This window comes from Triticum aestivum, chromosome 7B (genome assembly GCF_018294505.1).
Source record: "Triticum aestivum cultivar Chinese Spring chromosome 7B, IWGSC CS RefSeq v2.1, whole genome shotgun sequence".
In the NCBI taxonomy this organism is placed as follows: domain Eukaryota; kingdom Viridiplantae; phylum Streptophyta; class Magnoliopsida; order Poales; family Poaceae; genus Triticum; species Triticum aestivum.
The window spans coordinates 417463818-417535906 of record NC_057813.1 but is presented as its reverse complement, the minus strand read 5'-3'; the positions used below and the strand labels follow the sequence as shown (position 1 = coordinate 417535906).

Genomic DNA, 72089 nt, shown 5'->3' with positions numbered 1-72089 from the left:
TGATGTCAATGATGAAAACGATGATCTTGAGGAGGTGTTATATGACAATGATGTATTATGATGATAAGTTGTTAATGATATGATGATGATGATTATATTATTATATCATTGGGTGAAAGAACCGCGGATTAGTTTCAAGTGGATGGACATCCACTTGAAACTAGTCCACGGTTCTTTCACCCCATGATGTAATAACTCATTATGATGTAAAAACAATCTCTAAATTCTTGTTGTATGAAAACTTGTGTAAAGGTGTATGAATACAACATGAAATAAAAAAAATACTCCCTCCGTTCCTAAATATTTGTCTTTCTAGACATTTCAAATGGACTACCACATACGGATGTATTTAGACATATTTTAGAGTGTAGATTCACTCATTTTGCTCCGTATGTAGTCACTTGTTAAAATCTCTAGAAAGACAAATATTTAGGAACGGAGGGAGTAAAATACTAAATAATAGTAGTAGCGCGGGAAAGGAGAAGCGCTACTACTAATTACCAGTAGCGCTGTTCTGAAGAAGCGCTACTACTAAGTCAATTTAGCAGTAGCGTGGGCCTAGGCGTGCTATTGCTAAGCATTAGCTGTAGCGCCTTATCAGTAGCGCTCCTGCCCGCGCTACTGATAGGCCTAAAACCCGCGCTGCTACTAGGCTTTTCCCTAGTAGTGCAAGTTTAAGCAATGATGGTGTAATTGACACCCATATGGCAACTATCCATTGTCAAATCCATCAAGAACCCCGACATCGGTACCGATGGATAAGCGGGTGATCCAACCAACCCAACAAAAGAGCCACCTAAGAAGGTTCAAAGAGAGTTCCGGGGAAAGAAGTGAGAGGACGAGAAGGAGAAGCGAGAAGGGGCGGCGGCCAAGATGACTGAGAGGTTAGAGGACATCCCGACGAAGAAGGACGAGTCATGTGTCAAGAATTCCGGTTTGAAGGAAGAAAAGAAGGCCTATAGGTTTAACATCTTGATGGCGGCGACCGAGAAGAAGCTCAACCTCGAAGAGAATAAGACAAAGCTCGAAGAGATGTGGGTTGACATCACAACCACTTTATAGGATACGAAGATGTTGACCATGAAGATGGACGACTTGGATGACGATGCAACGATGATCATGCATGTCGTCCGTGTGAAGATGTTGAAGTACTTGGTGTCCAAGCTGGAGGTGATCGAGAAGGAGCCGGATGGTGAGGAGGAAGCGGTAGCAGAGTGAGCGCAGAGGCTCAGATAGCTGGTCTGGGAGGTAAAATTTTCCCTTTTTGCATAAACTGGCGGGCTGATACTTTTGTGATTGGGCGCATGTCAATACTATAAACAGTCACCTCTTTTTGTTTTATTGACCACTATGAAAACCGCACTTCAAATTGCTATCATATTGCTATGCACTTGAAATGAAACTGACTAAACCTGGGTGGATGTTTAGGGGATTAAATGGTCGGCTCACACATCCATGTCCACGGACTTGTCTGGACCAGTTCTGTAGACAAATATTGTTTCCATTTTAAGCATCGGCATTAGAGATGCCCTTAGAATCCAAATGGAAGCCATCGCATCGAGGAGATAACTAATGGGAATGGTAGGGATTGAGTGGCAAAGCTGATGTGTTGAATCTGGCTCGGAGTTGCCACACACTACCTCACTTGAGTTTTGAGGTTGTATTTCTCCGTCAGTGTCTTTGCAAATGTTATTATGCGCGGGCCAGAGAGAATAGCAAAAACTATCACATTTTGAGTTCAATTTCTGGTTTGCTATCATATTCCTTGGGCGCCACAAAATCTATCTTTTTTTAAAATTAATTTTCTTAATAAACACTTATGAGATGGACTGAATTAATTCGATCTCTGGCATGTTGAGTCCACCAGTAAGCGCTGATCTAGCACAAGATGGTCAACACAGTTTGCTAATTGGTAGATTGGACGGAGGGCCCACCCATCAACACCCTTATCTCTCCCCAAACCTTCTTCTTATCTTGTGAGGCAGTCCATCAAACAGTTGTGCATGGGGTGACAGTCGTCGGTGAGGGCTTGGTCGTGGCGCTCGTGGGCGAGCGGGTCATAGGGAGGCAGCGGCTCGGCTCGTGGAGAAGCTCGTTGGAGCCAACAGAGGGCGGCAATGAGGCTAGGTCGGGTGGCGTGGGTGGAGCCCATAGGAGGAACTGCGAGCTAGCACGACGCGTGCGAGCACATTATTGCTCGCCCAAAGACTATGATCCATATACTTGTGTGCCCAAGAGAGCACACTATTCACAGTAAAGAATATTGTTCTGTACATAGAGAGCATGGATGTTGTGTAGACTGAGCAAATCATGACAAATGATTAAACTAAGGGACATGTCGATGGCGATTTCAAGAATGGCAGACAATATTTACCAGGAAGCGTTGTTTGCCAAGATCACGCCCAACTTATTATTAGGAATTGTCTGTGTTATTATCGGTCTTCTCACACAATTAGCAGGTGCACACATTTCTGATTATAGACATGTTTGCCGCGTATCACACACATCTTATTAAGTTGAACCGTTTCTGTTCTCTTGGCTCAACGCAAACAGTTCATAAGAGTGAACGGTATGCCCTTTATCGCACACACACCTTGATCGGGCTTACCGTTTCTGTTGTGTTGCCTAATCACAAACAGTTCATCTGACTGAACTGTATGCCGCATATCGCACACAACTTTATCTGGCTGACCGTTTCTGTTCTGTTGCCTCATCGCAACTATAATCTGAACCATGTTTGATTTCTCCGCCAGCGCAAATGTTTTGTATCATTTTTTACGGTTTTATTACATCACCATTTCCGATTAATGCATCGCACACAATTTTGTCGAAGGTTCTCTGATTGTAATGTTGCGTTAGCAGCATCCTGTAGTGGTGGATCCACAAAAGACCAGCACCGGTCGAATCCCGTGAGATCCGCCTGAAGGAAATATGCCCTGGAGGCAATAATAAAGTTATTATTTATTTCCTCATATCATGATAAATGTTTATTATTCATGCTAGAATTGTATTAACCGGAAACATGATACATGTGTGAATACATAGACAAACTTAATGTCACTAGTGTGCCTCTACTTGACTAGCTCATTAATCAAAGATGGTTGTGTTTCCTAAACATAGACATGTGTTGTTACTTGATTAACGGGATCACATCATTAGGAAAATGATGTGATTGACCTGACCCATTCCGTTAGCTTAGCATTTGATCGTTTAGTATGTTGCTATTGCTTTCTTCATGACTTATACAAAGTTCCTACAACTATGAGATTATGCAACTTCCGTTTACCGGAGGAACACTTTGTGTGCTACCAAACGTCACAACGTAACTGGGTGATTATAAAGGAGCTCTACAGGTGTCTCCAATGGTACATGTTGAGTTGGCGTATTCCGAGATTAGGTTTTGTCACTCCGATTGTCGGAGATGTATCTCTGGGCCCTCTCGGTAATGCACATCACTATAAGCCTTGCAAGCAATGTGGCCAATGAGTTGGTTACGGAATGATGCATTACGTAACGAGTAAAGAGACTTGCCAGTAACGAGATTGAACTAGGTATTGAGATACCGACGATCGAATCTCGGGCAAGTAACATACCGATGACAAAGGGAACAACATATGTTGTTATGCGGTTTGACCGATAAAGATCTTCGTAGAATATGTAGGAGCCAATATGAGCATCCAGGTTCTGCTATTGGTTATTGACCGGAAACAAGTTCTAGGTCAAGTCTACATAGTTCTCGAACCCGTAGGGTTCGCACGCTTAACGTACGACGACAGTTATATTATGAGTTTATATGTTTTGATGTACCGAAGGTTGTTCGGAGTCCCGGATGTGATCACGGACATGACGAGGAGTCTCGAAATGGTCGAGACATAAAGATTGATATATTGGAAGCCTATATTTGGATATCGGAATCGTTCCGGGTGAAATCGGGATTTTACCGGAGTACCGGGGGGTTACCGGAACCCCCCCCCCCCCCCCGGGCTTAATGGGCCTACATGGGCCCTAGTGGAGAGGAAGAGAGGAGGAAAGGGGCTGGCTGCGCCCCCTCCCCCCTAGTCCGAATAGGACAAGGAGAGGGGGGCGGCGCCCCCCCTTTCCTTCCCCTCTTCCTCCTCATTTCCTCCCACGGCGTCGTCGCCGCCGCCTCCCGCGGCGTCGTCGTCCAGGACGGCCGCCCCAAGTCGGGGTCGTCAGGATCTTCCGCCTCGCGGTCGGTGGTGAACTGGCGTTCCGGCCCCGCGGTCCCGGCCGAACGATGAAGGAGGGGATTCTGGTTCAGAATAGACCGACTGGTCAAGAGTCGGCCCGGAAAGGGATTCGGTAACAAACGAAGAAAGAAAGCTTACCATAGGTGGTGGATTGGCGCGAGAGAATGGCGCCATGCCATACTGCCAGTCTGGCTTGAGCTTGCAGTTGGCGATGTAGTTCACCTTGTAAGACACCTCGTCGTGAGGCATCTCCCTGGTGCTGAGCCGGCTTGGGTCGAAGCGGCCGCTCATCTGACAGATCAGATGAGGGCGGCCTTGAAGCGGAAGGACCCAGCGCTCGACGAAGGTGGTGATCAAGTCGGGCCCGGTCAGGCGGTCCGACTAGATAAGCACCCGAAGTCGGGCGACGGCTCTGGCTCCAGCCGGCGTCAGCGACCTGGCCCGGTAGGACCATGAAGCCGGCCTCCCAGCCAGCGGGCCGGCTACGTAAGCCGACAAGTTGACATAATCGCCATTCGGGGCAACGTTCTTTACATAAAAGTAAGACCGTTGCCAGAGCTTCACCGACTAGATCAGCGCGATAGAAGGGAAGGGGTTGTCGGTGCTAGACCTCCTCATGGCGATGAAGGCACCGCACGGAGCCGGCATGGCGGCGACGACCGTGCCGAGCTTGGATTGAAAAAACTCCCCCCAGAGCTCGATGGTGGGGAGGACGCCGAGGAAGCCTTCGCACAAAGAGACGAAGGCCGACAGCAGCACCACCGTGTTGGGGGTGAGGTGGTGCGGCTGGAGTTGGTAGAAGTCAAGAAACGCGTGGAAGAAGCCGCTCGCGGGGAGGCCAACGCCGCGCAGGCAGTGCGAGTAGAAGATCAGTCGCTCGCCTTCCTCCGACGCCGGCGAAACCTCCCTCGCTAGGGCGAGGCGGACTTGCACAAGATCCTCACTCGGCAGCTGCCGCGTCTTGTGGAGAAATTCGATGTGGTCATCGCGGACGGTGGAGCCGTCCCAAGAGCTCGACGTCGGAGCCATGGCGGCGAGAGCGACGGCGAGAAGCACCCGGCGCGGAGGCAGCAAGCCTGCGGCACGCTGGGAGGAAGAATGGATGGCGAGGCGGGAGCACGGCGCGGAGCTACCGCAGCGAAGAAGAAGAAGGAGGCAGGGTGAGGGCGAGCATGCGAACGATTGCTGCTCCCCTCCCCGCCCCTACTTATAGCCTCGCGCGGCGAAGCCGAGGAGGCGAGGCATGGGGGGGTGTGGGATTAACTGCGCCCACTCCCCCACGACCCGCGATTATCGCACCTTGATGGCGAGTGGGAACCACCACCGGAAGATGTGCGGTCGATTTGGGCCACAGAAGATCCGCGCACGGACCGAGGCGCGGAAGTGGCGGGCCCCGACCTGCGACGGCGTCCCGTCACGCGCGTGGGCTGGCAGGCCCTGCCAGCTGAAGGGCGCCACATGGCACGCAGAAAGCGGGCGGTCAGCCCGCCACTCGGCTTGCGCGCCAGCAGTTTCCCGCCTTCGGATTTCGAGGAGGCTTCACCGAGAAGGCACGCGCAAGAGTGGCCGGCTCCTAGATGCCGGCTCCTCGGGATAGGAAGCTGGGCCGAGCTTCTCGATTTCCCCTTCAACCACGAACCCCAACCAGCTTCGGGGACTATTGTCGGAGTAAATGACCACGGGTAGCCTAACCGGCTCCCTTTGGCCCTCGGAAAAAACAACGGGCCGAACGGACCTCGAAACACCTAAGACACGGGGCCGCCTTCCTCCGGCCGGCTATCCCCTAGGCCGGCTGGCGGAAGCCGTCCCGGCCATAAACAACCCTTGGAGGACGCCACGATTGGGCCGACTCCAAGAAGCCGGCCCGTGAAGGATCGGCTCCCAGAAGGCGGCCCCCGAAGGACCGGCTCCCAGAAGGCGGCCCCCGAAGGACCGGCTCCCAGAAGGCGGCCTACGAAGGGCCGACTCCAGGAAGCAAGCGGCCGAAGGCCGCATCCTAAAGTCCGCCCCACCCCCCACCCCATAACGATGACGGGACGGGGTGTGGCTACAGCGAACCCTGCCACCCCCGAATCCTGGAGAACGCATGGCTACAGTACGCCGTACGGGGCGGCCATCCCCCGTCCGGCGTGGCACTGTTGCCATGCGGACCATGACACCATCCACGACGGGACGCCTGTACGGCCCATAGGCGGCGGGCCCCATCGGTCAGAGAGACATCCGAAGGCGGCCCAACCTCCCCCAGCCGGCCTGACGCCGGGCCGGCTTCCTATAGCCGGCTAGCTCCCCCCTCGGGGCGCGCGCACCATTAAGCAGACAAGACGAAGTAAGGCTACAGTGGGTGCCCGCAAGGCGGCGGCACTGTAGCCATGTTTACCTCGACAAAGCTCTCGTCATCAGAGGCGAGGCAACAGTAACCAGCCCCCGACAAGACCCCCTACCGGTAGGGCCGGCCTGTCGTCCAAAGGGCCGGCAGCCGGCGGGACCCACCAGTCGGCGGGCCCCAGAAGCCGGCGGAGAAGACGGCGGTCGCAGACGCTGACGGCCCGAGCCCACGCCAGGCCAGATTACCATTGTACCCCCGGGGGGTAGGCCTATATAAACCCCCCGGGACACCCATGCAAAGGGTTGATCTCACAGGGTTTTAGACACCACCATAGGGAGAGAAGAGAGCTAGCCTTGCCCTTCTTCCTCCTCCCACCGAACAGCTCAAGGAGCCTCTTGTAGCTACTTGATGATCTAGTGATCATGCGGAGACCCCGCAAAGCAGGACTAGGGGTGTTATCTCCACGGAGAGCCCCGAACCTGGGTAAGATTCGCCGGCGTGCATGTCTTTGCCTTATCCCGTTTCCAGGCACCGGCAATGTCTTACTGGCTCCCACAATGATAAGCCACTCGTTGGCATATGTCGCACCTACCACCCGACACCTATTGCAGGAGCAGATGCAGACGTTATGAATGTTTGGCTAGCTCAATATGATGACTACTTGATAGTTTAGTGCACCATGCTTAACGGCTTAGAATCGGGACTTCAAAGACGTTTTAAACGCCATGGATCATATGAGATGTTCCAGGAATTGAAGTTAATATTTCAAGCAAATACCCGAGTTGAGAGATATGAAGTCTCCAACAAGTTCTATAGCTAAAAGATGGAGGAGAATCGCTCAACTAGTGAGCATGTGCTCAGATTGTCTGGATACTACAATCGCTTGAATCAAGTGGGAGTTAATCTTCCAGATAAGATAGTGATTGACAGAGTTCTCTAGTCACCGTCACCAAGTTACTAGAACTTCATGATGAACTATAGTATGCAAGGGATGACGAAAACGATTCCCGAGCTCTTCGTGATGTTTAAATCGACGAAGGTAGAAATCAAGAAAGAGCATCAAGTGTTGATGATTGACAAGACCACTAGTTTCAAGAGAAGGGCAAAGGGAAAGAAAGGGAACTTCAAGTTGAATGACAAGCAAGTTGTCACTCCTGCAAAGAAGCCCAAAACTGGACCAAAGCATGAAACTGAGTGCTTACACTGCAAACGAAATGGTCACTGGAAGCGGAAATGCCCTGAATATTTGGTGGATAAGAAGGATGGCAAAATGAACAAGGGTATATTTGATATACAGGTTATTGATGTGTGCCTTACTAGTGTTTATAGTAGCCCCTGAGTATTTGATACTTGTTCGGTTGCTAAGATTAGTAACTCGAAACAGGAATTACAGAATAAACAGAGACTAGTTGAAGGGGAAGTGACGATGAGTGTTGGAAGTAGTTCCAAGATTGATATGATCATCATCACACACTCCCTATATTTTCAAGATTAGTGTTAAACCTAAATAAATGTTATTTGGTGTTTGCGTTGAGCATAAATATGATAAGATCATGTTTATTGCGATACGATTATTCATCTAAGATAGAGAATAAAATTTTTATTCTGTTTACATGAATAAAACCTTCTATGGTCATACACCCAATGGTGATGGTTTATTGAATCTTGATCATAGTGATACACATATTCATAATGTTGATGCCAAAAGATGCAAAGTTAATAATGATAGTGCAACTTATTTGTGGCACTGCTGTTTGGGTCATATCGGTGTAAAGCGCATGAAGAAACTCCATAAAGATGGATTTTCGGAATCACTTGGTTATGAATCATTTGATGCTTGCGAACCGTGCCTTTTGGGCAAGATGACTAAAACTCCGTTCTCCGGAACAGTGGAACGAGATACTAACTTGTTGGAAATAATACATACCGATGTACGCGGTCCAATGAGTGTTGATGCTCGTGGCAGGGTATCATTATTTTCTGACCTTCACAGATGATTTGAGCAGATATACGTATATCTACTTGAAGAAACATAAGTCTGAAACATTTGAAAAGTTCAAAGAATTTCAGAGTGGAGTGGAAAATCATCGTAACAAGAAAATAAAGTTTATACGATCTAATCATAGAGACAAATATTTGAGTTACGAGTTTGGTCTTCATTTGAAACAATGTGAAATAGTTTCACTACTCACGCCATCTAGAACACCATAATGTAATGGTGTGTCCGAATGTCATGACCGCACTTTATTGGATATGGTGTGATCTATGATGTATCTTACCAATTTACCACTATCGTTTTGGGGTTATGCATTAGAGATAGCTGCATTCACTTTAAATAGGGCACCATCTAAATCCGTTGAGATGACACCGTATGAACTATGGTTTAGCAGTAAACCTAAGCTATCGTTTCTTAAAAGTTTGGAGTTGCGATGCTTATGTGAAAAAGGTTTCGACCTGATAAGCTCAAACCCAAATCGGAGAAGTGTGTCTTCATAGAATACCCAAAGGAAACTGTTGGGTACACCTTCTATCACAGATCCGGAGGCAAAACATTCATTGCTAAGAATGGATCCTTTCTAGAGAAGGAGTTTCTCTCGAAAGAAGTGAGTGGGAGAAAAGTAGAACTTGATGAGGTAATAGTACCTTCTCCTGAATTGGAAAATAGTTCATCACTGAAATCAGTTTCAACGATTCCTACACCAATTAGTGAGGAAGTTAATGATGATGATCATGAAACTTCAGATCAAGTTACTACTGAACCTCGTAGGTCTACCAGAGTAAGATCCGCACCAGAGTGGTACGGTAATCCTATTCTGGAAGTCATGTTACTTGACCATGGCGAACCTACGAACTATGAGGAAGCGATGCTGAGCCCAGATTCCGCAAAATGGCTTGAAGCCATGAAATCTGAGATGGGATCCATGTATGAGAACAAAGTATGGACTTTGGTTGACTTGCCCGATGATCGGCAAGCCATCGAGAATAAATGGATCTTCAAGAAGAAGACTGACGTTGATGGTAATGTAACTGTCTACAACACTCGACTTGTTGCGAAAGGTTTTCGACAAGTTCAAGGGGTTGACTACGATAAGACTTTCTCACCCGTAGCGATGCTTAAGTCTGTCCAAATCATGTTAGCAATTGCCGCATTTTATGATTATGAAATTTGGCAAATGGATGTTAAAACTGCATTCCTGAATGGATTTTTGGAAGAAGAGTTGTATATGATGCAACCAGAAGGTTTTGTCGATCCCAAAGGTGCTAACAAAGTGTGCAAACTCCAGCGATCCATTTATGGACTGGTGCAAGCATCTTGGAGTTGGAATAAACGCTTTGATAGTGTGATCAAAGCATATGGTTTATACAGACTTTTGGAGAAGCATGTATTTACAAGAAAGTGAGTGGGAGCTCTGTAGCATTTCTGATATTATATGTAGATGACATATTATTAATTGGAAATGATATAGAATTTCTGGATAGCATAAAGGGATACTTGAATAAAAGTTTTTCGATGAAAGACCTCGGTGAAGCTGCTTACATTGTAACGCCCTCGATGCGGCTATATCTCCCACGTGTCAAAGCACGACTTAGAGGCATAACCGCATTGAAAGCAATGTCGCAAGTGAGGTAATCTTCACACAACCCATGTAATACATAAGGGAAAAGATACATAGTTTGCTTACAGTCGCCACTTCACACAATACATAAATAAACATCCATCATTCAGTTTACACTCAAGGTCCGACTACGGAACCAAAATAAAAGAAGACTACCCCAAATGCAACACAGATCCCCGATCGTCCCAACTGGGCTCCACTACTGATCGTCTGGAAATGAAACATAGTAACGACCAAGGGCCTCATCAAACTCCCACTTCAGCTCAGTTGCGCCATCTGCGCTGGTATCATCGGTACCTGCATCTGTTTTGGTAGAATCTGTGAGCCACGGGGACTCAGCAATCTCACACCCGCGAGATCAAGACTATTTAAGCTTAAAGGAAGGGTGGTGTAATGAGGTGGAGCTGCAGCAAGCGACTAGCATATATGGTGGCTACGATCGCAAAAGAGAGCGAGAAGAGAAGCAAGGCACGGTCGTGAAGCTAGTAGCGATCAAGAAGTGATCCTGAAACTACTTACGTCAAACATAACTCCAACACCGTGTTCACTTCCCGGACTCCGCCGAGAAGAGACCATCACGGCTACACACGCGGTTGATGTATTTTAATTAAGGTCAACTTCGGGTTTTCTACAACCGGACATTAACAAATTCCCATCTGCCTCATAACCGCAGGCACGGCTTTCGAAAGATAATACCCTGCAGGGGTGTCCCAACTTAGCCCATCATAAGCTCTCACGGTCAACGAAGGATAAACCTTCTCCCGGGAAGACCTGATCAGTCTCGGAATCCCGGTTCGCATGACATTTCGACAATGGTAAAACTAGACCAGCAAAGCCTCCCGAATGTGCCGACAAATCCCGATAGGAGCTGCACATATCTCGTTCTCAGGGCACACCGGATGAGCAGTCCGTACAACTAAAACCAGACCCCAAGTTTCCTTGAGGGGGCGCTGCAAAGCGCTCTAGTTTGGACCAACACTCAGAGGAGCATTGGCCCGGGGGGGGGGGGGGGGGTTAAATAAAGATGACCCTCAGGCTCGCGAAAACCCAAGGGAAAAAGGCTTAGGTGGCAAATGGTAAAACCAAGGTTGGGCCTTGCTGGAGGAGTTTTATTCAAAGCGAATTGTCAAGGGGGTCCCATAAATCACCCAACCGCGTAAGGAACGCAAAATCAAGGAACATAACACCGGTATGACGGAAACTAGGGCGGCAAGAGTGGAACAAGACACCAGGCATAAGGCCGAGCCTTCCACCCTTTACCAAGTATATAAGGTGCATTAATTAAACAGGAGATATTGTGATATCCCAAAATATCCATGATCCGACCAGGAACAAACTTCATCTTCACCTGCAACTAGCAACGCTATAAGAGGGGCTGAGCAAAAGCGGTGACATAGCCAAACAACGGTTTGCTAGGAAAGGATGGTTAGAGGTTTGTCATGGCAATAGGGAGGCATGGTATAGCAAGTGGTAGGTAACATAGCATAGGCATAGCAAAAGAGAGAGCATCTAGCAGCAAAGATAGAAGTGATTTCGAGGGTATGGTCATCTTGCCTGCAAGGTTCTCAGAGTTGTCAAAGGCTTGATCCTCGTAGGCGTTCTCAACAGGTTCCTCATTCATGTACTCATCTCCCGGCTCTACCCAAAGAAAGAACACAAGCAATGGAACAACAATCAAACAAGGAGCAATGCACAAGCAATATGATGCAATACATGACATGCTATGCGAGATGTGATATGCAATGCATATGTGTGCTCTGGAAGGAAAATGATGAACAAGGCATCAACTTGGCAAACCAAGTATGCCGCTGGAAAGATGAGATGATTTCGGTTGAAATCGATATGAAGATCACCGGAAACGGATGCACGGTTTGCAAATGACAAGCAAAACAAGAATGACGCGAATCTGCGTTTAACAGCACGATGCTACTTAGCATGCAACAAGAAACTATGCTACAGCACCCCAACATAAAAACAAAGCATATGGCAGTGATCTACAGGAGATGCTTAACAAAAGAGGAACACTGAGCTACGGCTAAATCACATCATAACAGGCTCAATCAAGCATGGTGAAAGTGCAAAAAATATCAGGTTCACAGACTTAGTGAAAATACTAGTATGCCAGAAATTAACATCAGGAAGGCATGTTTAGAGCAAGCAAACAACAAGCTACAGGAACTTATAATAGCAAAACAAGACATGGCAGAAATCTACTCAAAGCGTAGATCAAAAGTCCCTTACTGACCATAAGCCAAAAAGGACTAGAGGATATGATGGCACCCATGTAAACATAGCAAGTTTCATTACAGATCTCAGACTTAGCAGAAAAACTGGACATGGCAAAAACAGATAACAAGTAGGCATGTTCGTGAGCTCGATGCACTCACTACAGAGCATCTCATGATAAACTAAGCATACACCCATCAAGAAGACATGGCATAGAAGCTATACATGGCAAGAACAACATCATAGCATACAAGGATCAACTACAACAACCTTGTGAAAATTGAATATCATGTAAACAATCTGCCAGGAAACATTTTGAAGCAAAAGTAGAGCACGAAAATGACATGCTAGACTACTCCATAAATGCCAACAAAGGCATGGATGGATAGAGCACATCCATATGTTCAAAACACCCTTACTGATCATGCTCAAAATGGGCATAGATCTCTCTGAAACAACATGAACACATGGCATAAAAATAACAGCAGGGCATGACTTAGTGCAATTACTAAGTTCCTGAAATCAGCAACATTATCATCCCTAGTTTGCATGCGTGTGCTAGTCACCACAGAGATCACAAAAATACATGGCATACACCCCTGTAAAGCTGGCATGGCATAGATCAAAACATATGTAGGGCTCAAGTTCATAAGATGCACACATTAATCATGGTAAAAATGACAAAAGTGCATGTTCTGTTAAGAAACAGAAACTAACATCACATAGCCCTCTTCCAACAGCATTTCGGGCACCAAGATGAGCTCAAATGAAAATGATGCAATGAGATGAAATGAAGTACTCGTCGAGACGAACAATTTGACATATTATACGCACGAAACAGAGCTATGGATGCAGAGATATGATGCAATGAACATGCAACAATTTTATGACAGAGAAAAGACAGACGAAATTTGGGGTCGGGGAAAGTCAACCGAGGGGTTCGCCGGCACGCGAACTGAGGCGTGGCCGTATCTCGCCGGAGCTCGTCGGAGAGGGGCAGGGAGGAGCTGCCCGGCCGGATCCGGCCGGATCCGGCGCGGTGGCGACGGAGGGCAGCGCGGGGCCGGCTTGGGCGGCGAGGAGGCGAGGCGGCGGCGCACCGGCGCGGCCGGGCGGCGGCGGCGGGCAGCGGCCGGCGCGCGGAGGCGGGCGGCGGCCGGGCGGCGGGGTCGCGAGGGCGCTGGGCGGAGCGGGCGGCGGGCGCTCACGGGCCGCGGTGGCCGGCGACGGGCCTCGGCGGGCCCGCGGGTCGGCGGTGGCTCGGCGGCGGGGAGGCCCACGTGGCAGCCCCGGAGTGGCTGCGCGCGGCGGCGGATGCGTCCGGCTCGCCCGGACGTGTCCGGCGGCAGAGGAGGAGCGGGCTAGGGTTTGGGGATCCGGAAATGAAGGAGGGGTGCACGTATTTATAGGTAGAGGGAGCTAGGAGGCTCCAAATGGAGTGCGGTTTTTGCCCACACGATCGTGATCGAACGACCGAGAGCATGGAGGGGAGTTTGTTGGGTTTTGGGCTACTTTGGAGGGGTGTTGGGCTGCAAAGAGAAAGGGGCCTTCGCGGTTACCCGATTAACCGTTGGAGTATCAAACGACCTCCAAATGGCACGAAACTTGACAGGTGGTCTACCGGTGTTATACCAAGGCCACTTGGCAAGCCTCGGTCCATTCCAAGAAAGTTTAATACCCGCTCATGGAAAAATGTAAAAGGGGACGCCGGGGAACATAGGAGTGCCGGATTGCAAAACGTACAACGGGGAAAATGCTCGGAATCATGAGACGAACGCGTATGCAAATGCGATGCACATGATGACATGATATGAAATGCATGACATGGACAAAATGCAAAAAGAAGAAAAAACCCAACCACGGAGGGAATATCATATCACAATGCCGAAAATGGCAAGAGTTGGAGTTACAAATATGGAAAGTTACATCCGGGGTGTTACATACATATTGGGCATCAAGATCTATAGAGATAGATCAAGACGCTTAATTGGACTTTCGCAAAGCACATACCTTGATAAAGTTTTGAAAAGTTCAAAATGGATCAGGCAAAGAAAGGGTTCTTGCCTGTATTACAAGGTGTGAAGTTGAGTCAGACTCAATGCCCGACCACAGCAGAAGATAGAGAGAAAATGAAAGATGTTCCCTATGCTTCAGCCATAGGCTCTATCATGTATGCAATGCTGTGTACCAGACCTGACGTATGCTTAGCAATAAGCTTGGCAGGTAGGTACCAAAGTAATCCAGGAGTAGATCACTAGACAGTGGTCAAGAACATCCTGAAATACCTGAAAAGGACTAAGGATATGTTTCTCATTTATGGAGGTGACAAAGAGCTAGTCGTAAATGGTTACGTCGATGCAAGCTTTGACACTGATCCGGATGATTCTAAATCGCAAACCGGATACTTGTTTTTATTAAACGGTGGAGCTGTAAGTTGGTGCAGTTCTAAACAAAGCATCGTGGCGGGATCTACATGCGAAGCGGAGTACATAGCTGCTTCGGAAGCAGCAAATGAAGGAGTCTGGATGAAGGAGTTCATTTCCGATCTAGGTGTCATACCTAGTGCATCGGGACCAATGAAAATCTTCTATGACAATACTGGTGCAATTGCCTTGGCAAAGGAATCCAGATTTCACAAGAGGACCAAGCACATCAAGAGACGCTTCAATTCCATCCGGGACCAAGTCCAGGTGGGAGACATAGAGATTTGCAAGATACATACGGATCTGAATGTTGCAGACCCGTTGACTAAGCCTCTTCCACGAGCAAAACATGATCAGCACCAAGACTCCATGGGTGTTAGAATCATTACTGTATAATCTAGATTATTGACTCTAGTGCAAGTGGGAGACTGAAGGAAATATGCCCTAGAGGCAATAATAAAGTTATTATTTATTTCCTCATATCATGATAAATGTTTATTATTCATGCTAGAATTGTATTAACCGGAAACATGATACATGTGTGAATACATAGACAAACTTAATGTCCCTAGTGTGCCTCTACTTGACTAGCTCATTAATCAAAGATGGTTATGTTTCCTAAACATAGACATATGTTGTTATTTGATTAACGGGATCACATCATTAGGAGAATGATGTGATTGACCTAACCCATTCCATTGTTGGGGAACGTAGCAGAAATTCAAAATTTTCCTACGTGTCACCAAGATCTATCTATGGAGAGACCAGCAACGAGTAGAAAGAGAGTGCATCTACATACCCTTGTAGATTGCTAAGCGGAAGCGTTCAAGTGAACGGGGTTGATGGAGTCGTACTCGTCGTGATTCAAATCACCGATGATCCTAGTGCCGAACGGACGGCACCTCCGCGTTCAACACACGTACAGCCCGGTGACGTCTCCCACGCCTTGATCCAGCAAGGAGAGAGGGAGAGGTTGAGGAAGACTCCGTCCAGCAGCAGCACAATGGCGTGGTGGTGGTGGAGGAGCGTGGCAATCCTGCAGGGCTTCGCCAAGCACCGCGAGAGAGGAGGAGCACTTGGGAGAGGGAGGGCTGCGCCAGGGGCAAGGGTGAAGCTCCCATGTGCCTCCCCACTATATATAGGGGTGGAGGGGCTGGTTTCTTGCCCTCCAAGTCCATTGGGGCGTTGGCCAAGGTGGGAGGAAAGAAATCTCATTATTTCCTTCCCCACCGATTGTTATCCCCCCTTTTTTAGGGATCTTGATCTTATCCCTTCGGGATATGATCTTATTCCTTCTAAGGGGGGATCTTGGTGCGCCTTGACCAGGGGTGTGGGGCCTTGCCCCCACTACCCACTTCCATGTGGGTCCCCCCATGCAGGTGGGCCCCACTCCGGAACCTTCTAGAACCTTCCCGGTACAGTACCGAAAAATCCCGAACATTTTCCGGTGGCCAAAATAGGACTTCCCATATATAAATGTTTACCTCCGGACCATTCCGGAACTCCTCGTGACGTCCGGGATCTCATCCGGGACTCCGAACAACATTCGGTAACCACATTCAAACTTCCTTTATAACCCTAGCGTCATCGAACCTTAAGTGTGTAGACCCTACGGGTTCGGGAGACATGTAGACATGACCGAGACGTTCTCCGGTCAATAACCAACAGCGGGATCTGGATACCCATGATGGCTCCCACATGTTCCACGATGATCTCATCGGATGAACCACGATGTCAAGGACTTAATCAATCCTGTATTCAATTCCCTTTGTCTATCAGTATGTTACTTGCCCGAGATTCGATCGTCGGTATCCAATACCTTGTTCAATCTCGTTACCGGCAAGTCACTTTACTCGTTCCGTAACACATCATCCCGTGATCAACTCCTTGGTCACATTGCGCATATGATGATGTCCTACCGAGTGGGCCCAGAGATACCTCTCCGTTTACACGGAGTGACAAATCCCAGTCTCGATCCGCATAAAACAATAGATACTTTCGGAGATACCTGTAGTGCACCTTTATAGTCACCCAGTTACGTTGTGACGTTTGATACACCCAAAGCACTCCTACGGTATCCAGGAGTTACACGCTCTCATGGTCGAAGGAAGAGATACTTGACATTGGCAAAGCTCTAGCAAATGAACTACACGATCTTTTGTGCTAGTCTTAGGATTGGGTCTTGTCCATCACATCATTCTCCTAATGATGTGATCCCGTTATCAACGACATCCAATGTCCATAGCCAGGAAACCATGACTATCTGTTGATCACAACGAGCTAGTCAACTAGAGGCTCACTAGGGACATATTGTGGTCTATGTATTCACACGTGTATTACGATTTCCGGATAATACAGTTATAGCATGAATAAAAGACAATTATCATGAACAAGGAAATATAATAATAATACTTTTATTATTGCCTCTAGGGCATATTTCCAACAGTCTCCCACTTGCACTAGAGTCAATAATCTAGTTCACATCGCCATGTGATTAACACTCACAGGTCACATCGCCATGTGACTAATACCCAAGAGTTTACTAGAGTCAGTAGTCTAGTTCACATCACTATGTGATTAACACTCAATGAGTTTTATGTTTGATCATGTTGCTTGTGAGAGAGGTTTTAGTCAACGGGTCCGAACCTTTCAGATCCGTGTGTGCTTTACAAATCTCTATGTCATCTCCTAGATGCAGCTACCACGCTCTATTTGGAGCTATTCCAAACAACTGTTCTACTTGGAGCTATTCTAAATTATTGCTCCATTATATGTATCCGGTCTCTCTAATCAGAGCTATCCGGATAGGTGTCAAGCTTGCATCGTCGTAACCTTTACGACGAACTCTTTTACCACCTCCATAATCGAGAAAATTCCTTAGTCCACTAGTTACTAAGGATAACTTTGACCGCTGTCCTGTGAGCCATTCTTGGATCACTCTTGTACCCCTTGACTGACTCATGGCAAGGCACACTTCAGGTGCGGTACACAGCATAGCATACTGAAGAGCCTAAGTCTTAAGCATAGGGGACGACCTTCGTCCTTTCTCTCTATTCTGCCATGGTCGAGCTTTAAGTCTTAACTTCGTACCTTACAACTCAGGCAAGAACTCCTTCTTTGACTGGTCCATCTTGAACACCTTCAAGATCATGTCAAGGTATGTGCTCATTTGAAAGTATTATTAAGCATTTTGATCTATCCTTATAGATCTTGATGCTCAATGTTCAAGTAGCTTAATCCAGGCTTTCCATTGAAAAACAGTTTCAAAATAACCCTATATGCTTTCCAGAAATTCTACGTCATTTCTGATCAACAATATGTCAACAACATATACTCATCAGAAATTCTATAGTGCTCCCACTCACTTCTTTGGAAATACAAGTTTCTCATAAAATTTGTACAAACCCAAAATTTTTGATCATCATCAAAGCATACATTCCAACTCCGAGATGCTCACTCCAGTCCTTATAAGGATTGCTGGAGCTTTGCATACTTATTAGCATCTTTCGGGATTGACAAAACCTTCCGGTTGTATCACATACAACCTTTCCTCATTAAAATCGTCGAGGAAACAATGTTTTGACATCCTATCTGCAAGATTTCATAAATAATGCAGTAATCGCTAATATAATTCCAACAGACTCTTAGCATCGCTACGAGTGAGAAAATCTCATCGTAGTCAACTCCTTGAACTTGTCGGAAAACATCTTAACGACAAGTCGAGCTTTCTTAATGGTGACATTTACCATCATTGTCCGTCTTCCTTTTGAAATCCATCTGTACTCATTAGCCTTACGACCATCGAGCCGTTCTGCCAAAGTCTACACTTTGTTTTCATACATGGATCCTCTCTCGGATTTTATGGCCTCAAGCCATTTATCGGAATCTGGGCCCACCATCGCTTCTCCATAGCTCGTAGGTTCATTGTTGTCTAGCAATATGACCTTCAAGACAGGATTACATACCACTCTGAAGTAGTACGCATCCTTGTCATCCTACGAGGTTTGGGAGTGACTTGATCCGAAGTTTCATGATCAATATCATAAGCTTCCACTTCAATTGGTGTAGGTGCCACAGGAACAACTCCCTGTGCCCTGTCACACACTAGTTGAAGAGACGGTTCAATAACCTCATCAAGTCTCCACCATCCTCCCACTCAATTCTTTCGAGAGAAACTTTTCCTCGAGAAAGGACCCGATTCTAGAAACAATCCATATTGCTTTCGGATCTGAATTAGGAGGTATACCCAACTGTTTTGGGTTTCCTATGAAGATGCATTTTATCCGCTTTGGGTTCGAGCTTATCAACCTGAAACTTTTTCATATAAGCGTCGCAGCCCCAAACTTTTAAGAAACGACAACTTAGGTTTCTCTAAACCATAATTCATACGGTGTCATCTCATCGGAATTACGTGGTGCCCTATTTAAAGTGAATGTGGTTGTCTCTAATGCCTAACCCATGAACGATAGTGGTAATTCGATAAGAGACATCATGGTACGCACCATATCCAATAGGGTGCAACTATGATGTTCGGACACACCATCACATTATGGTGTTCCAGGCGGTATTAATTGTGAAACAATTTCCACAATGTCTTAATTGTGTGCCAAAACTCGTAACTCAGATATTCATCTCTATGATCATATCATAGACATTTTATCCTCTTGTCACAATGATCTGCTACTTCACTCTGAAATTACTTGAACCATTCAATAATTCAGACTTGTGTTTCATCAAGTAAATATACTCAACATTTACTCGAATCATCTGTGAAGTAAGAACATAATGATATTCACTGCATGCCTCAGCACTCATTCGACTGCACACATCAAAATGTGTTACTTCCAACAAGTTGCTATCTTGTTCCATCTTACTGAAAATGAGGCTTTTCAGTCATCTTGCCCATGTGGTATGATTTGCATATCTCAAGTGATTCAAAATCAAGTGAGTCCGAACGATCCATTTGCATGGAGTTTCTTCATGCATATACACCAATAGACATGGTTCGCATGTCTCAAACTTTCAGAAACGAGTGAGTCCAAAGATCCATCAACATGGAGCTTCTTCATGCGTTTTATACCATTATGACTTACATGGCAGTGCCACAAGTAAGTGGTACTATCATTACTGTCTTATATCTTTTGGCATGAAAATGTGTATCACTACGACCGAGATTCAATAAACCATTCCTTTAGGTGCAAGACCATTGAAGGTATTATTCAAAAATAGAGTAACCATTATTCTCCTTAAATGAATAACCGTATTGCGATAGACATAATCCAATCATGTCTATGCTCAACGCAAACACCAATCTCGGTGGTAGAGGGAGCGTGCGATGCTTGATCATATCAACCTTGGAAACACTTCCAACATATATCGTCAGCTCACCTTTAGCTAGTCTCCGTTTATTCCGTAGCTTTTATTTCGAGTTACTAACACTTAGCAACCGAACCGGTATCCAATACCCTGGTGCTACTAGGAGTACTAGTAAAGTACACATTAACATAATGTATATCCAATATACTTCTATCGACCTTGCTAGCCTTCTCATCTACCAAGTATCTAGGGTAATGCTGCTCCAGTGGTTGTTCCCCTTATTACAGAAGCACTTAGTCTCGGGTTTGGGTTCAACCTTGGGTTTCTTCACTAGAGCAGCAGCTGAATTGCCGTTTCATGAAGTATCCCTTTGTTCCCTTGCCCTTCTTGAAACTAGTGGTTTCACCAACCATCAACAATTGATGCTCCTTCTTGATTTCTACTTTCGCGGTGTCAAACATCATGAATATTTCAAGGATCATCATATCTATCCCTGATATGTTATAGTTAATCACGAAGCTCTAGCAGCTTGGTGGCAATGACTTTGGGGAAACATCACTATCTCATCTGGAGGATCAACTCCCACTCGATTCAAGTGATTGTTGTTCTCAGACAATCTGAGCACAAGCTCAACGATTGAGCTTTTCTCCCTTAGTTTGCAGGCTAAGAAAATCGTCGGAGGTCTTATACCTCTTGACGTGGGCACGAGCCTGAAATCCCAATTTCAGCCCTCGAAACATCTCATATGTTCCGCGACGTTTCGAAAATGTCTTTGGTGCCTCTACTTAAACCATTTAATTGAACTATCACGTAGTTATCAAAACGTGTATGTCCGATGTTCGCAACATCGACAAACGACGTTGGGGTTCAGCACACTGAGCGGTGCATTAAGGACATAAGCTTTCTACTGATCGCATAATCGCTACTATCAACTTTCAACTATATTTTCTCTAGGAACATATCTAAACAGTGGAACTAAAGCGCGAGCTTACGACATAATTTGCAAAAGGTCTTTTGACTATGTTCAGGATAATTAAGTTCATCTTATGAACTCCCACTTAGATAGACATCCCTCTGGTCATCTAAGTGATCACATGATCCGAGTCAACTAGGCCGTGTCCGATCATCACGTGAGACGGACTAGTCATCATCGGTGAACATCTTCATGTTGATCGTATCTACCATACGACTCATGCTCGACCTTTCGGTCTCCGTGTTCCGAGGCCATGTCTGCACATGCTAGGCTCGTCAAGTTAACCCTAAGTGTTTTCGCTGTGTAAAACTGTCTTACACCCGTTGTATGTGAACGTAAGAATCCATCACACCCGATCATCACGTGGTGCTTAGAAGCGACGAACTGTAGCAACGGTGCACAGTTAGGGGAGAACACTTCTTGAAATTTTGTAAGGGATCATCTTATTTACTACCGTCGTCCTAAGCAAACAAGATGCATAAACATGATAAACATCACATGCAATCAAATAGTGACATGATATGGCCAATATCATTTTGCTCCTTTTGATCTTCATCTTCGGGGCTCCATGATCATCATCGTCACCGGCACGACACCATGATCTCCATCATCATGATCTCCATCATCGTGTCTTCATGAAGTTGTCATGCCAACGACTACTTCTACTTCTATGACTAACGCGTTTAGCAATAAAGTAAAGTAGTTTACATGGCGTTCTTCAATGACACGCAGGTCATACAATAAATAAAGACAACTCCTATGGCTCCTGCCGGTTGTCATACTCATCGACATGCAAGTCGTGAATCCTATTACAAGAACATGATCAATCTCATACATCACATATCATTCATCACATTCTTCTTGGTCATATCACATCACATAGCATACCCTGCAAAAACAAGTTAGACGTCCTCTAATTGTTGTTGCATGTTTTACGTGGCTGCTATGGGTTTCTAGCAAGAACGTTTCTTACCTACGCAAGACCACAACGTGATATGCCAATTGCTATTTACCCTTCATAAGGACCCTTTTCATCGAATCCGTTCCGACTAAAGTGGGAGAGACTGGCACCCGCTAGACACCTTATGCACCAAGTGCATGTCAATCGGTGGAACCTGTCTCACGTAAGAGTACGTGTAAGGTCGGTCCGGGCCGCTTCATCCCACAATACCGTCGAAACAAGATTGGACTAGTAATGGTAAGCATATTGAACAACATCAACGCCCACAACTACTTTGTGTTCTACTCGTGCAAAGAATCTACGCAATAGACCTAGCTCATGATGCCACTGTTGGGGAACGTAGCAGAAATTCAAAATTTTCCTACGTGTCACCAAGATCTATCTATGGAGAGACCAGCAACGAGTAGAAAGAGAGTGCATCTACATACCCTTGTAGATTGCTAAGCGGAAGCGTTCAAGTGAACGGGGTTGATGGAGTCGTACTCGTCGTGATTCAAATCACCGATGATCCTAGTGCCGAACGGACGGCACCTCCGCATTCAACACACGTACAGCCCGGTGACGTCTCCCACGCCTTGATCCAGCAAGGAGAGAGGGAGAGGTTGAGGAAGACTCCGTCCAGCAGCAGCACAACGGCGTGGTGGTGGTGGAGGAGCGTGGCAATCCTGCAGGGCTTCGCCAAGCACCGCGAGAGAGGAGGAGCACTTGGGAGAGGGAGGGCTGCGCCAGGGGCAAGGGTGAAGCTCCCATGCGCCTCCCCACTATATATAGGGGTGGAGGGGCTGGTTTCTTGCCCTCCAAGTCCATTGGGGCGTTGGCCAAGATGGGAGGAAAGAAATCTCATTATTTCCTTCCCCACCGATTGTTATCCCCCCCTTTTTAGGGATCTTGATCTTATCCCTTCGGGATATGATCTTATTCCTTCTAAGGGGGGATCTTGGTGCGCCTTGACCAGGGGTGTGGGGCCTTGCCCCCACTACCCACATCCATGTGGGTCCCCCCATGCAGGTGGGCCCCACTCCGGAACCTTCTAGAACCTTCCCATAACAATACCGAAAAATCCCGAACATTTTCCGGTGGCCAAAATAGGACTTCCCATATATAAATCTTTACCTCCGGACCATTCCGGAACTCCTCGTGACGTCCGGAATCTCATCCGGGACTCCGAACAACATTCGGTAACCACATACAAACTTCCTTTATAACCCTAGCGTCATCGAACCTTAAGTGTGTAGACCCTACGGGTTCGGGAGACATGTAGACATGACCGAGACGTTCTCCGGTCAATAACCAACAGCGGGATCTGGATACCCATGATGGCTCCCACATGTTCCACGATGATCTCATCGGATGAACCACGATGTCAAGGACTTAATCAATCCCGTATTCAATTCCCTTTGTCTATCGGTATGTTACTTGCCCGAGATTCGATCGTCGGTATCCAATACCTTGTTCAATCTCGTTACCGGCAAGTCACTTTACTCGTTCCGAAACACATCATCCCGTGATCAACTCCTTGGTCACATTGCGCATATGATGATGTCCTACCGAGTGGGCCCAGAGATACCTCTCCGTTTACACGGAGTGACAAATCCCAGTCTCGATCCGCATAAAACAATAAATACTTTCGGAGATACCTGTAGTGCACCTTTATAGTCACCCAGTTACGTTGTGACGTTTGATACACCCAAAGCACTCCTACGGTATCCAGGAGTTACACGCTCTCATGGTCGAAGGAAGAGATACTTGACATTGGCAAAGCTCTAGCAAATGAACTACACGATCTTTTGTGCTAGTCTTAGGATTGGGTCTTGTCCATCACATCATTCTCCTAATGATGTGATCCCGTTATCAACGACATCCAATGTCCATAGCCAGGAAACCATGACTATCTGTTGATCACAACGAGCTAGTCAACTAGAGGCTCACTAGGGACATATTGTGGTCTATGTATTCACACGTGTATTACGATTTCCGGATAATACAGTTATAGCATGAATAAAAGACAATTATCATGAACAAGGAAATATAATAATAATACTTTTATTATTGCCTCTAGGGCATATTTCCAACATCCGTTAGCTTAGCATTTGATCGTTTAGTATGTTGATATTGCTTTCTTCATGAGTTATACAAAGCTCCTACAACTATGAGATTATGCAACTCCTGTTTACCGAAGGAACACTTTGTGTGCTACTAAACATCACAACATAACTGGGTGATTATGAAGGAGCTCTACAGGTGTCTCCAATGGTACATGTTGAGTTGGCGTATTTCGAGATTAGGTTTTCTCACTCCGATTGTCGGAGAGGTATCTCTGGGCCCTCTCGGTAATGCACATCACTATAAGCCTTGCAAGCAATATGGCCAATGAGTTGGTTACAGAATGATGCATTACGTAACGAGTAAAGAGACTTGCCGGTAACGAGATTGAACTAGGTATTGAGATACCGACGATCGAATATCGGGCAAGTAACATACCGATGACAAAGGGAACAACGTATGTTGTTATGCGGTTTGACCGATAAAGATCTTCGTAGAATATGTAGGAGCCAATATGAGCATCCAGGTTCCGCTATTGGTTATTGACCGGAAACAAGTTCTAGGTCATGTCTACATAGTTCTCGAACCCGTAGGGTCCGCATGCTTAACATTACGATGACAGTTATATTATGAGTTTATATGTTTTGATGTACCGAAGGTTGTTCGGAGTCCCAGATGTGATCACGGACATGACGAGGAGTCTCGAAATGGTCGAGACATAAAGATTGATATATTGGAAGCCTATATTTGGATATCGGAATCGTTCCGGGTGAAATCGGGATTTTACCGGAGTACCGGGGGGTTACCAGAACCCCCCGGGGCTTAATGGGCCTACATGGGCCCTAGTGGAGAGGAAGAGAGGAGGCAAGGGGCTGGCCGCGCCCCCTCCCCCCCTAGTCCGAATAGGACAAGGAGAGGGGGGCGGCGCCCCCCTTTCCTTTCCCTCTTCCTCCTCCTTCCCCCCTTCTCCTTCTCCAACTAGGAAAGAAGCGAGTCCTACTCCCGGTGGGAGTAGGACTCCCCCTTGGCGCGCGCTCCTTGGCCGGCCGACCCCTCCGCCTTGGCTCCCTTATATACGGGGGCAGGGGGCACCTCTAGACACAAGTTGATCTTCGTGATCGTTCCTTAGCCGTGTGCGGTGCCCCCTCCACCATATTCCACCTCGGTCATATCGTTGCGGTGCTTAGGCGAAGCCCTGCGTCGGTAGAACATCATCATCGTCACCACGCCGTCGTGCTGACGGAACTCATCCCCGACACCCTGCTGGATCGGAGTCCAGGGATCGTCATCGAGCTGAACGTGTGCTGAACTCGGAGGTGCCGTACGTTCTATACTTGAATCGGTCGGATCGTGAAGACGTACGACTACATCAACCGTGTTGTTATAACGCTTCCGCTTTCGGTCTACGAGGGTACGTGGACAACACTCTCCCCTCTCGTTGCTATGCATCACCATGATCCTTGCGTGTGCGTAGGACATTTTTTGAAATTACTACGTTCCCCAACACTGCCGACAACACACCTCCACACTCCCTCTGACGATGCTAGATACGTCACCGAAATGGGGCTTGGCGGGGAGAACCTTGTTCCATCTTCAGGGAGCCGCCAACCCCTCATGTTCTCAAGTAGGACACAAACCCTAAACGAAATGACAAAAACGACTAAAAGCATAGCAAGATCCCTCCCACCGGCAAGAGCCACGTTCCGCCGTGCCTTCATGGTCCTAAGGCCACCGGAGATGAGGCGAGCCTGCGATGGTAGGAGGCAAAGAAACCCTAATCTTTTTCTTCTTCCAAAGAGGTGGTGGGTATGTGCGCAATTAAACAGTGTGCTCTCAATCAAAAGCTCGAAGTGCCACTTCCGTTGAACCATACTTAGGACTATTTATTATTGAGAGCGGTTTTTCATAGCAAGAGCTCCATGGTACCTCCATGAACAGTAAAATTATAAAAAAAATAAAATCCAAAAATTCGGAAACTTTTTAGGATGGATTATAATCAAATGTTGTAGGCGCTTGCAATTTTTTGTGTCCAAATAACATTCCAAGAGTTCATAGAGAAAATTACAAAATTGGTGCTCAAACTTGTGTGCGCTGTTGAGCAGTTTATTTTTGAGCTCGTTGGTTGTCATGTGAACACTAAAATTTACAAGCACGCAAGACATTTGGTCATGGGGTACCATGAAACTTGAGCTACACAACAACTTTCTGTGATTATTTTTGAAATTTGCATTTCTGCCATTCTTTTTACGTATTTTTCTTACATAGGCTTGCTTTTTTCTTTTTTCCATAGGATTGCTTTAAGAGTCGTGCTAATCAAAAGATACCACAAATGATATTTCAGACGGAGTGCTTTATCAAGACGCTTCTCTAAGAGATTGTCTAGACCTTAGGACTGAATGTTTGAGGGCTAAAATTGGAAGTTCCACCCGTGAGAATCAGGATTCCGGGAGCAGCATCTGCCGGAGTACCTGGTAGATGGCTCTGAGATACCCCTTGTGCTGCACTTCCTCCGGCAGCCTCAGCATGATCGCCACCTTCTCGAACTTCTCCCGCGCCAGGTCCACCTCCGCCGGCGACGCTACGGCGGACACCGAACCCGGAACCACCCGGAGGTCCCTATGGAGCTCCGGCGGCGATAGCGCCCACTGCATCGCCCAGATGGAGAGGGGCCGCATGTAGTGTAGCGACCGGTACCCGCCGCCGACATCGGACGTCCACGCCTCCGGCGTCTGGAACGCGTACCCGAACCCGTCCCTGCCCCACCCGGCGTCGTGCGCGCCCTTCGCCGTCCGGAACGCCGCCTCCGGCATGCCCTCGTGGAGCATGGCGGCGGCCACGCCGTAGGTGACCCCGACCCACACCTCCTTGGACTGCAACGACGACGCGTCCACGGCGCCGTCCGGCCGCATCCCGTTCACGGCCCCCACCGCGCCGCCCTGCACGCGCATCACGTTGTAGTCCAGCACCGTCCCCAGCGCGCTGCGAGCCTTCTCCTCCTCGACGACCGGCTCCAGCCCGCACGCGCGCGCGTACCACTGCCCGGCGAGCTGGTCGGCCATGATGGACTTGCTGGTCGCGCCGCCGCTGTTGTCGTAGTCGAAGTAGGAGCCGTTCCAGAGCTCGCCGTCGTACACGCGCTGCGCCCTTTTGTACCGCTCGAGGAAGTACCCCTCCGCGCCGCGGTCGCCGACGATGCGCGCCATGGCGGCCGCCGCCTGAAGGGCCGCGACCCAGAGACCGCCGGTGTACGCGCTGACCCCGGAGACGGACCACAGGTCGTACGTCTGGTCGGGCCGGCCCTCGTTCTCCACCATACCGTCCCCGTCACGGTCGAACTGGTCCATGTACGCCATGGCCAGGTACACCGCCGGCCACGCCGCCGTCGCGAACGCAAGGTTCCCGGTGGCGGCGACGTCGCGGTACACCTGGAGGACGAACTTGGGGTTGAGGTCCTTCCACCGGGACGGGTCATGGATCATGTACGCGTTCAGCTCGAACCACGGGTCGGCCAGGCCGATGTCGTGCGGCACGGCGCCGAGCACCTTGCGTGGGACGTCGACGCCGTCGAGCGTGCGCATGGGGCGCGGGTCGTGGAGGAGTACGGCGCGGGCGAAGTCGCGCTGGAGGCTGAGCTCGATCTCCGGGAAGAGGGAGAGCAGCGAGAAGGAGGAGTAGAAGTGGACGTCGTAGGTGTTCCACATGTGGTACTCCATCCCCTCCAGGTACAAGAATTGCCCCACGTTCTCCTCGCCGTCGCCGAGCAGGGCCGTGCCGAACGCCGACGATGATTCCAGCCGCTCCTCCGCCGTCGACATCGCGCTCAGGATACCGTCCACAGCGAGATCACCTGCGCGGAACCCGTCGAGAGTGAAGGACTCCGTCGTCGACCCGTACTTTGACGAGGCGAAGCTGGTCTTCTTCGGAGGCAGCCCATCTGTGACAAGTGAAAAGTTCAGATTTCGGACCGTTGCCGAAGATAAATTTGTGACTTCAGAGTTCAGTTGGATCAGTGTAAATTACCTGTCCAAATGGTGCCTCCAGCGTTGAGATAGTAAAGCTCGTTGAACAGTACAACCGGATACCTGAAAAACAATCATGTCATCACCTGTTCTGTTCTGGAATCAAACTATGACCAATTCAATAATTTGGCAGTTTAATGGGGGAAATCATGTCAGTGATTGACACTGAGCTTAATCTGAATTTCTTACCATTCAGGCAGCCTCTTGTCCTGCAGGATAGGCCTCTGCCACTCGTCGATTTTCGACTCCCAAGCCATGTGTTCTACACGCAGACACAACAAATATTTGAGAAATCTCAATCTTCATAGAGATTCAGAAATCTTTCATCAACCAAGAACCCTTGGAGATCTCACCGAGAAGGGCGTCGTGAGCCAACTTTTCAGCAGCGGCGTCTCGATCCAGGCCGAGGAACTTGGTGTACCTCCGGTGGTAGGTCCTCCCGGAGGGGAACTTCACCTCGGGGCACGACCACGAGAGCGCGAACGACACCACGCGCGTGCCCCCCGCCGGCACCGTCGTCGTCGACGCGACCGCCGCCCCAATAGACGATCCAGGCCTCGACGACGCTGGCGGCGCCCCGCCTGTGGCCTCGCCAAAGGAACCGTGTTTCTTGACCTCGTCCCACATGTCCTTGGCCGTGAACTGATCGCGGCCGCCGGGGGTGGACGGGCCCATCGCGAAGGACGGGCAGCAGGTGACGCGGACGTCGCCGGTCTCCTGAGACGCGATCGCGAACGTCACCAGAGGGTTCCCGTCCGCCGTCCTGTGGCGTAGAAGGACGCCATGAACGCCGTCCCGCGCTCTGGACGCGACATGGAAGAAGACATTGTCATTGTCAGAGATTTCTGCCTGTTACAACCGCATCAAATGAATTTGTCGTGCTCGTTACTTGATTCTGGAGTTGGTGTGATTCCCAGTCAGTTCTGATTTTCCACCCACTGAATTCTACACGGATGACGAACAAGCAAAATTAAGGTCAAATCCATGCTACAAAGATGTTGTGTCTGTTCTGAAGAGCAGAGTGTTGGCTTTGCACTTACAGCCCATGTGAAGAGCAAGGTGACATCTGCAGGTGTGCTCCCAGAATTTTGCACCTGGTACAAGCATCAGGGATCAAAATTAGGTGCTGAACCACTCATGTGGCATCATTTGTTTGATTTGCTGAAGAAGAAAATATACCGTAAAAGTGAAAACCGCGACGGGAAAGCTGCTCTCCTTGTAGTTGTGAGGGATGAAGGGCGATATCTGACGGCAGGTGATCTTGATGTCAGGGTCAGGCTCACCTACATTGCAATTGTGGAACATAGAAGGTTAGTACTTAGTAGGTCCTGCCAGACAAACTTAATCGGCATTGTTACTGGCGACAACTATCTCTGTCAGGTAAGGAATGTACCATCATATACAGTCCAAGATCTTGGGAACAAGCCATGGTAGTTGCAATTCTTCTCTTTCAGTTTCCAGTCCCAAGACCCGATACCGGCTTTGTCTATTCCCCTGCAAATGTGCACAATTATTTGTATGGTATCTCTGACTGGCATAATCAGATGAACGATATACAGGTGAGCTTGTGAGGCTTTCACTGCTTACTTGAGAAGATCAGCAGTTGGTGCGGACAACACTGTGGAGTAGCTCTTCCCGCCGGGCCGCGAAACGAATGCCTAGACAGGTGAAAATAGTGGGCAATATAAGACGTTTTTCCACCATAAATTGAGCACTGAAACTCATGAAAGCAAGTGTAAATTTATTATTACTGAGAACTGGTTGGCCAGGACAGGCTTCTCTTCATATATCCTGGGGAATATTTGAAACTGCTGAAAGTACCCTCTGTAGCTTCTCCCTATGCTTCCTGAACTGAAAAGAAGAAGAGAATGTACTTTGAGTAAAACTGTCATCTGAAGTTCAGTCAGCTGCAGGGCCATGCATGAATGTCACAACACAACCGAGGCAAGTCTCAGAGCAAAATCAGGACCCGAAACATCGAAAGAACTTACCCTAGTCCGCCGAGGGGTACCCCGCGGTAGCAGTTGTCCATCCATTTCCTGAGCGGATCATAGACGGCAACCTTTGGGAAACAAGATGATACTTGTTCAACAATTTCACTGGCTACTGAGTACTGACTGGGCAGAATAATTTGCACCGGCATTTCAACTACATGCGCATGCTGGTAGACAGATTAGCTGAATGTTCAGTGACAGAAGAGGGACTCACTTGGTTTTTGGCGATTCCCTCGACGTGTAGTCGAAGCATTTTAAAAATCAAGGGTATCTGCAGCACAACCATGACCATGGTCAGTGTTTATATGCAGCAAAGGTAGTAAGCATTCTTGGTTCTAAATGCAAAATTTAAAAAGGTACAGTCCATGTTGACATGCTTGCTTACAATTGTGAAGATATCAGTGGTCATGCTAAGCATAGCAACCTTCTTTCCTTCATCGTCGAATTTCCTCTGCCAAGTTATTGCTGGTGGCTGTGCACAGTCGACGTGCAAGTGCGCCTGAAGCAAGAACAACCATGTCATACCAGTTCGCTTATAATGGACTGAAACCTTCATTAGGGAATCATCCAAGAAAACAACTGATCAGAATCGAAAATCGTAGAGGAGAAGAACCTCGAGCTCCTCCACCAGAGGAGTAGGGTCAATTAAGTAATTGCACCAGAATATTAAGTAGTAGGAGCCAAAGAAATGGGAGAGCTGTTTCAGGTCAGGAGATACCTTGGTTTGCTCAAACTCTGAACTTCCCATCTTCAGAAACCGATGAAGGGGCTAACTCGACTGGAACAGATACAGCATGGTCAACAACTCGAAGAACGGGATTGCTCATCAGATTGAAAACAAACCAAGAATGTATCCGTACACTGAGAACCGCCTACATAGGAGGAGGAGAGTGAGAAAGTACCTGGACCTGAACACGGCACCCTGAGACGCTCAGCTCTTTTGAGGAGCTACCCGAGGTAGCTGTCTATATAACTCGTTGGACAAGAAGGGGACGAAGACGACGCGACGAAGGAGAAGCGAGGAGCATAACCAGAAGGACTGGCTGGTGGTATCAGATATTCAGATATGCTCAGGTGCGTGGAAAAGTAGGCGTGCACATCACAGTCGTGGAAGCGGTTGAATATGCCATTCATGCTCCCCGGTCACGATCCTCGCTGATAAATCTTTCCCGATAATTAGCCTGATTCCCGCGTCACCATGCCGGAAGGAACAAAGTTTCGCCGGTACTGCCAAGCTAGCTAGCCGTTCATGGAAAAGACGGGCGCTGGAAGCAACCGTGATGCGTGCTAGACTGTCGCGTACTCGCGTGGTTTCTTAGACTTGTTCCATCGGAAATCAGAAATAGCAGCCCGGGTGTTGAATTAGTGTGATGTAGTACGTTTTTTGACAAATTCTCTCTTAAGGAATAGACTATTTATAGTTGGAAAATTTAAGGCTTTTAGGTGAATTAGTTTGTAAGTTTAGATCATTAAAGTAGTGATCTAAACGATCTTATATTTAGTTTATAGAGGGAGTATCATGGAGCTGGCTTAGTATGCTGTGTTCAGGGGAATGATAAGAGCAACTCCAACGGGCGACCCAAACGGACGGCGATTTCGTCCGCTTTTTGTCTGTTCGGGTCGGCCAGGCGGACACGAACATCCGTTTCCGCGTTTGGGTCGGCGTGTGCGCCCAACGCGCGCCTGGCCCATTTTGGCGCCACCGACAAAAAAATATATGCATGCATATTTCTACTGAAAATAACTTAATTAAACATTAAAACCGGGCAGGAAGGCCGGCGAGAGTCCACGCGTCCACATTAGCATTAAAAAGAAATTAAAAACCACCTAACTACGAGGCGGCGCACTGCCCAGCGCACCCTAGGCGGCGGCGGCGGCGGCGTCCTCGGGGTCGGTGAGGTCGATGAGCGTCGGCGGAGGGCCGGCCCAGGGGAACGCCGTGGCCCATGCGGCAGTGGCGTAGTCCGGGGGCAGCTGTTCCGACGGTGGAGTGCCAGCGCGGGGGGCTGTGCCGCCGCCTATGCAGACGCAGCCTGGCGCGCCTCCTCCTCAGCCTGACGCGCCTCCTCCTCGAGGTCGCGCTCGAGCATCTCCTCGTACTCGCCTTGACGCCGCTCCTCGGCCAGCCGTCACTGGCGCCAGTGCTCGAGGTAGGCCGCCTCCTGCGCCGGGGTCGCCTCCATCCAAACCGATGGCGCGGACACCCACTCGCGCACCACTCCCGTCCAGGAGAACCTCGCGATGGAGCCCGGCTCCGGCTCCGACTGCGGCTCCGGGTCGACCTTGACACGGCGTCGGGGAGGGTATGGCGGGGCCACCCGCGGCACCACACAGTCACCGGCCGCGGAGAGGGCCATGGCATGCGCCATGGCCGCCTCGTACCGAGCTTCCTCTTCTTCTGCCGCCTCCGCCCTGCGCCGCTCGTCCTCCTTGCTCTCCCGGTAGACAGCCGCAAGGGCCGCCTGGTAGGCGTCTTCTTCCGCCTGGTCTTCCTCCCCGACGACGAGCGGCGGCGGCGGCACGCTGCGGTCGACCTCCCGCACGTCGCGCCGCCTCGCCTTCTCGTGCTCGAAGGCGAACCAGCGTACCCAGTTGGGATCGAAGGCGTACGCCTCGTCGCGGCGCTGCTCCGGCGTCAGGAGCGCCCGCCGGCGACGCACCTCCTCCGCATGCGCCCTAGCCGACCGCGGCGCCGCCGGCACTGGGATCCTTTCCGGATCTAGATGCCAGTCGTGCGGCAGCATCACGTCGGGGTACGGCAGCGGCACGCGGTGGCGCCAGTGCCACTCCGCCTGGTGCACGGGCACGTTCACCCGCTGCCTCTGCCGGCGAGCCGACGGAGGCGGAGGCGGGGTGAACTCCGCGGGGAAGGGGACGACGGGGCCTTGCCCTTCGACTTGATGCTGCTGCCGGAGAAGAGCCCCATTTGAGCGGCTGGGGTGGCTAGGGTTTGCTTGCCGGCGACGGGGCAACGAGCGTGGCCTAGATGGGGACGGAAAGTGGATGAGGACGGCCCCGCCACACGGTCGGTTTGAAAAAGGACGACCACCGTCGCTGACGCGTGGGCCCGGAGTCATAAATTAAGTTGACCGGCGTGGGGGGGGGGGGTAGTTGGGCGACCGCCAGGTAGGGTCGTGGCGGACGTCGAGAAGGCGCGCGTGGCGTCCGTTCCGCGTCCGCGCCGACGCATTTGGGGCGCAAATTTGGGCCGTAAATGTGTCGGCACGGACGCGAGCGGACGCATTTTGGGTTTGGGTCGGCGCGTTGGGCCTCCACTTTTGTCCGCGCCGATCTCAACGGACGGCGGCGGACGAAATGGGTCGCCCCATTCAGTGGCGGAGCTTAGTGTACTCTGGGGGGCCAAGACAATTATATGAAGAAAATATTAAGTAGATGGCCTAGCTGGAAGAAAAAAATAGCATTTTGCTGCCTCAAATGTTCACATTTTGTGTTCCGCCCCCCAGGAATTCTGCTCTAGCTCCGCCGCTGGCCCCGTTGGAGTTGCTCTGAGTAACATCTTACTTTAAGCACACATGGTGGTTAAAAGGAGATTGTCTGACTGTGAAATCCACTGGTTGGACTAAAGGTTAGAGCTTGGCACTGGCAGCCACCCAGTAGCAGTCAGTCAGCCGTCGACTTCCAAGTTCCAACCATGAAAAGTCCAATTCACATGATATACCTGCATGTCTGATCTTGAGGATACGTATGCTCGTGTGTTTGTTCAAACACGCAATGGCTTCACGTAGTATTCATGATGGCAACATGGCATCTACAAAGGATAGTTTTTCATTGTAAGCGCACTAAAATCTAAATATTTTATGGACCCACTAAGTTTTTTTTTATCCATGTAGCCCTGCCACATTGGCAAGTAGTGCATGACAGTTTGCATGCCTTTGCACTGAACAAGGGTACAAAGGAATCCAGAGCCTAACAGGTGCTGGATCATCCTAAACCAATCTAGAAAACTCTTACATTTACTTTACTTATTTCTTTAGCAACAACTTATGCATAAAGTTCCCACAACAATGCGAGAAAACTTTTCGGCTTTGTTTCTCTATCTTTTCAAAGAGAAAGATAGCCTCAAAAAAAAATTTCTCACGCGGGTGTGGATGGTGAGAGAGGTGAGAGGCGATTAGTCTGGCGACATGTGGCCCGTTCTGCCCGCTCCAACTCCTCTGTCCCATCTCCCAGAATGGGGATGTGCGGCGACGGGTTTGCGCCTGGTTGTTTTCATTAATTAGACCATGAAGACGACACGGTCGATGATCGCATGGCACAATGATTGATCTATCATCGACCTTGGACCCTAGCCCCTAGGCAATGCATGTCCATGATAACATTGGGAGGTTTCATCGGCGATTGGTCAAGCTAAGAAACAACTTCAAGATCATCGTTAGTTTGTCTTTTTAGCAATCATCCTTAGTTTGGTATGGAGACAACTTCGTTTTAGGAAATCCAGGGCCGCACACTCACCAATCGGTCGCCTTGGGTCGATGATGGACATTCAACTGGGTCTTATGTGTGAGTTGTGTGTCGTGATGGACTTGCAACTAGGTCGAGCGAGTTGCATGTTGTGAGTGGATATGCAGCTTGGTGAGTGAGTTGCATGTCAAGGGTGGACATGCAACTGGGCTGGGTTTCGGGCAAGTTGTGTGTTGGAGGTGGACATGCAACTGGATCAGGGTTAAGACAAATTGCGTGTTGACCGTGGACATGCAACTGAGTCGAGCGAGGTTCGTGTCCAAGATGGACATGCAACTAGGTTAGTTACATTCAAGTTGCATGTGAAGGGTGGACATATAATTGGAGAGTTGTCAAGGGTGGACATGCAAGGACTAACTAAATGTTGAGAGTGGACATGCATTTGAGTCAGTTAATGCAAAACTACATGTAAAGGATGAACATATAACTGGATCAAGTTGCATCTCATGGATGAACATGCAACTGGTTCTTGATGGATAAATTGTATATCAAAGGACCAAACAAGCTTGTGTGTCAAAGTTATTTTGCAGAAATTCCTTGGCCTTTTTTTATAATCAATCAACCATCCAATTTTAAAATGGATTTTTTTCAATGTTTCTGGTAATCAACCCTTAATTTATCTTTAAGTTTGATTTCCACTTTCGCAGAAAACGCTTGGATGTTTCTGGTAATCAACCCGCAACATTGTTTTAAGTTAGATTTCCGCTTTCGCATAACCCCCCCCCCCCTCCCCGCGCGTGCGGTTCCTGGTAATCAACTCGCATGTCAGCTTTAAGTCAAATTTTCTCTTTTTCAGAAACCCCCCTGATAACTGAGTTAATCAACCCGCAATACATATCAAATGCTTTTTTTAAAATATCCATATCTTTTGAACCCTAACTCCAAATTTAACATATTATATATGAATTTGATTAGAAATTGTGTATAAATTGAATATGATGTTATTTTACCTATTAACCATTTCAAAAATAGTATTTATTGTGCAACCTTAATCAATGTGCATGATTCGTGTTTCTTTCATATCAGTGCCGATCCGGATTGAAAATGAACACCTCAACAAAATCAGGATTTGAGACAAAAGAAATCATCTATAATGATGCATGAACACCTCGCCAAAAGCTCATAGGAATAAAAAGCAGAATTCTCATCTCATGCCGAGAGAGAGAGAGAGAGAGAGAGAGAGAGAGAGAGAGAGAGAGAGAGAGAGAGAGAGAGAGAGAGAGAGAGAGAGAGAGAGAGAGAGAGAGAGACGCCTTAGGATTGAAACACTCAAACGTGTTGTGATTGTGAGCAGTTAGGTCACCGTCAGCATGGGTGAGCACGAGGATAAGTGGCAACATAGAGGAGATGCCATGTGTTGAAAGAAAGGATATGTACCTATTAAGATCTTGACTCATGATTATTGAGTTAGATGAGCGTGGTATTTTTTTCTATTACAACACACAGACTCTTTTGCTAGTAGAAATATAGACGTAGCAATGGCCCAGCTGAGGTAAAAAAAACTAGAAGCACAATGGAACAATGCGCCGGGCCATAGCAGCTGCACGCTGAGTCCATACCAAAAAAAGATGCACAATTTTGATGGTATAAATTTAACGGTAAAGAAATTAGATGAGAGATAACCAATTCTAACCTAGGTGGGAATTAACAAAGTCTCGCCTTGATTAATTAAATAAAAAATAAAAAATAACCTCATGTCAAATTTAAGGGTGTAAAAATCAGATGAGACGTAGTTATTTTTCACCTAGATAAGAGTTAGACACACCTAGATAATCAACCGAAAAATGAACTTCATGCACGAACATTCTTAGTGGAAAGCCCTCATGTCGAAATCCCAGTTGATCGCACCCTGAACTACACAATCCTGGTCTAAATCAAACCCTAAGGTTGTTTCCCAAACAGGGATTGCAAAGGATGGCCTGGATTGTTTTTTTTCTCAGACAACGGTCAGGATTGGCTGTGCTAGGAGGCGAGCACGCGTTGACCACTCCGTGAGGCCAAGCAATCGAACCCTAAGGTCGTTTTCCAAACAGGGATTGCTGGATTTTTTTTTTAGACAACGGCCAGGATTGTAAAGTGAAGTTGAACTGGGCTGGCCCAGAAAAAATCATCAATTTTGAACAATTCACAGATTTGGAAAAGTCTAAGTCGGAAACAAGTTCGCAGATTATGGAAAAAATCTAAAAGAGTTTGTGGATTTGAAATTTTTCACGTGTTTTGTAAGAAACTTAATGAATTTAAAAATAATAATTGAAAAAAGGTTCACACATTAGATAAAAAAGAAAAAGAAAAAATTGCATGAGAATCATCTAGCTAAGGAGCTTCCACAAACAAAAAAAGAAGAAAAAAGAAGAAAAAGAAATAAAGTAGTTGCAAGAGGAGAGGTGGCCTGGTTGGTCAGTGTAGTTTGCACCAAAAGAGGTGGTCATGCATTCGAATTATCTTGCACGCATATTTTTTTTCCAGCGTAACAGAAGAAAGGGCCGACGGGTGCGCCGTGGGCAACATAGGCGTTCTTTGGCCCACCGGTCAGAAGAATCCCATTTGACCTTTGCCACATCAGCGTGTTTATGCCTCAAACGACCCAAGGTTATGATTTAGACCAGGATTGCATGGTTCACGGTGCAATCGACCGGGATTTTGACATGAGGGTTCATTTCGCCCGACCTCTACAATAATTCAGAGTTTAAAATGAACTTTTTCCCATTCTCAGTAAAAGGGTTGGCACTGCACTGATCCGTCTAATGTCCACTTAAGAATGATTCCACATTGACTAAATCGAGTTTACAATTAGACTCGATTGGTTTGAAAAGATTTAGAAGATTTCTAGGGGATATCTACTACGCACAGGTTTTTTATTGGAATCCCCTACAATTCAAACCTAATTAACCCTTAATAACATAACAAAAATTACATTAAGATTTGAAGATCACCACGGGCACTAGCATTAGGTCAAACCTCATGAGAATTTTCCAAGGGCATTCCATGATTTAGAAATCCAGTCAAGCAAATAAGCCCTTGTTGAAATGGACGTAGGCGCACAAACTGGGAGAACTATTGTACTACGTCAGTCCTGATAGATGAACTCATCGTCTGCAGCTAGCCGCGCGAGCGCCTCCGGCGCGAGGCACACCTCCAGCCCCATGCTCCCACCGCCCCCGCGGCCCTCGTACACCGTCACCCGCCCGTCCACCTTGTTCGCACCACCGCTCCGCACGGCCACCGGCGGTCCCCACCCGAAGTCGTTTCCGTACGCGTCAAACCGCGGCGAGTTCCCGGTCACCACCATCGCCGGGTTCCAGAACCCCGCCTGGTACGCGAACCTCGGGTCCTGGTGCCACGAAGTTAGCGAGCCCACCAGCGCTGCCTCGTCGAGCGACGCGATGGCGCTGTTCAGCAGCCGCGCCGTCCACCCCAGTCCCCTGTCCAGGATCTCGCCGGCCGTGGACCTCGCCGTGGCGCGCACCACGGCGTTCCCTGCGTACGTTTGTGGTACGCGCTTGACACGGCCGCGGCACCCGACGAGCACGGTGTACGTCGTCTCTTCCACCGGTGACAGGCGCCGGGCGCGAGACACTGAGCGCCAGACGTGTGCGAGCAGGGACTGGAGGGACGAGAGGGTGGCTGTGGAGGTCGCCGAGCCGACGCCGGCGCTGGCCACCTCGGCGTTCGCTCTGGCCTTCAGCTTCTTGATGCTCTCCGCGGAGAAATGGAAGAAGCACTCCTCCACCGGCGGGCAATCGAACCGCCGGATCATATGCTCCAGCTTGGCGAACGGCAGAGGGACCGGTACAGGGCAGGCATCGGGGAACCAGCGCACGAGCACCGGCGGCGGCGTGAGCATCTCGGCGTCGGTGCCGCCACTCCGGCTCATCTCGGACCAGGTGTTGAAGAGGTGCCAGAAGGCAGTCCCATCGGCAACGGCGTGGCTGAGCGACATGGCGACAAACACGCCGTCGGCGAGCTCGGTGACCTGCGCGGCAAGGACGGGGCGCGAGTCGGCCACGGCATCCGCGCCGACCAACCCGTCGAGTGGGAAAAAAGGCCAGACCACACGGGGGATGTACAGCGACGCCGCGACATCGGCCACCGTGACGCCGGGCGCCACCGCGTGGACGAACTCGGCGCCCTCGCTGGTGCAGTGCAGAGAGACGGTGACGCCGCCGTCCTCCAGCTGCTCCTCGGCTGCGAGGCGGCCGGCGAAGGGGTAGAAGCGTCCTAGAGCGCGGGCGAAGGACGACGCAAGGCGCCCGACGAGGCGCTCGCCGCCGTCTCCGGCGGGGGGCTTAGGCAGGAGGATGCCCTTCTGGATGTAGTCCACGGTCAGCATCTGGAGGTCCCACGGCGCAAGGTGCACCGTCTCGGCCGCAGGCTCGGCTGAGCACGTCGCCACGCCGCTCGAAGACGGCCGCACCATGCGGCGGGAGACGACGCGGACGGGGGCAGAATCCTCCGTCGCCATGCTTAACTATTTTGCGATCTGGAGCGCGCACCCCAATCCTCTAGCATACTTGCTCGCGTTGACCTTTGGAAATGTAACCTGGAGTCTCTCGGAAAACGATCCGATCGCGACGTGATGGGCAGAGGATTTTAGAAGTGGGTGTACCTTTGATTAAAAAGAATTCTCTATTTTGGATGATTTTGGACCCTTAGATATTTGTTTTCTACATGTTGTTTGTTCGATTCAAGGGACTAGAATCCGTCCTAATTTTTCCTTAGAATAGTTTGTACTATGTCTGGACGAAAATTTCCATCCAGTGAAATCTTTTGGTAGAATTCGTTTGCTTTTCATGTGCTATCAAACATTCTTTCATACGAATTTTTGTTTGTCTTTCTGATCATATAGGATTGAGGACAACATGACACCGCAATCATGCTTTTCTATTTTCACATTTCTACCTTTTGAGAATTCTGCATTTCTCAATAATGATAATAATAAAGGCCCATGAGAAACATGTGTAGTGGGGAAGATCTTCTAGAGCATAACACACGTGGATGGTCTAGGTACGGGATTTCACACGGGGGATTTTACTCAGATTGGGGTCATGTATGCAAGAGGTAATACCCTATTTTTGCTAGATGTTTTATCAAGCCTCATGTGAGGAGTTTGGATACAATGGTATGTTATTGATCTTCTCAAATCTTGTTGATCGTGTCTAGATTCTCACATAACCTCACCTTATATAAGAGCGATGTGGTTGGGATCACAATGACCTGAGTAGGCCATGTAGTAGTAACAGTCCAATGATGACTGTCGTTACCCCTTAGTGTTACTAAGATTGTGTGTGAGATCTACCATCCTGAGCCACTGAGTGTCCAACATAGATACAAATTAAGTAAGGACTTCACGGTTTTGCACAGAACCCCTCCATTATATTCTCTCAAGAGAATGGATTTTCTTTGAGCTTTTCAAACAGAAATTTAACCAAGGGGTTTCGAATGAGAAGAATCATAGTACTCAAGTATTTCATTAACACCCGCAAGTACCTCCAAGTCATGTCTCTCAAGTACTTCCCTCAATTCATTGTTCGTTGGTACTTCAATCTTTGGTGATGGGGTTATGCCAAGAAGTGATAGATGCAACTCGGTTTCCGTTATAGCTTAATTTTATACACTATGGATAAAAAGTATGTCTCTTTCTATCGGTGATCTGTGTTCGCATTTACCACGTACACACCATTCAAGAGAAGGTCAATCAATTTCAGTACAAGCTCAAGAGCAGTGATGGAGTCGCATTTATGCGCGAAACGACACATATAGCAACGGAACATGGATCCAGCAAGAAGGTGAAGCACCATGATTTTGAAATGTGGACAAACTTTGGCATAACATCGATCACCTCAATATTCGTTCCTCTAAACAACTCTATCAGTAGGTACCATCAAGACAATCAAATTCAGTTCTATGGAGTTGAATTACTAAGTGCTAGTTCTTTTAAAAAATTCGAGCCCCTAAGTTTGTTTTGAAACATTTTCTTTTTGAAATCAAGAATAAGCTTTACATCAAAGTTTTACTAAAAAGATTTGAAAATAGGAATAATAAAAAATGATAATCAACTACCGTGGAAAAAAAACTTAAGTGCAACCAGCCAAATAAAAGCATTAGCTTAACTAAACTTGCAAGAGAAGTGAGTATGAATATATTTTACCGTCTCACGCTGGCTTGTACTTTTCTCAAGTCACTTCTCCATTTTGTTCTTTTCGTTTCCAACTTGCTAGGGACGTCAAGTCTGTGGGCCGTAGAAAGAAAAACACAAACGAAGAGGATTCCAAGAAACAAAACAAAAATATTCTCTAAAACTTTTTATTATGCAAAACTGAAAATAAACATGACAACGTAAAATGAAAATAAAATAAATAAATAAATGTGCACGCAAGGATAACTAGGGAAATGAGGTCCCCCAAACTTAGGCTCTTGCCTAGCTCTATCTAGTCCATGTCCTTGTCATCGCGGTCACGAGGTGCGGCACTAGGCCACTAAAACTGTGACGGACCACTAGAGGACGATGGAGCAGTGTTGGGCTGCCCGGCAGATGGCCAAAGGGATACGAAAGTCTGCATGTTCTGTGAAAGTAGACCTGTCTCAGGTACAATGAGGTTCTATACAAACAGTAACCTCTTTCCACGATGACATTCTGAACCGTCGCCTAGTGACTGTGGGCGATAAGGGGTCCTTCCCACAAGACCCATAAACCGACGGGGATAGGCCCTGCGGTCACACACGCTCGGCAAAATGAGCTCCTGTGCGACGGGCGAGCAATCAAATATGATTGTACGTACATGTGTGTTGAAAAAAATACAATAATACAGGCCTGATCGTTTCCGGTCGTAAGTACATCTGTCGGTGTACAAAAGAATGGGCTCTTCTGTACCCCTTACTTGTGCACGGGCAGTCGTAGCCACGCCTGCCGCAGGGCTAGGTAGGGCAGGAGGAGATAAAACACAAGACTACCAAGACAAACATTCAAGACAGAGGACAGAGAGCAGAGGACAAGGTGGACCTCCCTCGGCAACACCCTTGCCGGGGCGGCTTGCGTAGCCCCGGCAAGCTCCTTGCCGTGGCAACCCGTGAAGCACCAGCAATGCCATCACCCTTGGGGCTGAGAGCTCTGACACCATTGACAATGTCAAGGCCAAAGCTCGGGGGTGCATGCATAGTGGCATATAGATCTTTGTGAAGACTGAAGGCATGCAGGTCCACATGGCACCAGAAGACGAAGACCCCCGGCAAGGCCCTTGCCGGGGACGACTGCGAGGCCCCCGGCAAGCCTTGCCGGGGATGATTGCGGGGCCACAGCCAGGACCACACACGAAAAGTCTTCGCCACCTCACCACCATTCCAGCGCGAGGACCAACCTGCCAACTAGGCATACGCCTGCGTGGCGACATGCAGATCTTTGTGGAGGCTCTACGACCGTGCCAACACAGCAGCTAGCCATCCAGCATGGCGTTGCATGCCTCGTCAGCCTAGACGTGTGTCGAGGCAAGGAGAGGCGGCGACGTACGGGACGGCTCCTGTTGCCATCCCCAATAAAGTTGGAGGGCACGTAGGCAGCACATTTAATGCGTTTGTCCTACGATGTCAGCGATAAGTATGTATCCTGTAGATACTTTCCACCTCCTGTGTGCCGCTGTGGCAACCCCTTTGACATATAAAAGGAGGCCCGAGGCGTACTAAGAGAGGATTTAGACTTTTTTGGACTGGGCATGCACCGCGGCTAGTTCAAGAGCTCAAGAATACAGAATATACACAAAAGCAGGATTAGGGTTTTACGCATCATTGCGGCCCGAACCTGGGTAAAAATACCTTGCGCTGATCACTAGACCTGCTCTTCACGCAACTCTCTCCCTGCCAACCGTAGAAGGGATCCCCGTAATTCCATAGGTGTCGTTTCCCTGACATCTTTGGCACGCAGGGTAGGGGCTGAAGTTTTGAGAATCTGGTCTATTAGTTAGGGCAGAAGTTCCTTCATCACCATGGCTTCGAATAAAGAAGACGATCGCGGCGATCGGTTCATCTGGAGCCGCTCCGCCCGTGCCAGCACGGATGGGCGACGTGGCGGATGCTGGTGGCAGTGGAGGTTAAGACCATCTACATTATCCTGGTACTAGCAGGCAGACGAACAGGATCTCTGCAGCCGAGATGACGATCTGCGCGACAACAGAAAGCTAAGTCACGCCAAACCTTGAGTTATTTCCTTTTTGTAAGGTTATTTCCCTAAAATGATTTCGGCTTTTGTATGGAAAACCTGCACGCGAAGGAACCCTACCACTATTGGCAGCGCCCTTGTTCTGTTTCGAGTCCGGTCAACAGCTCAAGTGGTTGCACCAAGAACAACAAGGTGGCTTGCCGGGCAGCGACACCCCCAAGCAGGCTGCTAAGGATCCATTCCTCAAAGCGCCCACGACAAGGGTTAACACGCCGGCAAGCCTATCCAACTAAGCGTAGGGTGTGGTACATACAAAAAGAGATCAAAAAGTAAAATAACATGCATTCAGTTCGAAGCACGACAAAGTTATATTACATTTGTGTTTGCCGCGGTTCTAACTTAAGATAAAATTGTCTTGGATACGATCTCGCAGCGGCAACAAGAAATGGAGCAGTTAATCCCGACGCTGGCCCTCCAGCCTCTTGACTCCGTCGATGCAGCTGATGATGGTCTCAATACACTCTTCGAGCGCCTTGAGGTCCGCATCCTCCGGCAAGCTCTCAAGCATGTTAGCGAAGTTGACGTTGGGATTCCAGTGTGCCTCCTTGGTGAGCACATTGGTCAAGGCATCTCGGCAAAGCTTCCGGGCCTCCTCGGCCAGATAAGTTGCTCGATTGGAGTGGAGCAGTAAAAGGGCGTCGAGGACACGCTCGAAGAACAGGGTCAACCAGGCACTTTCGGTCACGTTCACCTCCCGAGAGAACCTGAAGCTTGGCATGCCCATGACGGACAGCTGCGCGGTGAGCCTCTCCGCAACATCCATAAGGCGACTGGTCCAGAGCTTCATGTCGGCCACAAGGTCGTTGTGGGTGGCGGCGGCATTCTGCAGCAGCTGCCTCTCATCCGCGAGATCCTTGATCGGGGTCTTTGTCGGTGTCAAAACCGGCGGATCTCGGGTAGGGGGTCCCGATCTGTGCGTCTTAGGCTGATGTTAATAGGAAGCAAGGGACACAATGCTTACCCAGGTTCGGGCCCTCTCGATGGAGGTAAAACCCTACTTCCTGCTTGATTAATATTGAAGATATGTGGAATGCAAGAGTAGATCTACCACGAGATCGTAGAGGCTAAACCCTAAGAGCTAGCCTATGATGGTATGATTGTAAATGTGATCGGCCTTCTAAGGACCATCCTCTCCGGTTTATGTAGACATCGGAGAGCTAGGGTTTACATGGAGTCGGTTACAAGGAAGGAAACATAATATCCGGATCATCAAGCTTGTCTTCCACGCAAAGGAGAGTCCCATCCGGACACGAGCCGAAGTCTTGAGTCTTGTATCTTGACGCTTCTATAGTCCGGACGATGAATATAGTCCGGCTGTCCGGATACCCCCAGTAGCCCCTGAACCAGGCTTCAATGACGATGAGTCCGGCGCGCAGTCTTGTCTTCAGCATTGCAAGGCGGGTTCCTCCTCCGAATACTCCAAGGTTATTACCGAACACGTAGGCCGTGTCCGAATCTGCAAAATGATCCTCACATACCGTTGCAGAGAGAATGATACTTCAGCTGACAATTTTTAGACGACGTGACATGCCACTAGAGCTAGGTCATTATTCGAACCGTTTTTCACAACCAGCCACATCGCGTATTGTGAGGCGGTTTCTTTGACACCTCTTGTCAAAGCAGAGATCATGTCCCCTTATCACGGGATTCTCATCAATATGGGTATGGGTAATTCCCCATGCCATCAATCGTGGTGCTTGGGAAGTAAGCGATTCTTAACAGGCTAGTGGGGAGGCGCACCGCTTTCGTCGCCTCTATAAAGGGATAAGAGTTCCCCATTCTTACCCACGCCTTCTTCCTCCCTCGCATACTCTTGCCCCCTCGAGCTCCAACGCCCTAGCCCAGGTTTTCTCCGCACAGTTAGTCATGTCCGGAGCAGGAGGCAAGTGGGTGGTTTCCACCGTGACGGAGAAGAAGATCACGAATCTCCGAGCGGCCGGATACTTGGCCGCAGATATAGTGCACCGGCTACCAGACGAGGGGCAGGTCATTCCAACTCCAGGACCCCACGAGATGGTCGTGTTCCTGGCCCACTTCGTCTGTGGACTGGGGTTTCCACTCCACCCCTTCGTCCGCGGGCTCATGTTCTACTACGGGCTAGACTTTCATGATCTAGCTCCGAACTTCGTCCTCAACATCTCGGCGTTCATCGTCGTATGCGAGGCTTTCCTCCGCATCAAGCCTCATTTCGGCTTGTGGCTGCAAATCTTCTGCGTGAAGCCAAAGATCGTGAGTGGCCAACAAGCGGAGTGCGGAGGAGCCATGGTGGGCAAAATGCCTAATGTCACCTGGCCTGAAGGTTCCTTTGCGGAAACCATGAAGGGGTGGCAATCGGGATGGTTCTACATCACCGAGCCGCGTGACGCCAACTGGGCGGCGGCCCCCGAGTTCCGATCTGGAACCCCTATGCGACTCACCTCCTGGGAACAGAAGGGCCTACTATGGGGCGAATCAGCAGAGCTGACCGGACTCATCAACTGCATCATGGGCATGAAGGACAAGAACATCAAGCTTGTCAACGTGACCCCAGTCATGCTCATTCGCCGGATTATACCGTGCCAAAGGCGGGCATTCAATCTGTGGGAGTTTGACCCAGCCGAACACCAGACGCTTCAGAGGCTCTACAGCATGAAGCACAAGGACGTGTGGAAGGCGCTATTCAAGGACACCGAAGTACCTCCTCTTATAACTGAGGACCGCGGGCTCCACGCCGCACGGCACCCTACCCAGGTGAGTTCTCAGGCCGCCACCAGGTCCGGTTCTTCCCAATGTATTTATGGAAAATTCCTAAGTGATTGTGTATATTTGCTCTTAGGAGTATGTGGAGACATCGGAGCGGATCGACAGTCCGACTCCATTGCCAGAAAGCCCAGCCAATGATCTTCTGACGAAGATGCTGGTCCCGGCTGTTGGGGAACGTAGTAATTTCAAAAAATTCCTACGCACACGCAAGATCATGGTGATGATATAGCAACGAGAGGGGAGAGCGTTCGTCCACGTACCCCCGTAGACCATAAGCGGAAGCGTTAGCACAACGCGGTTGATGTAGTCGTACGTCTTCACGATCCGACCGATCCAAGCACCGAACGTACGGGGCCTCCGAGTTCAGCACACGTTCAGCTCGATGACGATCTCCGGTCCTCCGATCCAGCAAAGGCTCCGGAGATGAGTTCCGTCAGCACGACGGCGTGGTGACGATGATGATGTTCTACCGGCGCAGGGCTTCGCCTAAACTCCGCGGCGATATGACCGAGGTGGAATATGGTGGAAGGGGGCACCGCACACGGCTAAGGAACGATCTGTAGATCAACTTGTGTGTCTTTGGGGTGCCCCCCGCCCCCGTATATAAAGGAGCCAGGGGGGAGGAGGCGGCCGGCCTAGAGGGCGCTCCAAGGGGGGGAGTCCTACTCCCACCGGGAGTAGGACTCCCTCTTTCCAAGTAGGAGTAGGAGCAGGGGGGAAAGAGGAGGAAGAGGGGAAGGAAAGGGGGGGCGCCGCCCCCTTCCCTTATCCTATTCGGACTAGGAGGGGGAGGGGCGCGCGGCCCCCTCCTGGCTCCTTCCCTCTTCTCCCTCGTGGCCCATGTAGGCCCATCAACCCCCCGGGGGGTTCCAGTAACCTCTCGGTACTCCGGTAAAATGCCGATTTCACCCGAAACCATTCCGATGTCCAAACATAGGCTTCCAATATATCAATCTTTATGTCTCGACCATTCCGAGACTCCTCGTCATGTCCGTGATCACACCTGGGACTCCGAACAAACTTCGGTACATCAAAACTTATAAACTCATAATAAAACTGTCATCGAAACGTTAAGCGTGCGGACCCTACGGGTTCGAGAACTATGTAGACATGACCTAAAACCATTCTCGGTCAATAACCAATAGCGGGACCTGGATGCCCATATTGGTTCCTACATATTCTACGAAGATCTTTATCGGTCAAACCGCATAACAACATACGTTATTCCCTTTGTCATCGGTATGTTACTTGCCCGAGATTTGATCGTCGGTATCCAATACCTAGTTCAATCTCGTTACCGGCAAGTCTCTTTACTCGTTCTGTAATACGTTATCTCATAACTAACTTATTAGTTATAATGCTTGCAAGGCTTAAGTGATGAGTATTACCGAGAGGGCCCAGAGATACCTCTCCGACAATCGGAGTGACAAAACCTAATCTCGAAATACGCCAACTCAACATATACCTTCGGAGACACCTGTAGTACTCCTTTATAATCACCCAGTTACGTTGTGACGTTTGGTAGTACCCAAAGTGTTCCTCCGGTAAACGGGAGTTGCATAATTCTCATAGTTACAGGAACATGTATAAGTCATGAAGAAAGCAATAGCAGAATACTAAACGATCAAGTGCTAAGCTAACGGGATGGGTCATGTCAATCACATCATTCTCCTAATGATGTGATCCCATTAATCAAATGACAACACATGTCTATGGTTAGGAAACATAACCATCTTTGATTAATGAGCTAGTCAAGTAGAGGCATACTAGTGACTATATGTTTGTCTATGTATTCACACATGTATCATGTTTCCGGTTAATACAATTCTAGCATGAATAATAAACATTTATCATGATATAAGGAAATAAATAATAACTTTATTATTGCCTCTAGGGCATATTTCCTTCAGTCTCCCACTTGCACTAGAGTCAATAATCTAGATTACATAGTAATGATTCTAACACCCATGGAGTCTTGGTGCTGATCATGTTTTGCTCGTGAGAGAGGCTTAGTCAATGGGTCTGCAACATTCAGATCCATATGTATCTTGAAAATATCTATGTCTCCCACTTGGACTTGGTCCCGAATGGAGTTGAAGCGTCTCTTGATGTGCTTGGTCCTCTTGTGAAATCTGGATTCCTTTGCCAAGGCAATTGCACCAGTATTGTCACAGAAGATCTTCATTGGTCCCGATGCACTAGGTATGACACCTAGATCGGAAATGAACTCCTTCAGAAGCAGCTATGTACTCCGCTTCACATGTAGATCCCGCCACGACGCTTTGTTTAGAACTGCACCAACTTACAGCTCCATCGTTTAATATAAACACGTATCCGGTTTGCGATTTAGAATCGTCCGGATCAGTGTCAAAGCTTGCATCGACGTAACCTTTTACGACTAGCTCTTTGTCACCTCCATATACGAGAAACATATCCTTAGTCCTTTTCAGGTATTTCAGGATGTTCTTGACCGCTGTCCAGTGATCCACTCCTGGATTACTTTGGTACCTTCCTGCCAAGCTTATTGCTAAGCATACGTTAGGTCTGGTACACAACATTGCATACATGATAGAGCCTATGGCTGAAGCATAGGGAACATCTTTCATTTTATCTCTATCTTCTGCTGTGGTCGGGCATTGAGTTTGACTCAACTTCACACCTTGTAGCACAGGCAAGAATCCTTTCTTTGCCTGATCCATTTTGAACTCTTTCAAAATTTTGTCAAGGTATGTGCTTTGTGAAAGTCCTATTAAGCGTCTTGATCTATCTCTATAGATCTTGATGCCCAATATATAAGCAGCTTCACCGAGGTCTTTCATTGAAAAACTTTTATTCAAGTATCCCTTTATGTTATCCAGAAATTCTATATCATTTCCAATTAACAATATGTCATCTACATATAAAACTAGAAATGCTACAGAGCTCCCACTCACTTTCTTGTAAATACAGGCTTCTCCAAAAGTCTGTGTAAAACCATATGCTATGATCACTCTATCAAAGCGTTTATTCCAACTCTGAGATGCTTGCACCAGTCCTTAAATGGAACGCTGGAGCTTGCACACTTTGTTAGCACCTTTTGGATCAACAAAACCTTCCGGCTGCATCATATACAACTCTTCTTCTAGAAATCCATTCAAGAATGCAGTCTTGACATCCATTTGCCAAATTTCATAATCATGAAATGCAGCAATAGCTAACATGATTCGGACAGACTTAAGCATCACTACGGGTGAGAAAGTCTCATCGTAGTCAACCCCTTGAACTTTTCGAAAACCTTTCGCAACAAGTCGAGCTTTATAGATAGTTACATTACCATCAGCGTCAGTCTTCTTCTTAAAAATCCATTTATTCTCAATAGCTTGCCGATCATCGGGCAAGTCAACCAAAGTCCATACTTTGTTTTCATACATGGATCCCATCTCAGATTTCATGGCCTCTAGCCATTTTGCGGAATCTGGGCTCATCATCGCTTCCTCATAGTTCGTAGGTTCATCATGGTCAAGTAACATGACTTCCAGAATAGGATTACCGTACCACTCTAGTGCGGATCTTACTCTGGTAGACCTACGAGGTTCTGTAGAAACTTGATCTGAAGTTTCATGATCAATATCATTAGCTTCCTCACTGATTGGTGTAGTTGTCACAGGAACCGGTTCTTGTGATGAACTACTTTCCAATAAGGGAGTAGATACAATTATCTCGTCAAGTTCTACTTTCCTCCCACTCACTTCTTTCGAGAGAAACTCCTTCTCTAGAAAGGATCCGAATTTAGCAACGAAAATCTTGCCCTCAGATCAGTGATAGAAGGTGTACCCAATAGTCTCCTTTGGGTATCCTATGAAGACACATTTCTCCGATTTGGGTTCGAGCTTATCTGGTTGGAGTTTCTTCACATAAGCATCGCAGTCCCAAACTTTAAGAAATGACAACTTTGGTTTCTTGCCAAACCACAGTTCATAAGGTGTCGTCTCAACGGATTTTGATGGTGCCCTATTTAACGTGAATGCGGCCGTCTCTAAAGCATAACCCCAAAACGATAGCGGTAAATCAGTAAGAGACATCATAGATCGCACTATATCAAGTAATGTACGATTACGACGCTCGGACACACCATTTCGTTGTGGTGTTCCAGGTGGCGTGAGTTGCGAGACTATCCCGCATTGTTTCAAGTGTAGACCAAACTCGTAACTCAAATATTCTCCTCCACGATCAGATCGTAGAAACTTTATTTTCTTGTTACGATGATTTTCCACTTCACTCTGAAATTCTTTGAACTTTTCAAATGTTTCAGACTTGTGTTTCATTAAGTAGATATACCCATATCTGCTTAAATCATCTGTGAAGGTGAGAAAATAACGATATCCGCCACGAGCCTCAACATTCATTGGACCACATACATCTGTATGTATGATCTCCAACAAATCTGTTGCTCTCTCCATAGTACCGGAGAACGGCGTTTTAGTCATCTTGCCCATAAGGCACGGTTCGCAAGTACCAAGTGATTCATAATCAAGTGATTCCAAAAGCCCATCAGTATGGAGTTTCTTCATGCGTTTTACACCGATATGACCTAAACGGCAGTGCCACAAATAAGTTGCACTATCATTATCAACTCTGCATCTTTTGGTTTCAACACTATGAATATGTGTATCACTACTATCGAGATTCAATAAAAATAGACCACTCTTCAAGGGTGCATGACCATAAAAGATATTACTCATATAAATAGAACAACCATTATTCTCTGATTTAAATGAATAACCGTCACGCATCAAACAAGATCCAGATATAATGTTCATTCTCAACACTGGCACCAAATAACAATTATTTAGGTCTAATACTAATCCCGATGGTAGATGTAGAGGTAGCGTGCCGACCGCGATCACATCGACTTTGGAACCATTTCCCACGCGCATCGTCACCTCGTCCTTAGCTAATCTTTGCTTAATCTGTAGTCCCTGTTTCGAGTTGCAAATATTAGCAATAGAACTAGTATCAAATACCCAGGTGCTACTGCGAGCATTAGTAAGGTACACATCAATAACATGTATATCACATATACCTTTGTTCACTTTGCCATCCTTCTTATCCGCCAAATACTTGGGGCAGTTCCGCTTCCAGTGTCCAGTCTGCTTGCAGTAGAAGCACTCAGTTTCAGGCTTAGGTCCAGAGTTGGGTTTCTTCTCTTGAGCAGCAACTTGCTTGCCGTTCTTTTTGAAGTTCCCCTTCTTCTTCCCTTTGCCCTTCTTCTTGAAACTAGTGGTTTTGTTAACCATCAACACTTGATGCTCCTTCTTGATTTCTACCTCCACGGCTTTCAGCATCGCGAAGAGCTCGGTAATAGTCTTGTTCATCCCTTGCATATTATAGTTCATTACGAAGCTCTTGTAGCTTGGTGGCAGTGATTGGAGAATTCTGTCAATGACACTATCAACAGGAAGATTAACTCCCAGTTGAATCAAGTGATTATTATACCCAGACATTTTGAGTATGTGTTCACTGACAGAACTATTCTCCTCCATCTTGCAACTATAGAACTTATTGGAGACTTCATATCTCTCAATCCGGGCATTTGCTTGAAATATTAACTTCAACTCCTGAAACATCTCATATGCTCCATGACGTTCAAAACATCGTTGAAGGCCCGGTTCTAAGCCGTAAAGCATGGCACACTGAACTATAGAGTAGTCATCAGCTTTGCTCTGCCAGACGTTCTTAACGTCGTCAGTTGCATCAGCAGCAGGCCTGGCACCCAGTGGTGCTTCCAGGACGTAACTTTTCTGTGCAGCAATGAGGATAATCCTCAGGTTACGGACCCAGTCCGTGTAATTGCTACCATCATCTTTCAACTTTGCTTTCTCAAGGAACGCATTAAAATTCAACGGAACAACAACACGAGCCATCTATCTACAAACAAACATAGACAAGCAAGATACTATCAGGTACTAAGTTCATGATAAATTTAAGTTCAATTAATCATATTACTTAAGAACTCCCACTTAGGCAGACATCTCTCTAGTCATCTAAGTGATCACGTGATCCAAATCAACCAAACCATGTCCGATCATCACGTGAGATGGAGTAGTTTCAATGGTGAACATCGCTATGTTGATCATATCTACTATATGATTCACGCTCGACCTTTCGGTCTCCGTGTTCCGAGGCCATATCTGTATATGCTAGGCTCGTCAATTATAACCTGAGTATTCCGCGTGTGCAACTGTTTTGCACCCGTTGTATTTGAACGTAGAGCCTATCACACCCGATCATCACGTGGTGTCTCAGCACGAAGAACTTTCGCAACGGTGCATACTCAGGGAGAACACTTCTTGATAATTAGTGAGAGATCATCTTAAAATGCTACCGTCAATCAAAGCAAGATAAGATGCATAAAGGATAAACATCACATGCAATCAATATAAGTGATATGATATGGCCATCATCATCTTGTGCTTGTGATCTCCATCTTTGAAGCACCGTCATGATCACCATCGTCACCGGCGCGACACCTTGATCTCCATCGTAGCATCGTTGTCGTTACGCCATCTATTGCTTCTACGACTATCGCTACCGCTTAGTGATAAAGTAAAGCAATTACAGGGCGTTTGCATTTCATACAATAAAGCGACAACCATATGGCTCCTGCCAGTTGCCGATAACTTCGGTTACAAAACATGATCATCTCATACAATAAAATATAGCATCACGTCTTGACCATATCACATCACAACATGCCCTGCAAAAACAAGTTAGACGTCCTCTACTTTGTTGTTGCAAATTTTACGTGGCTGCTACGGGCTTAGCAAGAACCGTTCTTACCTACGCATCAAAAACCACAACGATAGTTCGTCAAGTTGGTGCGGTTTTAACCTTCGCAAGGACCGGGTGTAGCCATACTCGATTCAGCTAAAGTGAGAGAGACAGACACCCGCCAGTCACCTTTAAGCACGAGTGCTCGTAACGGTGAAACCAGTCTCGCGTAAGCGTACGCGTAATGTCGGTCCGGGCCGCTTCATCTCACAATACCGCCGAACCAAAGTATGACATACTAGTAAGCAGTATGACTTGTATCGCCCACAACTCACTTATGTTCTACTCGTGCATATAACATCAACGCATAAAACCTAGGCTCGGATGCCACTGTTGGGGAACGTAGTAATTTCAAAAAATTTCCTACGCACACGCAAGATCATGGTGATGATATAGCAACGAGAGGGGAGAGTGTTCGTCCACGTACCCTCGTAGACCGTAAGCAGAAGCGTTAGCACAACGCGGTTGATGTAGTCGTACGTCTTCACGATCCGACTGATCCAAGCACCAAACATACGGGGCCTCCGAGTTCAACACACGTTCAGCTCGATGACGATCTCCGGTCCTCCGATCCAACAAAGGCTCCGGAGATGAGTTCCGTCAGCACGACGGCGTGGTGACGATGATGATGTTCTACCGGCGCAGGGCTTCGCCTAAACTCCGCGACGATATGACCGAGGTGGAATATGGTGGAAGGGGGCACCGCACACGGCTAAGGAACGATCCGTAGATCAACTTGTGTGTCTTTGGGGTGCCCCCTGCCCCCGTATATAAAGGAGCCAGGGGGAGGAGGCGGCCGGCCTAGAGGGCGCGCCAAGGGGGGGAGTCCTACTCCCACCGGGAGTAGGACTCCCTCGTTTCGTAGGAGAAGGGGGGGAAAGAGGAGGAAGAGGGGAAGGAAAGGGGGGGGGGCGCCGCCCCCCTTCCCTTGTCCTATTCGGACTAGGAGGGGGAGGGGCGCGCGACCCCCTCCTGGCTCCTTCCCTCTTCTCCCTCGTGGCCCATGTAGGCCCATCAACCCCCCGGGGGGTTCCGGTAACCTCCCGGTACTCCGGTAAAATGCCGATTTCACCCGGAACCATTCCGATGTCCAAACATAGGCTTCCAATATATCAATCTTTATGTCTCGACCATTCCGAGACTCCTCGTCATGTCCGTGATCACATCCGGGACTCCGAACAAACTTCGGTACATCAAAACTTATAAACTCATAATAAAACTGTCATCGAAACGTTAAGCGTGCGGACCCTACGGGTTCGAGAACTATGTAGACATGACCTAAAACCATTCTCGGTCAATAACCAATAGCGGGACCTGGATGCCCATATTGGTTCCTACATATTCTACGAAGATCTTTATCGGTCAAACCGCATAACAACATACGTTGTTCCCTTTGTCATCGGTATGTTACTTGCCCGAGATTTGATCGTCGGTATCCAATACCTGGTTCAATCTCGTTACCGGCAAGTCTATTTACTCGTTCTATAATACGTTATCTCATAACTAACTTATTAGTTATAATGCTTGCAAGGCTTAAGTGATGAGTATTACCGAGAGGGCCCAGAGATACCTCTCCGATAATCGGAGTGACAAAACCTAATCTTGAAATACGCCAACTCAACATGTACCTTCGGAGACACCTGTAGTACTCATTTATAATCACCCAGTTACGTTGTGACGTATGGTAGTACCCAAAGTGTTCCTCCGGTAAACGGGAGTTGCATAATTCTCATAGTTACAGGAACATGTATAAGTCATGAAGAAAGCAATAGCAGAATACTAAACGATCAAGTGCTAAGCTAACGGGATGGGTCATGTCAATCACATCATTCTCCTAATGATGTGATCCCATTAATCAAATGACAACACATGTCTATGGTTAGGAAACATAACCATCTTTGATTAATGAGCTAGTCAAGTAGAGGCATACTAGTGACTATATGTTTGTCTATGTATTCACACATGTATCATGTTTCCGGTTAATACAATTCTAGCATGAATAATAAACATTTATCATGATATAAGGAAATAAATAATAACTTTATCATTGCCTCTAGGGCATATTTCCTTCACCGGCACCCTATAAGGGGCCGGAGAAGAAGGCTGATAAGAAGGCCCCGGGGACCCGAAAGGGTCTCCGAAGTAAGGTTGCGCAAGCCTCGTCCGAAGACGACGAGACGCATTCCACCCCCGAAGGGGAAGAAGAAGAGGAAGAGGAGGAGGCCGCCCCGTCTGGAAAGGATGGGGGGCCAGAGACGGCGAACCAGGGGGCCAGGAGAGGCTCCCGGCGCAAGGCCATCATACCCTTGTCGTCCGATGACAATGAGGCAGATTCCTCCCATGGAGGCGAGGAGGAGCAAGGAGAAACACCACCTCCCCGTGTCAGGGGAGGGAAGAAGAGGAAGGCCGCCCCGGTGGGGGAGATTGGGACGTCCAAGAAGGGAAAGGCATCCCTTCCAGACTACTCCGCCACCGCCGCCGATAGCGAGGAAGGGTGGCTGCCCAGGAAGAAGCCCCTTGTGCGATCGTAAGTGTCCGCACTCAATCGTAATTTCGTCATCATAATTTTGTTTACAATGCCGAACTTGTGTGCAGTCCAGCCAGGGTCCATCCTGAAGTGTCGTCTTCATATGGGTCCTTGAGTGAGTCAGCAATGAACTCACTCCCGATGGCCACGTCTCCTCGACCTGCGGATGACACGGAGGTGCTGTCCCGAAGGCTCCCGACGATGGCGGAGGTGGCACTGGAGGTGCCTCAAGGCGGCGTCCCAGACGTCGGACTCGCGGGGTTCAAGGTCCCCGCGGATCGTGTTGATGAGAGCCACGGTAAGCCGGGCTCTCAGCCGAACACTGTTCCGGAGCCTTCTGTGGTTCCGGACTTAGGCGGGCAACCCCTCGTTATGGAGGGAGGGCCGTCTGTATCAAGGACTTCCATTGTGCCCCAGGCGCCGGATTGTCTGCTGGAAGCGCTTCGCAGCGCTTCCCTAGATGGAGAGCACCGTACTCTCATGAGTGCGGTGATCCAGAAGGTTTCGTCCGCCAAGGGTGGACTAACCGAAGCCTGCACCAGCCTCCTAACAGGCTTTGAGGTAAGCAGTAAAAATATGTGAAGTTACCACCCAATAGGTAGTAGCCCCTGATACTCTGTTTGGTGTTCGAAAAGAAAAACCAAATGGAGGGTCAATTATAATCCGCAGGAGTCTGACAATAATTTTGAATGTAAATAAACAGGCTGTGCTGCTGGCCGCTGCTGCTCGCACGACCGAAATCGCCGGCCTAACGCAAGATTTAGAGTAGGCACAGGGACAGCTCGGCCTCGCGAGGAGGCATCTCGAGGAGAGCAAAGGTAAATGATTCCCCCTCTTTCTATAATAAATAGCAAAGAAAATTTGATTATGCTAACAACGAGACGTCGTGATATGGTAACAGAGGCCACCACCGAAGTGGCGTCTCTCAAGAAGGCGCTGTCCGAGGCCGAACACAAAGCGGCCTTGGAACTCAAGGAGCGCGAAAAGCAAGAGGCCCGAGTGGGCGAGGTACAAGAAGAGCTCCGGGAGCTCGGCAAGAAGCTCGAGTCTGCGGAGCGGGAGCTTAAAGAAAAAGAGGCTGAGCTTGCTAAGGCCCTTACTAATATGAAAGACGCCAAGGCCGAAGCTGAGAGGGCTCAGCAAGAGATCCAGGAGGCCAAGAAAATAGCGGCGGGTAAGAAATTTTTTATGCAAAGTAAACATGTGGAGGAGGCGTTTCTTTTACTTACTCGAATCCGGAGCTCTCCAGGGGCATTCGCAGACCTGCCACGCAGCGTATCAGATGCCGCGGAGTTCTATCGTGCCTAGGAGGGGAGCTCAACGGAGAAGTTGTTCTGGTCCCAGTACGCTGGGGCCGAACATGCAACGCCTCTGAGTGACCAAATGAAGCAGTTGGTCGAACTCCACAAGGCGGCTGAAGTGGCTATGAAATATCTCATAGTCCGGCTATGGCCTCGCGAGCTTCTGTCCACCAGCTACTTCGGCCTGATCAAGCGGATGGTGGATTCCTATCCGCGATTGGAAGTCATCAAGCGATCCGTTTGTATTGAGGGTGCCCGTCGGGCCCTTGCCCGCGCCAAGGTGCATTGGGGCAAGTTGGATGCGGAGAAGCTGGTGAAGGATGGGCCGCCGGAGGGCAAGCCGCATCGCGTCCCCGAGAAGTATTATGATGGCGTTATGAAGGGTGCTTGCCTCATGGCCGATGAATGTACGAAAGAGATAACTTTTGAATGAATTCACTTCTGTCATGTTTGTAATTTAAAGACGAAGTTACTTGCGCTATGTAGCGCTTTTGTGATTTAAAATTTTACCTTCTGTGCGGCTGTTTATCAAATTCTGAAAGTAGGCCAGTCGTCGGCTTCCACCCCCGTGTAACTAGTACTGGGGTGTTTGTGGAAAACCCGGACACTCTTTTTCCAAATGTTTGGTCCCTTAAGGAGGTGTCCAGCGCAGTGAACTAGGCAATCAGACTATATGGCTTTATAACCTTCACTTAGCCATAGAAGTCTATGATTTTAAATTTCGGCGAAGCCCCTAGAATCCGGAAGGCCGAATTGGGGCGCTATACACACCTATATCGGACAAAGCCAAATTATCGCCTAAAGCGGGAAAAACTTTAAGGATTTTAAGACCTCTTGAACAGCGACCAGCTCTCGCCACATCATGCCGGACAGTTTTGTGCTTTCTCTACGGAGATGCTCGTCCGGAAAAATCAGGGCACGATCGCAGTAGTTCTCCCTGCGCTACCTTAGCCAAATTAACGGAACATAAGGCACCAAAACAAGGAAACCGGGCTATCCCAACTGTAACCCAAGACATGATTCGGAGCTGATGCATATAATGCTATAAGTTCGAGGTGCCGCACTATTGAAAGTGTTCGGACTTGTCTTGCCATATTATGGGGCGCTATAAGAAGCCCCTGGCAAACTCAACGTACCAAAGTGTACGGATGCAAAATCAAATAAACATTTATAAAAAATGCAAAGAATAGATAAAAAATAATAATAAGCTGACGCTGTTATATTGTCTCCCATTGATAAATAATACGTTTAAGCGTATGTTTACAATGAATGCATTACACGGAGATAAATAGGATTATTTGACATATCCTATCCAGGAGCGGGCTACGTACAGATAGATAAAGCAGGAACAACGATCGTGAATAGATTCCACCTGGGTGTTTCCTGGTGTGCCTGAAGCCTGTTACCTCCTGGGTTTCCTCTCCTCTGTAAGTCTGACAATCCGGCTCTTCTGGAGAAGCTGCACTAAAGCAATGTCCTTAAGTGTAAAAGGAAAGGTTATGAAGCAATACCGTACCATTGACTGAGCCACTTCTATGCCTCCACCTATGCCCATGGTATTTTGAGTGCGTAATTGTGTATGCATGGCACGAATGCTGCTTGGGTGGGACTTGGGCGGAGGTCGGACTGCTAGTCATGCTCTTGACGTTCCTGCTGATCCTGTTGTGGGGTGTTCCGCCCTCGCTTGACGGAGCTTGGGGTTGTCGTCGCCGGATTGGTGGTTTGCCTGAGGAGGCCGCATTGTACTTCGGCCACAAGGGCCGCAGTGTGTTCCTCTATACGGAGAGAGCGGTGCATATTCCCGTTGACTGTTATGACCCCGCGCGGGCCTGGCATCTTGAGCTTCAGGTATGCATAGTGTGGTACCGCATTGAATCTAGCAAATGCGGTTCGCTCGAGCAGTGCGTGGTAAACACTGCGGAAAGGGACGATATCGAAGATTAACTCTTCGCTTCGGAAGTTATCCGGAGATCCGAAGACCACTTCCAATATTATAGAGACCGTACAGCGGGCCTCTACTCTAGGAATGACACCCTTAAAGGTGGTTTTGGTGGGCTTAATCCTTGAAGGATCGATGCCCATTTTGCGCACTGTGTCCTGATAAAGTAGGTTCAGGCTGCTGCCTCCGTCCATAAGGACTCTTGTGAGGTGAAATCCGTCTATAATTGAGTCTAAAACCAGTGCGGCTGAGCCGCCGTGACGGATGCTGGTAGGATGATCCCTACGATCAAAGATGATCGGACAAGTTGACCACGGGTTGAATTTAGGGACGACTGGCTCCATCGCATATATGTCCCGTAGTGCTCGTTTCCATTCCCGCTTGGGGATGTGGGTGGCGTAGATCATGTTGACCGTTTTCACCTGGGGGGGGGATTTCTTTTGCCCCCCCCCGTGTTTGGACGCCGGGGCTCGTCGTCATCGTCGCTGTGCAGCCCCTTGTCCTTGTTTTCGGCGTTTATTTTGCCGGCCTGTTTGAATACCCAGCAGTCTCTGTTGGTGTGGTTGGCCGGTTTGTCCGGGGTGCCATGAATTTGGCACGAGCGCTCCAGTATATGGTCCAGACTGGACGGTCCTTGATTGTTACGCTTGAATGGCTTCTTCCGCTGACCGGATTTGGATCCGCTGAATCCGGCATTGACCGCCGTATCCTCGGTGTTGTCGCCGTTGTTCCGTCGCTTGTGTCTGTTGCGCCATGGCTTGCCATTATTGTCCCGGACATCTGTAGTTCCGGAGTGTGGCGTAGTGCTACTACGAGCCAACCAGCTGTCCTCGCCCGCGCAAAAGCGGGTCATTTGTGTCGTAAGATATGCCATGGACTTGGGTTTCTCCTGGCCGAGGTGTCTGGCGAGCCACTCCTCATGGATATTATGCTTGAAAGCCGCCAGGGCTTCGGCGTTCGGACAGTCGACTATTTGGTTCTTTTTAGTTAGGAACCGAGTCTAGAATTTCCTGGATGATTCTCCGGGATGTTGAGTAATGTGGCTCAAGTCATCGGCATCCGGAGGTCGCACATATGTGCCCTGGAAGTTGTCAAGAAATGCGTCTTCCATATTTTCCCAACTGCCAATGGAATTTGCGGGCAGGCTGTTTAGCCAGTGCCGGGCAGGTCCTTTGATCTTAAGGGGAATATACTTGATGGCATGTAGATCATATCTGCGGGCCATGTGAATGTGGAGAAGGAAATCTTTGATCCATACCGCTGGGTCTGTGGTGCCATCGTATGATTCGATATTTACGGGTTTAAACCCTTCTGGGAATTCATGATCCATCACTTCATCAGTGAAGCAGAGGGGGTGTGCGGCGCCTCTATGTCGGGCTATGTCACGGTGCAGTACGGCTGCGTATGACTGATTGTATTCGGCCCGGACGGATTTGATGTTAGTGTATCCGGTATGACGGTCATCGTCATGTGCTTCGGCGCACCCTCGTGATCCGTAGATCGATCTTGGTTGTCCTGCTGCGTTGTCCAGTTTATCGCGCAGGTCCTGAGTATTGCCCTGGGCCATAGTAAACCGGCGTGGGGGTACAGGCTGGTATTTCGGCTGATATGTCGTTTTGTCCCGACCTCGAGGTGTTAGGTCAGCCATGGGGTGCTCAAGTCCATATTCGTCGGCTTCCAGGACTTCTGTCCATCTGTCTGCGAGCAGATCTTGATCAGCTTGGAGCTGCTGCTGCTTCTTTTTCAGGCTTCTCGCAGTGTCCATAAGCCGGCACTTGAAGCGCTCCTACTCTGCGGGGTCTTCGGGCATGCCGAACTCGTCATTGCCGAGGCTAATCTCATCTTCGGAGAGGGGCATGTAGTTGTCCTCCTCCGGATACCCGTCCGTCGCCTGTTCATCTGGGCTGTCATGCCCGTCTTCCTGTTTGGCCTGCTCGAAGGCGGGCTGTTCGGGGTTGTATTCATCATCGGCACCATCCGAATTATTATCGTTTCCGGTGCCGGTATTGCCTTGGCGGGGCTTGGAGCAGCGCTGGCGACGCCCATGCTTTGCTTTCTTCTTGGAGGGGTTATTCTCCGTTGCCTCATCGCCATTGGTTTATTTCGGAGTGTCCACCATATATATATATCATATGAAGAGGTGGCTGTCCACTGCCCTGTGAGCGGTGGCTCCTGTATATCTCCTGCATCGTCGTCCATACCGTCGATGTCTTCGAAGTCGAAGTCGAGCACGTCGGTTAAGTCATCGATCGTGGCGACAAAGTGGGTGGTGGGTGGGCAGCGAATTCCTTCATTGCCTGCGTCCCACTCAGGCCGGACATAGTTCGGCCCGGAGCCTCCTCACAAAGAGAGAGACTTCAATGAGCTCAGCATGTCACCAAAGGGCGAGTGCTGAAAGATGTCCGCAGCGGTAAACTCCATTACCGGAGCCCAACCTGGCTCGACTGGCTCGAGAGTGAGCGGACCAGGACCAACAGCCGGATATGAGTCCGGTGGCCCAGGGTTACAGGCCTCCACGGAGGTGAGACCCGTGTTCGGCTCTACTGCCGATAAGTGTGCGGCCTGTGGGGCGGGGTCCAACCCTCCGTCCATAGGCAACGCAACCTGCCCTAGATTTAGATCCAGGGCTGCTTCGGGGATGATGTCCCGTGCGCTGTCTGACAACAGGTCTAGGCCGTGCTCGTCGTGGCTGTCCGGCGCTCCTGGCGCAGGCCCGAACCCGTCGAAGATCAAGTCTCCGTGGATATCTGACATGTAGTTCAAGTTTCCGAACCTGATTTGGTGGCCAGGGGCGAAGCTGTAGATCTGCTCCAACTGGCCAAGCGAATTGGCCCGCAGTGCGAAGCCACCAAAAACAGAGATCTGTCCGGGAAGAAAAGTCCCACCTTGGACCGTGTTATTGACGATTGAAGACGCCATCAAGCCTTGAAGCGACGACATAGAGGAACTCTCAATGAAAGCACCAATGTCGGTGTCAAAACCGGCGGATCTCGGGTAGGGGGTCCTGATCTGTGCGTCTTAGGCTGATGGTAACAGGAAGCAAGGGACACAATGTTTACCCAGGTTCGGGCCCTCTCGATGGAGGTAAAACCCTACTTCCTGCTTGATTAATATTGAAGATATGTGGAATACAAGAGTAGATCTACCACGAGATCGTAGAGGCTAAACCCTAAGAGCTAGCCTATGATGGTATGATTGTAAATGTGATCGGCCTTCTAAGGACCATCCTCTCCGGTTTATATAGACACCGAAGAGCTAGGGTTTACATGGAGTCGGTTACAAGGAAGGAAACATAATATCCGGATCGCCAAGCTTGTCTTCCACGCAAAGGAGAGTCCCATCCGGACACGAGCCGAAGTCTTGAGTATTGTATCTTGACGCTTCTATAGTCCGGACCACTGGCCCCGCTGTCGGTGTCAAAACCGGCGGATCTCGGGTAGGGGGTCCCGATCTGCGCGTCTTAGGCTGATGGTAACAGGAAGCAAGGGACACAATGTTTACCCAGGTTCGGGCCCTCTTGATGGAGGTAAAACCCTACTTCTTGCTTGATTAATATTGAGGATATGTGGAATACAAGAGTAGATCTACCACGAGATCGTAGAGGCTAAACCCTAAGAGCTAGCCTATGATGGTATTGTTGTAAATGTGATCGGCCTTCTAAGTGTTTGGGAATGTAGCAGAAATTCAAAATTTTCTACGCATCACCAAGATCAATCTATGGAGAGACTAGCAACAAGAGAGAGGGGAGTCCATCTTCATACCCTTGAAGATCGCGATGCGGAAGCGTTACAAGAACGCGGTCAGTGGAGTCGTTCACGAAGCGATTCAGGTCGCGGCCGAATCCGATCTAATCACCGAAGAACGGTGCCTCCATGTTCAACACACGTGCAGCCCGATGATGTCTCACGTGCCTTGATCCAGCAAGGAGAGAGGGAGAGGTTGGGGAAGACTCCGTCCAGCAGCAGCACGACGGCGTGGTGGTGGTGGAGGAGCGCGGTACTCCAGCAGGGCTTCGCCAAGCACTACGAGAGACGAGGAGGGAGAGAGGTAGGGCTGCGCCTTGGGAGAGAGAGACTCGTGTGTTGGGCAGCCCCAAAACCTCCACTATATATAGGGGGCAAGGGGGAGGGGAAAGCGCCCTAGGGTTTCCCCTAGGGGGCGCGGCGGCCAGGGCAGATGGGATCTCCCCTCTGGGTGACTTGCCCCCCAAGCCAGGAGGTGGGAACCCTAGATGGGGCGACCCAAACCCCCTGGTCACGTGGGAATAGGTGAGGGGGGGGGGCGCACATCCCCTTAGTGGGCTGGTTTTCCCCCTTCCCTTGGCCCATGAAGCCCCCCCAACACTTGTCGGGGCTCCCGAAACACCTTTCGGTCATGCTGGTCATCACCCGGTACCTACGGAACACTTCCGGACTCCAAAACCCTTCGTCCAATATATCAATCTTCACCCTCGGACCATTCCGGGACTCCTCATGATGTCCGGGATCTCATCCGGGACTCCGAACAACATTCGGTAACCGCGTACATACCTTCCCTATAATCCTAGCGTCATCGAACATTAAGTGTGTAGACCCTACGGGCTCGGGAACCATGCAGACATGACCGAGACATCTCTCTGGTCAATAACCAACAGCGGCATCTGGATACCCATGTTGGCTCCCACATGTTCCACGATGATCTCATCGAATGAACCACGATGTCAAGGATGCAATCAATCCCGTATACAATTCCCTTTGTCTACTGGTATGATACTTGCCCGAGATTCGACCGTCGATATCCCGATACCTTGTTCAATTTCGTTACCAGCAAGTCTCTTTACTTGTTCCATAACACATCATCCCGCGGTCAACTCCTTGATCACATTGTGCACATTATGATAATGTCCTACCGAGTGGGCCCAGAGATACCTCCCCGTCACACGGAGTGACAAATCCCAGTCTCGATTCGTGCCAACCCAACAGACACTTTCGGAGATACCCGTAGTGCACCTTTATAGTCACCCAGTTACGTTGTGACATTTGGTACACCCAAAGCACTCCTACAGTATCCGGGAGTTGCACAATCTCATGGTCTAAGGAAAAGATACTTGACATTTAGAAAAGCTTTAGCATACGAACTACACGATCTTGTGCTAGGCTTAGGATTGGGTCTTGTCCATCACATCATTATCCTAATGATGTGATCCCGTTATCAACGACATCCAGTGTCCATGGTGAGGAGACCGTAACCATCTATTGATCAACGAGCTAGTCAACTAGAGGCTTACTAGGGACATGGTTTTGTCTATGTATCCACACATGTATCTGAGTTTCCTATCAATACAATTCTAGCATGGATAATAAACAATTATCATAAACAAGGAAATATAATAATAACCATTTTATTATTGCCTCTAGGGCATATTTCCAACACTAAGGACCAACCTCTCCGGTTTATATAGACACCGGAGAGCTAGGGTTTACATGGAGTCGGTTACAAGGAAGGAAACATAATATCTGGATCACCAAGCTTGTCTTCCACACAAAGGAGAGTCCCATCCGGACACGAGCCGAAGTCTTGAGTCTTGTATCTTGACGCTTCTATAGTCCGGACGATGAATATAGCCCCTGAACCAGGCTTCAATGACGATGAGTCGGGCGCGCAATCTTGTCTTCGGCATTGCAAGGCGGGTTCCTCCTCCGAATACTCCAAGGTTATTATCTAACACGTAGGTCGTGTCCGGCTCTGCAAGATGATCTTCACATACCCTAGCATAAATCCATTCTGCTGGCAATTTTTTCATGTCGTGCCCTTGCATCGTGGCCTGGTTCAACACAAACCGGCGTCTCCTGCTCCACCTCGACTTGCGTCACGAGGCAGTTTTATTGGCACGTCCTGTCAAAGCAGAGATCGTGTCTCCCCTAATATGGGCTCTTTCATTAATATGGGCATGTGTGACCCCACGGCGACCGTTGGTATGATTCCGTGTATTTTTAGATAAGTCTCAAGCGGTCATGCTGAGGACTCTTGGTATTCATCCCTTTTATAAAGGGGTCAAGGCCTACGCCTTGTACCACCTCTCCTGCTCCTCCCTGCCCCTCGAGCTCCAGCACCCCAGATCCTCCAACATGTCCGGATCCGACACAACAGGCCGGTGGGTGGCCTCCTCGATTCAAGAGGAGGACATTGTGAAGCTTAGGGAGGTCGGATACCTGACCGCCGATATCCAGCACAGGCTTCCTACTCCGGGGCAAGTTATCCCCATGCCAGAGCCCAACGAGAGTGTCGTGTTTATCCCTCACTTCCTCCGAGGCCTGGGCCTCAACCTCGACTCCTTCGTGAGGGGGCTCATGTTCTACTATGGGTTGGATTTCCACGATCTGGCTCCAGACGCCATCCTCCACATCTCATCCTTCATTATCGTGTGCGAGGCTTTTCTCCATGTCAACCCACACTTCGGCTTATGGCTGAAGACCTTTAATGTGAAGCCGAAGATGATCGATGGGCGACATGCGGAGTGCGGAGGCGCTATAATAAGCAAAAATGCTAATGCCCCATGGCCAGAGGGTTCTTTTCCGGAAGTATCCGATGTATGGCAACGAAGATGGTTCTATGTCACTGCTCCCAGAGGCACAAAGTGGGTAGCCGCCCCCGAGTTCCGCTCAGGCCCTCCGTCACAGTTGGCGTCTTGGACCGATGTGGGACGGAACTATGGGCCTGCTGGTGATGTACCAGAACTACAGAATCGCATCCGGGAGCTTTTCGAATGGGACATAAATCTTGTCAACATAATGCAAGTGATGCTAATCCGGCGGATGTTGCCGTGCAAACGTCGGCCTCTCCGGATGTGGGAATTTAATCCGGAGGGTCCGCGGACTATTAAGCACTTCTTCGGCCTGAAGCTCAAAGGAATGTGCAAATTATTCTTCGGACCTCAAGTAAAGTGTCCAGATACCATCGAGGATGCGGGCCTAAGCTGCAATCGCCTAGATACCCAAGTAAGTAACCTCAAAGCTGGACACTTCGTTTATATTTATCATAACCATTATTCTGAAAACCCTGCCATGGCCAGGAATGGCTTAACAAGGCAGAGAGAATCAGGTGTCCGGCGCCACTTCCTGAAGGATCGCCTGGTCCCACTATTGCAAAGATGCTGGGCCGGGCGCTCAGCAAAATCCCTTCAAGGAAAAGTGAAGGAAAGGGCAGTGAAGCCGAACTTCACGCGCTATGCATCCAGACCGGGGAAATCGCTACCTCTCCTATGGAGGATAGCCGGAAAGGGGAGGTCAAAGCCTCCTCCCCACGCGGGAAGAAGAGGGCCGCCTCCGAAGATTTGGAGGTGGAGACGCCCAAGCAAGGGAAGAAAACATCGCCAGAGGGCTCTGCCGCGACGGGCATCCTCACCCCGTCATGCCCACCAGGGGGCCAGCCCTCCAACGAGCTGTAAGTTATTTATTAATTCAAAAGTGTGGTGTTACTCCGAGATCCATAACCAGGACTTTGTCCTTTGTAGTTCGGCGAGCAGCTCTTCTCAACAGAGTTCGTCTTCGGGGGACCTTCGTCCGGAGATGATGGAGAGTGAGACTCCACCCACCTCTCCGCCTCATGAAGTGGGCGACACGGAGGTGTCACCACGGAGGAGTCCGGATCTGCCGAAGCCGGAGGCTAATTCGTCAGCCGCCCTGAGCCCGGAGCGTTTGGCTCCCACGGGGGGCGATGAGAAGGTTCCGGTGCAGTTTTGTGTCCGGCCAGACGTACTGACGGGTCGTCTAGGGTGGGCCGCGCTCTCGGAGGAGCACCGCTCTTTAATGAGCACGGTGCTCACGAAGATTTCATCCGCTACCAGCGGCTTGAATGAGGCATTTACAAGCCTGCTCAAAGGCTTTGAGGTATGTAGTGAAAAGTACACAACTTGTTGGTGATGAAGCACGCGCTAGGTGTGCTCCCTATAGATAGTAGCCCCTGAGACTCTGGTTGCCCGCCGTAGGCGGTAAATAGGGGATCATATACTAATGGCTGTGTCGTACATGTGCGCAGGTATACAAGGATTCGGCAGCCGACCAGTCTGTTGATGCTGCCGAACTAAGGAGGCAGATCGGATCAATTGATGCTGATATCACGCTGGTGAATAAGCGGCTGGAGGAGTCACAGGGTATGTGCTCGGCTTCCCTTATTATGATGTATAGGGAAATGTAAGAGGGGCAGAATATTAATGCCATGTGGTTGCACTGTAGATGGTGCTGTTGCCGTGGAGGCCCTGATGGCGGAGCTTGCTCAAGCCAAGGAACAAGCTCGGGCCAGCAATGCGGCTGCCCTAAAGGCGGCCAAAGAATTGAGAGCCGAACAGGCTGCTCATCGCCGAAGCGAAGAAAAGATAGCCGAAATGGCTGGGGAGTTAAAGAATGCCATCGACTGGTACGCACTCCTCGAAAAGGAGAGTAAGGCTAGTTCGGCCGAGCTGGACAAGGCACTTAATGCCGCCAAGGAGATGCGGACCGAGATCCGCAGTATGCGGGAAGAGCTCCAATAGGCCGACAAAATCATGGTTGGGGGCTCATACTTGCTGCGGACGAAGTTCTTGGATCCCAAGTATGCTCCCCTGGCGGGGAGCTTGAGTCCTCCAGACGCATATGCAGACTTGGCGAATAGTACAGCTGACGCTGTCAAGTTCTTCGAGGGTCAAGGCGATGAAGAAGTGGAAAAGCTTTTCTGGTCGCAGTTCAATGCTCCCACTCGCCTGCTGCTGCTGAATGAGAAGGTGGATGCTATGGCGGAGCTCCACAAGCTGTCCGGTCTAGCAATGCAGTCTGTAATAGACCATCTTTGGCCAACGGGGCCTAAGCCGGACAGCTATTTTGGTTTGGTGCAGCAGTTCCTTGGAGCCGTGTCTCGGATTGACGCCATGAGGAGGTCGGCGTGCATAGAGGGTGCGCAGATGGCACTGGCCCACGTTAAAGCCTATTGGACGGATATGGAGGCCATTGTAATAGCGACCCAGGATCCGGCGGGGGCCCAATATCTGGCCGAGCACTACTTGGCAAGTCACGAAAGGTGCCCGCCTAATAGAGGCGCAGTGCTCGAAGGATGTTTCATTCGAGTGATAAGTTGAATAATTGTAGAGAACAATGTTTAGTTTAATTATGAGGCTATGTTTATACTTTTGCCCAAAAGTATGATTATCCCCCCTGTGCGGCCGTTCTTATATGTATAAGTAGTCCGAAAGATAGTAGTCGTTGGCTTTAGCCCCCACGCATGTAATGCGGGGGTGTTCATGAAAAAATGTGCTTAATCACACTTGATCCAACGTCTTGGTCCATGAAGGAGGTGATCGTACGTCGAACTAGGCAACCAGATTATATAGTTGTAACACTTTCGCTTAGCCATGGGAGTATAATGGTGGGGCTACTATGTAGCCCCTGGTACCTTAGCGTGCATCCGAATACGGGCGCGTGTGTACATGGCCGGGAAACGGCCCTTTGTTAATGCGGAGGGATCTTTAGGGATTCCGGTGAGTCTTCGAGTGGTTGAACAGTCTCTCGCTGTATCATGACGGTCAGTTTTCGACTTTCTCTACTGAGGTGCTCATCCGGAATAACCAGGGCACAATCGCAATAGTTCTCCTTTGGCCTGCCTTACCCGGATGATAGCGGAACATAAGGCAGCAAACCCAGGAGCCGGGCAAACCCAACATTTGACCAAAGACATGATTCGGAGCTGATGCATATACGGCCAAACTCGTGACGCCGAATACTCCCGAGGGTATTCGGTCTTTTGTAAAGAAAGGTAGGCTGACAAGAGCCTATTGTAACCCTTTATTCCTAGGTACGTGCAATTTAGTCTACCGTGGCCAAATGCCAAAAACGGCACTATCCTCTGTGGGTATAGAACCCATGGGATGGTTTAAACAACAAGAGGTAGTAGAAAAGGTTTACATAGGGGCTTAATCTAAAAAGAAATCTGTTGCACGGGGCCCTGCTGCACGTCTGCGCCTTTGTCTCTGTTGTGCCGTATCCTGGAAGGGTATCGTGCGAACGTTGTCTGTAAAAAAAATAAAAACTTGTAGGAGGGTGCAACATAAGTATGCGATTAGTAATAAAAGTGTAAGCTATTGGCCTGCCAATAAGGTCAAGCCGAGCAGGGGGGGGGCTGTATTAAATATATACATCCCCTAGTTTCCATTATGGGATTACATATACGGTGCCCTGCTTGAATTTTATCCGGGCTACCGGACTCGTCTAACCGTGTCTGTGGTCGTAATAACCAATCATGTTTTCTAATACTGGAGGCCGCTTATAGTTCGGCCGCCAGGGCCGTCGCGTACTCCTCTACACGTGAAGGGTGCTCTATGATTCCGCTAACGGTGATGACGCCACGGGGACCGGGCATCTTGATTGTAAGGTGGCCATAGTGTGGCAATGCGTTGAAGCGGGCGAAGGCCGTTCTTCCTAGCAATGCGTGATAGCTGCTTCGGAAGGGTGCGACGGTGAAGAGCAGCTCTTCGCTTCTGGAGTTGCCTGGGGAGCCGAATGTTACTTTCAGCACGACGAAGCCCCTGGCGTAGGCTACAACGCCTGGTATCACCCCTTCAAAAGTGGTGTTGCTTTGTTTAATTCTAGATGGGTCTATCCCCATTCTGCGGACAGTGTCTTCGTATATTAAATTGAGACCACTACCGCTGTCCATGAGGACACGGGTGAGACGGTATCCGTCGATTATTGGGTCAAGCACCAAGGCCTGTGATCCTCCTTGCCGAATTGTAGTTCGGCCGTCCATGTGATCGAAAGAGATCGGAGGGACATCCAATAGTGAGACATGGGTACGACGGGCTCTACATCGTGCGCTTCTATGGGCGCGCGTTCATGCCTTCTCGTGGATGTGTGACTCGCGTGGATCATGTTTAATGTTTTAACCTCTGGCGGGAATTTTTTCTGTCCCCCAGTGTTCGGCTGGTGAGGTTCATCCTCGTCTTCGCTTGGTGTGTCCCTCCCCTTGTGTTCGGCATTTAATTTGCCGGCCTGCTTGAAGACCCAGCACTCTCTATGGGTGTGGTTCGCAGGTTTCTCCGGGGTGCCATGAATTTGGCATAGTCTATCCAGGACTTTGTTCAGACCGGACAGTCCATCTTTACCGCCTTTGAATGGCTTCTTTTGCTGATCAGGTCGAGAGCCCCTGAATCTGGCGTTGACCGTCGTGTTGTCCGGGCTCTCTTCCTTGTTTTGGCGTTTGTTTTTATTATGCCGTGGCTTCCCGTTGCCGTCCCTTATTTCGGATGTGCTGGGGTCGCTGGTGCCTTTACGGGCTAGCCAGCTATCCTCACCCGCGCAAAAGCGGGTCATAAGGCTTGTTAAGGCTGCCATTGTCCTTGGCTTTTCTTGGCCGAGGTGTCGGGCGAGCCATTCGTCACGGATGTTGTGTTTGAAAGCCGCTAAGGCTTCGTGGTTCGGACAGTCGACAATTTGATTCTTCTTAGTGAGGAATCTGTTCCAAAGCTTGTGGGCGGACTCTCCGGGTTGTTGGATTATGTGACTTAGATCGTCTACATCCGGAGGCCGGACATAAGTCCCTTGGAAGTTGGCCCTGAAGGCGTCTTCGAGTTCCTCCCAACTCCCAATTGAGTTTTCGGGGAGGCTTTTCAACCAGTGTCGAGCTGGTCCCTTCAACTTGAGGGGAAGGTATTTGATGGCGTGGAGGTTATCCCCACGAGCCATGTGAATATGCAGGATAAAATCCTCTATCCAGACCCCTGGGTCTGTTGTGCCGTCGCATGCCTTCATGTTCACAGGTTTAAAGCCTTGTGGGAATTCATGGTCCAGTACTTCTTCGGTGAAGCACAGGGGGTGAGCGGCCCCTCTGTATCTGGGCACATTGTGGCATGTAGTCGGCTTTTGTTGTGTCCGGGGTTGATTCCGAACTGGTATCTGGCTTGTATGAGCATTTGGGTGACCAAAGTCCCTCGCTGGGGTGGGTCTTCTAGATCCATATATGGACCTGGCTGCACCACCCTTCTTATCCGGATGCTCGCACGGATCGTGCGCAGTGTCGGCAGCCGCTCTGTTATGGTTGTGAAGTGGTACGTCTGGTTTCTTGGTCGAATATTCTTTTGGTGGAACGGCTGTGTCGTCGAATTCTGGCAGTAGCTTGCGCTTTGGATAGCTTTTTGTATGGTGGTCATCGCCATATCTTTCTTCAGTATCTAGCACTCTATTCCATCTTTGGCTGAGCTTTTCCTGTGCGGCTTTGAGTCGTTGCTTCTGCGTTTTTAGACTTCTTGCGGTGGCCATAAGCTTTCTGTGGAGGTTGTTTCGTTCCACTTGTTCGTCCGGGATGATGAATGCATAATCGTCCGGACTGTCTTCCTGTTCTGGGGCGGCATCCTGAGCTCGTCCCTCCGGATCATTGTGATCGGGTATTTGCTCCGAACTTGATTTGGCATGACCTGGCTCGTCCTGCTCCATCGCTGGGTCCGTGTGGTCATTATTGCTTTCGGAGTTTGCGGGTATATCAGCCCTTATTGCGATCTTGTCGCTATTTTTGCCATTGCTGGACTTTGAGTGGCGTCTGCGCCGCCTTTTTGGCTTTTTCCCGGGTGTTTTATCTTCCGGGTTATCGCTGTCGTCCTTATTGGGCGTATCTACCATGTATATATCGTGTGACCAGGTAGTAGTCCCGTGCCCCAGGGATTCTGGAGCTTCTCCTGCATCATCGTCCATATCGTCGATGTCTTCGGAGCCGAAGTCATGCACGTCGGTTAAATCTTCGATCGTGGCAATGAAGTGGGTGGTGGGTGGGCATCGAATTCCTTCGTCGTCTGCTTCCCACTCGGGCCGGACATAGTTCGGCCCAGAGCCTCCTAACAAAGAGAGATACTTCAATGAGCTTAGCATGTCGCCAAAGGGCGAGTGCTGAAAGATGTCCGCAGCGGTAAACTCCATTACCGGAGCCCAGCCTGGCTCGGCTGGCTCGAGAGTGAGCGGACCAGGACCAACAGCCGGATATGAGTCTGGGGGCCTAGGGTTACAGGCCTCCACAAAGGTGAGACCCGTGTTCGGCTCCACCACCAATAAGTGTGCGGCCTGCGGGGCGGAGTCCAGCCCTCCATCCATAGGCAATGCAACCTGCCCTAGATTTAGATCCAGGGCTGCTTCGGGGATGATGTCCCGGGCACTGTCCGACAACAGGTCTAGGTCGTGCTTGTTGTGGTTGTTCGGCGCTCCTGGCTCAGGCCCGAACCTGTCGAAGATCAAGTATCCGCGGATATCTGCCGTGTAGTTCAAGTTTCCGAACCTGATCTGGTGGCCAGGGGTGAAGCTATCGATCTGCTCCAACTGGCCAAGCGAATTGGCCCGCAGTGCGAAGCCGCCGAACACAAAGATTTGTCCGAGGAGAAAAGTCTCACCCTGGATCATGTTGTTGATGATTGAAGACACCATCAAGCCTCGAAGCGACGACACAGAGGAACTCTCAATGAAAGCACCAATGTCGGTGTCAAAACCGGCAGATCTCGGGTAGGGGGTCCCGATCTGTGCGTCTTAGGCTGATGGTAACAGGAAGCAAGGGACACAATGTTTACCCAGGTTCGGGCCCTCTTGATGGAGGTAAAACCCTACTTCCTGCTTGATTATTGAAGATATGTGGAATACAAGAGTAGATCTACCACGAGACCGTAGAGGCTAAACCCTAAGAGCTAGCCTATGATGGTATGATTGTAAATGTGATCGGCTTTCTAAGGACCAACCTCTCTGGTTTATATAGACACCGGAGAGCTAGGGTTTACATGGAGTCGGTTACAAGGAAGGAAACATAATATCTGGACCGCCAAGCTTGTCTTCCATGCAAAGGAGAGTCCCATCCGGACACGAGCCGAAGTCTTGAGTCTTGTATCTTGACACTTCTATAGTCCGGACGATGAATATAGTCCAGTTAGCCGGATACCCCCTTATCCAGGACTCCCTCACCCGCCACTCGTCCCAATTATCCTTTATGGAGCCCTC

At 49.1% G+C, this 72089-nt stretch overlaps 2 protein-coding genes across 3 annotated transcripts; both read right to left on the bottom strand.

Annotated features, from left to right (window-relative positions):
* Nucleotides 1–26310: 26310 nt before the first annotated feature.
* LOC123157002 (non-lysosomal glucosylceramidase) lies at nucleotides 26311–31206 on the bottom strand. Of its 2 annotated transcripts, none has more exons than XM_044575224.1 (15): nucleotides 31012–31206; nucleotides 30828–30887; nucleotides 30495–30608; nucleotides 30324–30380; nucleotides 30107–30177; nucleotides 29867–29966; nucleotides 29703–29773; nucleotides 29509–29609; nucleotides 29295–29398; nucleotides 29156–29209; nucleotides 29005–29060; nucleotides 28469–28917; nucleotides 28305–28377; nucleotides 28117–28178; nucleotides 26311–28030 (listed from the first exon to the last, which is right to left on the bottom strand). In XM_044575224.1, the coding sequence occupies exons 2-15, from the start codon at nucleotides 30855–30857 to the stop codon at nucleotides 26532–26534; spliced, it is 2841 nt and encodes a 946-aa protein (XP_044431159.1). In that variant the 5' UTR covers nucleotides 30858–30887; nucleotides 31012–31206; the 3' UTR covers nucleotides 26311–26531. The 2 variants fall into 2 exon arrangements, with proteins under 2 accessions (XP_044431159.1, XP_044431160.1); XM_044575225.1 differs by having other exon boundaries at nucleotides 30970–31025.
* Nucleotides 31207–37333: 6127 nt separating this feature from the next.
* On the bottom strand, nucleotides 37334–39330 carry LOC123157003 (uncharacterized acetyltransferase At3g50280). Its single transcript, XM_044575226.1, has one exon. The coding sequence runs from the start codon at nucleotides 39051–39053 to the stop codon at nucleotides 37659–37661; it is 1395 nt and encodes a 464-aa protein (XP_044431161.1). The 5' UTR covers nucleotides 39054–39330; the 3' UTR covers nucleotides 37334–37658.
* Nucleotides 39331–72089: the final 32759 nt, after the last annotated feature.

Bases quoted from the DNA above. Each gene is read 5' to 3' on its own strand.
- LOC123157003 (XM_044575226.1), bottom strand. From the start codon at position 39,053: ATGGCGACGGAGGATTCTGCCCCCGTCCGCGTCGTCTCCCGCCGCATG.
- LOC123157002 (XM_044575224.1), bottom strand. From the start codon at position 30,857: ATGGGAAGTTCAGAGTTTGAGCAAACCAAG. The intron at 29,610-29,702 runs GTAAGCAGTGAA...GCACATTTGCAG, and splicing joins CCAACTGCTGATCTTCTCAA to GGGAATAGACAAAGCCGGTA. The intron at 28,918-29,004 runs GTAACGAGCACG...TGTCGCGTCCAG, and splicing joins CACACCAACTCCAGAATCAA to AGCGCGGGACGGCGTTCATG.